This window comes from Lactuca saligna, chromosome 4 (assembly GCF_052625555.1).
Source record: "Lactuca saligna cultivar CGN05327 chromosome 4, ASM5262555v1, whole genome shotgun sequence".
Lineage (NCBI taxonomy): Eukaryota > Viridiplantae > Streptophyta > Magnoliopsida > Asterales > Asteraceae > Lactuca > Lactuca saligna.
In genome coordinates this window covers 278,637,301-278,709,389 of record NC_136420.1, presented here as the reverse complement: position 1 = coordinate 278,709,389, position 72,089 = coordinate 278,637,301, and the positions used below count along the sequence as shown (strand labels likewise).

The following is a 72,089-nucleotide window of genomic DNA, read 5'->3' as shown; positions in this document are numbered from 1 at the left end:
ATTAAAACATTGTTTTCATTAAACCATTTCACATCGAAAACCCAAATTTGAAATCCACAACATCTAAACAACCAAAATATCAGAGTATCAATCCCAGAATAAACTCATAACTGCATAAACGAGAGTGTGTGTGATATACTGCTACCGCACCGGCTCCTTTCCCTTAGCTGAAGAGGTACCTGAAACCAAAACTGAAAACTGTAAGCACGAAGCTTAGTGAGTTCCCCCACAGTACCACATACCATATAATCACATAACATACATAAATTGTCAGGCATATCTGGTGGCCCGACCTACCCCTTCGGTCCTCTCGACCGGATATTGTCTAGCATATCTGGGTGTTGGCCTCCCCTTCGGTCCTCTCGACCGGATACTGCCTAGCATATCTGGGTGCTGGCCTCCCCTTCGGTCCTCTCGACCGGATATTGCCTAGCATATCTAGGTGTTGGCCTCCCCTTCGGTCCTCTAGACCGAATACTGGGGAAACTATTTCTCCCCTCTACTACTACCACATAACATGTATCACAATATCATAATCTATCTAACATGGCTGGGTATGACTACCCTTTCGGCCCTACCGATCAAATATTTTGGGGACTATCTCCCCTACTGTCACTAGCACATAAATATAACACACGTAGTAGTAATCCCTTAGATGAATATCACAGAGACAATCATCTACAAACACTCCTACTGGTGGGCCGACATTGTGGCCATAGACCCACCCCTACTGGAAGGTAACTCACCTCAAAGTAGCTGCTGATCTGATCGGAAACTGACTGTTTACTGCTGCTGCAGACGCCCTCCGGCTATAATTCCCACAAAACGATCAGTGAAACACTGCTAGAAGTACTTAGGGTAAAATGACCCTTTTACCCTTGACCAAGTCGAAATCCAAGTCAAAATTAACTTCCAGTTGACTGGACTCGCCGAGTCCGCGAGCAACTCGCCGAGTCCTTCCTTTACTAATTCGGTCCTACACGCCAAGTCCTTCTCCCCACTCACTGAGTCACCCTTGACTCACCTCTCGGGACTATGGGTCCGACTCGAGTACCGACTCGCCGAGTCTGCGAGCAACTCACCGAGTTCCTCGAGCGGATCCCCTACTCGCTTCCAATCCACACCAGAACACCCCATATGAGGGTTTGGGATTTTGGGGACTTCTCTACACGGCTAATTTCGCGTGCGGTTACGAAGGGTTGACCCTTCAACGCTTAAACCCCTCTTGCTCTGCGAAAGTTCATAGGACTCGCAGAGTTTGAAGAACAACTCCGCGAGCTCCAGGAATTCTTCATAGGACTCGCCGAGTTGTTCATCTAACTCGCCGAGTCTATGACCATCTTCGTAGAACTCGCCGAGTTCCGCTTTGGGACTCGTCGAGTTCCTCGACCCATTTCCCAAGTAGTCCAGATCTGAGACATGCAATGCTTCAATACCACATATCTAAGGTCCTAGGGCATTTTTACCACGTAAATTTGCAAACTTTACGTGCATGCACGGCCCTATGAGCTCAAACATGCAATTCCAAGTTCTTTAAGAGGTCCTACACTCAATAGGGACCTCAATCACCTCAACCATAGAGACTTTATGCTACTAGGATGTCCAAAAGTTCCAAATCCGAAGTCCTTGCAGAACATTAACCATAAACACATAGAAATTTAGGTTCTTAGGGCTTAAAACCTCTTTTTAGAGACAAGAAGGGGGTTCAATGAACTAAAGATCAAGGTAGGAACTTTTCTACCTGAATAGAAGCCCTTCACAGAGTAGATTCCGGATCTTCTTCCCTTCTTGCACTCTTCAACCTTCACCTTCTTCTCCCAAGCTCCAAACCACCTTCACAATGCTAAAAATCACCCACAAGGACACAAAGGGGCTAGGGTTTCGTTCTACAGATCTCTGGGAGTGCTAGGGGAAATGGAGGCTGGGTTAGATCGTTTAAATAGGGTGCAAACACCCGGGTTAGGGTTTTAGTCCAGACAGGGTCTACTTGCCGAGTCCCACGAGCCTACTCGTCGAGTAGACAGAGTTGATCCCAAGTCTAGTCCTGCTCCTACTCGGCGAGTTAGCCCTTCAACTACTTGTTCTACAAATCTCCCCTACTTGTTCTACAAATCTCCCCTACTTGTTTAAAATGCAATACATAAGGAGAGTTAATAATCAAGAATACATACCAGGAACCAGGTTCTACAAATCTCCCCTACTTGTTTTAGACTTCGTCCTCGAAGTCTACTGCTCGATCCTGAAACAGCTCGGGGTAATGCTCCATCATTTCTTCCACAGGCTCCCAAGTCCACTCGGACCCCTTTCGGTGCTGCCACTGCACCTTCACTAACTCCACCCTCTTGCTCCTCAGATCCTTCGACTTCCGGTCGAGGATTGCGACTGGGCACTCAATGTAATTCAGGCTGTCATCAACCTGTATATCCTGTAATGGTACCACCGTTGAATCATCCACGAGACACTTCCGCAACTGGGAGACATGGAAGGTGCTGTGGATCTGGCTGAGCTCGGCTGGCAAATCCAGCCTATATGCCACCTTGCCCACCCGGGCTACAACCCTGAATGGACCAATGAATCTCGGGCCCAACTTGCCCCGCTTCCTGAATCGAATGATGCCTTTCCAAGGCGACACCTTCAGGAGAACCATATCCCCGACCTGGAACTCCAGGTCTGATCGACGCTTGTCGGCGTAACTTTTCTACCGACTCTACGCAGTCTGCAGCCTGCTTCGAACCTGCTGAATCCTCTCGGTAGTCTTGAGCACCACTTCGGTGCTCCCCAAAACTCTCTGGCGAACCTCTCCCCAGCATATCGGTGTCCTGCACCTCCATCCGTACAACATCTCGAATGGAGGGCGGTCTATACTCGCGTGGTAGCTGTTGTTGTACGAGAACTCAGCCAAGGGAAGATAAATATCCCAGCTACCACCGAAGTCTAGCACGCACGTCCGCAACATATCCACCAGAGTCTGGATGGTCTGCTCGCTCTGACCATCTGTCTGCGGGTGAAAGGCGGTGCTAAAATGCAAACGAGTACCCAACTCGTCATGAAACCTCTTCCAAAACCTGGAAGTAAAATGCACATCCCTGTCCGAGATAACAGGTACTGGCACCCCGTGCCGCGCCATAATCTCCCTAATATAGATGTCGGCCAATTTCAAGGCCGAAATGCTCTCCTGAATCGGAAGAAAATGAGCACTCTTGGTCAATCGATCCACGATGACCCAAATCGAATCTACTCCATGCGCGGTCCTGGGGAAGCTTCGTGATAAAATCCATCGTGATATCTTCCCATTTCCACAACGGGATGTCCAACGGCTGCATCTTTCGATGTGGTCTCTGATGTTCGGCCTTGATCTTCCTGCAGGTCAAGCACTGCTCGACGTACCAAGCCACATCCCGCTTCATGCAGGGCTACCAATAATCTAGACGAAGATCCCTATACATCTTTGTCGCCCCTGGATGAATAGAGAATCAGGATTTATGCGCCTCCTCTATCAAGATCTGGCGCACGCCTCCGTGATACGGCACCCACACCCTTCGGTGTAGTGTCAATAGCCCTCGACTATCATAATCGAAGGAGGAAACCTGACCCACCACACGCTCGCTCTTCCGATGCTCCTCCTTGATAGCCTCCTGTTGAGCCTCCTGAATCTGCTCCAACAAAGGAGTCACCGCGGTCATCCTCATGCAAACATCCCTGATCGGCGCCGCCTTGCGGCTAAGCGCATCGGACACCACATTGGCCTTCCCCGGGTGGTAAAGGATCTCACAATCATAATCCTTCACCACGTCCAACCACCGACACTGCCTCATGTTCATATTCGGCTGATCCATAAGGTACCTCAAAATCTTGTGGTCCGTGTAGATGGTACACTGGACTCCATATAGGTAATGTCGCCAAATCTTGAGGGTGAAAACAACTGCCCCCAACTCCAAATCATGCGTCGGGTAGTTCACCTTATGTGGCTTCAGCTGCCTCAAGGCATAAGCAATGACATGCCCCCTCTACATCAATACTACACCCAGGCCTGAGATCGACGCATCACAATAAACCACAAAATCCTCTATGCCCTCTGGCAGGGCTAAGATTGGCGCCTCGCACAATCTCTGTCTCAGCGTCTCAAACGCAGCCTACTGCTCGGATCCCCACTGAAAGACCACGGCTTTCTTTGTCAACCGTGTCAGGGGTACGACTATCTTGGAGAAATCCTGAATGAATCTACGATAGTAGCCTGGTAATCCTAGGAAACTCCGAATCTCGGATGGAGACTTAGGAACCTCCAATCTCATCACGGCCTCGACCTTGGCTGGGTTGACTAGAATCCCGTTCTGGTTGACAAGGTGTCTGAGAAATTGCACCTCGCGCAACCAAAACTCTCACTTGGAGAACTTGGCATACAAGCTCTCCCTCCTTAGGGTCTCCAAAACCTCTCTCAGATGCTCCTCATGCTCCTCCTGGGTCTTGGAATAAACCAAGATGTCGTCAATGAAAACTATCATAGACCGATCCAACATCGGTCTGCATACGCGGTTCATGAGTTCCATGAACGCGGCAGGAGCATTGGTGAGCCCAAACGGCATCACCACGAACTCATAATTGCCATAGCGCGTCCGAAACGTGGTCTTTTGTGCATCGTCCTCTCTGACCCTCATCTGATGATAACCCGAACGCAAATCGATCTTGGAAAACCAAGATGCTCCCTGAAGCTGGTCAAAGAGATCATCAATCCTCGGGAGTGGGTATCGGTTCTTCACCGTTACCTTGCCCTCCTCCCGAGTATCCATCACATACGCGACATAACCTGCGCATCCGTGCTGAAGGTATCGTCTAGCCCTCGCTGCTGAACAAACTGAGTGTCCACACTGTGGCCTCTCGCCATGAATCACTAACTCTCCCCCACTTGGGGTCCTGACCCGTACTAGCTGTTGTGTGCAATCTATCACCACCCCATTGGGGCTCAACCAATCCATGTCTATAATCACCTTGTTCCTACGCAACGGAATGGGAACCAGGTCCACCAGATAACGCTCCTCAAATAACCTCAAAACACAATCCCTGAACACTGCTGATGCTTGCATCGATCGATCATCGGCAATCTCTACCTCTAAAGGGCAATCAAACATGCCTGAAGACTCAGCGGACTTCTTGCTAAGCGCAAGGGAAACAAACGATCGGGTAGCACCCGAGTCGAACAACACCTGGACTGGGATACCGTTAAAATGGAACGATCCTAACACATATAGATACATAAACCGAGCACATATCAATATCATAATATCATATAAATAATGAGAAGGAAAGAATCATACCCGTCACCACATCGGGTGCAGCGCGTGCCTCCTCGGCGGTCAGTTGAAATGCCCGGCTCCTCACCACTGGAGCCTCTGCTTTGCCCTGCCGGCCATCCGTGATCCACAGGGTCGCTGGAGCTGGTGCCTTTACCGGCGCTAGAACTGTCAACTGAGGGCAATTGGGCTTCTTGTGGCCCCTCTGGTTGCAGTGGAAGCACAGCAACTCAGACGTCAGAATAACTGATGCCGGAGCAGTGCAATCTCTGCTAAAGTGCCCAAGCTTGCCGCACTTATAGTAGCCTGATGATCCCGACCTGCATGCCCCCTCGTGCGTCTTGCCGCATTTCCTGCATCGGCCCCGTCCCGGTTGACCTTTCGGCCCCACATCTGATCCCTTGGGCTTCTTCCCCGAAGCCCCTCCTGACTGTCCCTCTTCCGCCTTCCGTTTCCAGATGTGCTCCAAATCTATCTCCCTCTCCCTCGCCCTGGAAATCATGGAGTCCAAGGTAGGGCAAGCTGAAAAACTAACGTGCTCCCGGATATCAGCCCGGAGCATATCATGATAGCGAGTCCTCCTCATGTCCTCGTCGCCCGCGTACTGGGGCACCAGCAGTTCCCTCTCCCGAAACTTGGCGGTGATCTCCACCACAGTCTCCGTCGTCTATCTCATGTCCAAAAACTCCCTGGCCAGCTGCTGAAGCTCGACAGCCGGCGCAAACTCTGCCCTGAATCTGGTCACAAAATCTGACCAGGTCATAGCCTCGATCGCTGAGGCTCCCAACGAGTCACCCACTAACTCCCACCAGTCTCGAGCTCGGTCTTGTAAGCACCCTGCCGCATACCTCACCTTCGACCCCTCGGGGTAGAAGCTAGTCAACTGTGCAGACTCGATGTCTGCAATCCATCGTCTGGCAGCTTTGGGGTCCTTCACCCCATGAAAGTCCGGTGCACCACTGCCCCAAAGTCCTTGAAGGACAGTGTGCGAGATCCTGACTGGCCAGATGCCATGTCACTCCTGAATGCCCGGAGGCGATCCTCCATCATCTCCAATATCCCCTCCTTGAAAGACCCGAAGATAATAGGGGTCGACTCAAGGATACCTCTGGTGATCTCAGACACAATGAAATCGCGCAGCCTCTCATCTCCTGGCTTGGAACCTGATCCCAAACCCGATCCCTCTCCTGAACTGCCAACTGCTAGCCTCGGGCGTAATACCACCATTCTGAAATACAAAGAAATAACAACTGTTAGCGATATTGATACCCTTAGAGGGATCCCACCCACTAAAAGTTCCTTGGTCTTATCTTAGCCTTCCTCGGTTCGGGTATGGATCCTCTGCTTTCAGTAGTATGGGCCCATACTACCTTCCACATCTATCCGTACCATCCCCAAAGACCGCCTCGACTCAACCAGGTCCCTTCCATTATCGCTGATCATTGCTACTCTTTATCCTAGGCTTACCCTAGGAAACCTCTGACTCCACCCAACCCAGTCCTCAGCTGCTGAAGGCCTCTTGGTGATGCCAATTAACTATTACCTGAATACAATCACATGTGATGAGGCTTGGATAATCCTTCGAGTAAGGGACTCATCTCTACAACGGTTAGGACTCAAACAAGAGCTACGCAATAGTGTCAAATCCAACACTTTGAGATTATTCAACCCTGATCACATGTGACTTTAACGTATTCACCTAACAATTAACTCCCATCACTTCAAAACCCACATAGCATAAAGCAAACAACATTTGGACATAAGGAAAACAATCTCAAGCAACTCTATCCTCATAGAGAAAACTGAACTAGCATACAATGCTAAACTCGTACTATTAGGAATAACCTAAACAGGCTACCCTACTGCTATCTACTCAACTCTGGCATGTAACTCTTTCATTTACTGAAGCACATAAATCAGGCACACAAGGCATCACTCCTAGATCCTTAGTCCTATTCTAGCATGTTGTTCTACAAAAATTGATAAACATAAATAAACTTGTATGGGTACATTGGGGAATACTTACTTGAGCTCGGCCGGTCGCGCACATCACACACTTTGTTCTTTCTTAAAACCCTTTACTTAGCCTTTTAGAAAACATTTTCTCCTTCCAAAATCTTTTAATCCCTCGATTTGAGTTCAAACACCCCCGAAGGTGTGTTCAAATCCCTCAAACCAGGGATCTGATACCAACTTGTAACGACCCAATTTTCACATCCAGAAATTTCGTTTCTAAAACTTTACTTAGAAAACACTAATAATTAAAACATTGTTTTAATTAAACCATTTCACATCGAAAACCCAAATTTGAAATCCATAACATGTAAACAACCAAAATATCATAGTATCAATCCCAGAATAGACTCATAACTGCGGAAACAAGAGTGTGTGTGATATACTGCTACCACGCCGGCTCCTTTCCCTTAGCTGAAGAGGTACCTGAAACCAAAACTGAAAACTGTAAGCATGAAGCTTAGTGACTTTCCCCCACTGTACCACATACCATATAATCACATAACATACATAAATTGTCAGGCATATCTGGGTGCCCGACCTACCCCTTCGGTCCTCTCGACCGGATACTGCCTAGCATATATGGGTGTTGGCCTCCCCTTCGGTCCTCTCGACCGGATACTACCTAGCATATCTGGGTGCTGGCCTCCCCTTCGGTTCTCTCGACCGGATACTGCCTAGCATATCTGGGTGCTGGCCTCCCCTTCGGTCCTCTCGACCGGATACTGGGGAAACTATTTCTCCCCTCTACTACTACCACATAGCATGTATCACAATATCAGAATCTATCTAACATGGCTGGGTATGACTACCCCTTCGGCCCTACCAACCGGATATGTTGGGGACTATCTCCCATACTGTCACTAGCACATAAATACAACACCAGTAGAAGTAATACCTTAGATGAATATCACAGAGAGAATCATCTACATACACTCCTACTGGTGGGCCGGCATTGTGGTCGTAGACCCACCGCTACTGGAAGGTAACTCACCTCAAAGTAGTTGCTGATCTGATCGGAAACTGACTGTCTACTGCTGCTGCGAACGCCCTCCGGCTATAATTCCCACAAAACGATCAGTCAAACACTGCTAGATATACTTAGGGTAAAATCACCCTTTTACCCTTAACCAAGTCGAAATCCAAGTCAAAGTTAACTCCCAGTTGACTAGACTCGCCAAGTCCGCGAGCAACTCGCCGAGTCTTTCCCTTACTAATCTGGTCCTACTTGCCAAGTCCCTCTCCCCACTCACCGAGTCACCCTTGACTCACCACTCGGGACTATGGGGCCCACTCGAGTACCGACTCGCCGAGTCCGCGAGCAACTCGCTGAGTTCCTCGAGCGGATCCCCTACTCGCTTCCAATCCACACCAGAACACCCCATACGAGGGTTTGGGGTTTTTGGGACTTCTCTACATGGCTAATTCCGCGTGCGGTTACGAAGGGTTGACCCTTCAACGCTTAAACCCCTCTTGCTCTGCGAAAGTTCATATGACTCGCCGAGCTCCAGGCAATCTTCATAGGACTCGTCGAGTTATTCATCCAACTCGTTGAGTCTAAGACCATCTTCATAGAACTCGCCGAGTTCCGCTTTGGGACTCGCCGAGTTCCTCAACCCATTTCCCAAGTAGGCCAGATCTGAGACATGAAATGCTTCAAAACCACAGATCTAAGGTCCTAGGGCATGTTTACCACGTAAATTTGCAAACTTTACGTGCATGCACGGCCCTATGAGCTCAAACATTCAATTCCAAGCTCTTTAAGAGGTCCTACACTCAATAGGGACCTCAATCACCTCAACCACAAAGACTTTATGCTACTAGGATGTCCTAAAGGTCCAAATCCGAAGTCCTTGCAGAACATTAACCATAAACACATGACAAGAAGGGGGTTCAATGAACTAAAGATCAAGGTCGGAACTTTTCTACCTGAATAGAAGCCCTTCACATAGTAGATTCCGGATCTTCTTCCCTTCTTGCACTCTTCAACCTTCACCTTCTTCTCCCAAGCTCCAAACCACCTTCACAATGCTAAAAATCACCCACAAGGACACAAAGGGGCTAGGGTTTCGTTCTACAGATATCTGGGAGTGCTAGGGGAAATGGAGGTTGGGTTAGATCGTTTAAATAGGGTGCAAACACCCGAGTTAGGGTTTCAGTCCAGACAGGGTCTACTCGCCGAGTCCCACGAGCCTACTCGCCGAGTAGACAGAGTTGATCCCGAGTCTACTCCTACTCCTACTCGGCGAGTTAGCCCTTCAACTCGCCGAGTCCAAGATTTAAATGCAATACATAAGGAGAGTTAGTAATCAAGAATACGTACCAGGAACCAGGTGCTACACTAAACATGTTAGATTCATTTGAAAACCCGCTTGAGGAAGTTATATCAAAATCACCAACTGGAATACATTACTCGTTTCTTACGGTTGTGGGAATAAAATAGAGTCATGAACCACATAAAGAAAAGGCAAAAACTCAAGAAACACTTAGTGTGCAAAAAATCAAAATACATATGCATTGGATTGATGCATATGTTTATTCAAATGGTTTCTTAATGATTACCTATAGTCACAAATTGAATGAGAAAACCAACCTATTAAAGCTATAAAATACCAACACAATTTTACAGTTATCTTCATGATATCTCAAATCATATCACTTTATACGCACATCGAATCAGTCAAATTGAAAATGGAGAAATTCACATGTAAGGAGAAAAGGCACATGTAGATTCAATTGTAGTGGCCTTGATTGAGAAATAGGAACGATGATTTTGTGTTGCTGCTTTGGAGTTATATGCTTCTATTGTTGATCGATTGGGGCTAAGTGCACGAAAATGTGTTGGTGGTGGGTTTGTTGGTTTGCTCTCATTATTTGAATTTGTTGTTGATCTTCTCTCTCTCTCTCTCTCTCTCTCTCTATATATATATATATATATATATATATATACATAGAAAAAATTAGTCGTTTACCCGCGCTAAGCGACGAGTGTGAATAATTTCTTTCAAAAATTAGTTTTAGAGTTTATTTTTTTACGCAAATAGTTTACTAAATTTAAACAATTATCAATAAGAGTAACGTTAGCATAAATGAAATCAATAAGAATTAAAAATGAAAGGTTTGGATTGTTTACAAATGTATATGAACACATGATTATTATGCATTATTAATCATGCAACACCTCGTTATACACCACATTTGATGTACAGATTTCACCGTCGTTGAGATGTTCGTCAAGCTTCACTAATATTTTTGTATTGCCATATGATAGCTCTCTAGATAATGACACACGAAGTTGGTCATGCGAGAATCGATTTTGTAAGATAAATATCAGCATTTGAAATTGTTTGTCCCAGAGCTTTATTGACTGTCATCGCCAAAAATAACCAAATTTGAAATTGTTTTCATTTAAACATCAATTAGAACATTTCATCTCCATTGTGTTGAAAAATAGATAATTGCTAATTCATGATAACATATTTGAAAACAATAATAATTTCTTCATTGATGTAAATTTAGAAAAAGAAAAAATTCATTTGGCAAATAGTTCCCTTGAAGATATGTATATTTATGAGGTATGTACCCACTTACATCTACTTTACTTTTGACAAATAGGTTCACTTAATGGGTTTACGCTCATGGTTTATGGTATAGTTTAACGTTTAGTTTTTATGGTTGCTCATTGAGGGTATAAGGGTGTTGCAATAAATGCATGTTTGTTTCTATTTGAGGTTTAAATATTATCTAAAATTGGTTTAGATCAACCACCTTTTTAAATAAGAACATTGTTCGTCTGAGAATTTGTAATTAAAACATAAAATTGAAAACAGTGTGTGTTTGGGAAACATATCATCATCATCACAACTAAACCAATACATTTTTTTAAACAAAATGCAAACTAAAAAAAAAAAAAAAAAAAAAAAAAAAAAAAAGAACTTTTAACATTCAGAGTACCTTGTTTTAACATGACGTTTGATTTTATTGGCCGATCATAATACATAAAACTCGTTTTATAATGTTAAATGTATATAACAAAATAACCTTTAAGATAGCATTATCAATTTGTTTGAAAATGTTTTATGTCCCGTCTGTGACAAAAAGAGTAATTTAGGAGTAAAAAGCATGCGCTAGTCGTTAAAAAAGATGATAGATTCACTAAAATTGCAAATTTATTAAAAATCAATAAAATAAAATTATTAAAACATTTGAAAATAAGGATCAACCAAGATGTTTGAAAATATTTTTGGACAAAATGAATAATTTATGAGTAACATTTGAAGGGTATATGTGTTAGCTGTTAAAAAAATGATACATCCAGTAAAATCCTAAATTTATACAAATAAATATAATAAACTTATTGAGGTTTAAAATTTAATAAAAAAATTATTGTATGATTCGAAAGTTACATATGAATAAGGGAATATTCAATAATGTTAATTTTGTAGTAAAAAAAGGTTAAAACAACGTTCGTCTAAATTATTATAAACATAAAAGTATTTACAATAACTAATTTTTAAATAGACTTCAATATGGGAAACTTGATTATTTAATAATACACAACATTTGAAAACACACAATATATGGAAACGTGGTTTTGACATTGGTCTTCAATTGGTTCAAGTAGAATATAAAATACTGAAAAACTATTTTCACGGTTCTATATTAATTTCAAAGAGGATGGACAAACATAAAAATTAACGAAAGAAGAAGAATGTCGCAATGAAAGAAAATTATAAATCAAAGGAAAAGTTGTATGTGATCAAATGAGGTTTCTTGAATAAAAAATATTAATATGAGGTAGGGGATCATTATCTATGTATGAAATATTTAGTACACTTCAACATGTTTTAGAACTCATTACTCGGTACGTGTTTGACCGACTACCGACTACTCGGGTTTGGTAATTTATGTAAACATATTTTTTGGGAAATTATATATGTAAAAATCATAAGTTGATTGAAATATATATCAAGATTAGAGACACGGGAATACACAAAAACTGAAAAATACATAATGGTCTCACTTCGTGAATAATTAATGAAAATTTAAAATATATATACATGTAGTAATAAACACATGTGTGTATATTAAATAATAAATCATTAAGTATATTATACATATTAATCACCGAGTTGACCGGGTTTACAACACTGCTCAGTTCAGTAAGGGTCCATAGGGGAGTACTCAAGATTTTGTAACTCGACTCGGTAAGGGACCGAGTAGCGAGTACTAGGAGGAGTAATTAGCCAACTTGACGAGTTTTACAACACTGCACATAATAGTTCAGTCCTTAATAAAATGGTCCAACTTAGTAATAGTCTCCTCACAAAATTAGTTAGCCAAATGAAAGCAATAGCAGCAGACAACCTAGTAATCAAATTAAAGTTTATAAATTGACAATATATAATAGTTCTAACATAATGTACAAGTCCTTTATACATTGAATAAACTTTCTTTCTATATGAAGTTATGAACATTAATGAGATGGAACTTTAACTAAAAAGTCGTAACTTGCCCTTGTAGTAGCACATCCTAATTCCCTATTGAATCAACCATGGTTGTTCTTATCCTAATTCCCAATAACTTAAGCTCTTCATCTCCATTGCCAAACACCTTTGACAGCATCATCAGCACACACAGCACATACACGTAAGAAATGAAAAGTCAACATCTTTCATTTATTCTCTTTGATATCAAAATAGAGAAAAAAGGAAAATTACAAAAAACCACAACTATACTAAAAGCACCATACCTTTAAAAAGGAAAATCCTCCTCTTATCTATATACACAACAACTACATTATTGTCACACCCCAAAACCGGAACGGCGGAAATGTTTAGGGGTGGAGGACGTCATGTTTAGTATCATAAGACATGCATCATAGTAAGCAAAGTAATGAACAACCATTTCAATAAAAAGAAACTGTTTACAATGTGTGTGTTCACAAAACACAAAATACATAAGCAAATAACAAAACAAGACTTGGAGCTATACTGCTCCATCTTCTGAATTCCCAGCGCGAGTACATATCTACTAGTTCCCTGAGAATACAAGTTATTTGAAAGAGTTTATCAGCAATTAAGCTGGTGAGTTCATAAGATTTTAGTGATGCAAGTAAGTTGTAGAAAGTTGTTGTAAAATGTAGTTGAAAAATGTAGTATGTTTTAAGGTAAGTTATGTTTAGAAAAGTTCGTCTGTTCCTCCAGAAAATCCTATATTTCCTGCTTTGATGAAAGATAAGTAAAAATAACTCTACAATCGTTTCTATATGTACTAAATGGATACAAGTTATATAAAACTCAGAGTAAACAAGCAATCAATTATGTGTATCTACCCAAATCCCACAACCAAACAAGGAACAGGGAATGATGCGGATGACACACATCCCATTGGTTGTTAGATCCTTATTGTATATAACCCTGGTGTATTCCCTTGGTATTCACGGAGTTAACTGTAATAGTTCCTTTATAATTTATGAAAAGATTCATTTAATTGTGTGAATCTGCCCTAAGCCCACAACCAAACAAGGAACAGAGAATGAGGCGGAAGGCACACATCCAACTACCTATTCGATATTAGTTATATATAATCTTCGATGTATAAACTAAGGTATTGTAGAGTTAACTACCTAAGGTCCTTTAAAAATTATGGTTTAATAAAAAGGATTAAACACTTTACTTGTAAGTTTCTAGTTTTGTATATCCAAAGTTTTGATTTGAAAAGTATGTTTTGTACTAGAAAACTATGCATTAAATTAGTGTCCTATGACCTGACCCATACCTGGTACCCCTTATGATGACTTAATGTATACGGAACATATATATATATATATATATATATATATATATATATATATATATATATATATATATATATATATATATATATAACAAATATCGAATGGATAATAGGCTGGGTGAATCCGCTCTAAGCCCACAACTGAACAAGGAACAGGAAATGAAGAAGAAAGCACACATCCTATTAACTATCAGATATTATTAATATATATCTCTTGATGTATACATTAAGGAATCATAAGGTTAGCATTATGATCCCTTTCTACTAAATGTACTAGACCTGACTGTTACGTTTGTCATTTAGAAAAGATGTAAGTTTTTCCCTAGTTTATAACTATCTTGACTCGAAAATAGTTTGCATTAACTTTCAAGTGGAACTGTCACTTTATGAAAATAATGGGAAAATATAAGTACTCAGTTGTCTTATAAATTGACATACTGAATGTACTAATTACCTTAAAACATAATTTTTTTATTATGGTCATAATGTGAAGGCTAGATCCCATACTATACGCTCTCCCTGTCAAAAGATTCTGGGAACCAAACGCGACTTCAGCAAACGAGTTGCTAGGTTGTGTAAATTCATATTAAGGTTATGTGATCATGTGTACCCAATATAACTATCACCTTTTGTGTAGAACAATGCATTAGTGATTCATTGGTATAATTAGATCCTGTAGTTATCCCATGCTATAGCACCTTATTATGTTTGCTATGTTATAGTATCCTAGTATGTTCTTTCTGTTATCGTGTATTGTATCTCCCTCCATGTTTCTCTTTATTGTGTGTACTCTTATGTTATCGTGTATTGTATCTAGTGTGAACTGAACCTCTAAACTATGCCCCTTATAGTTTACTAATGTTTTACTTGAACTATTATTGAAAAGACTCATTTTACTACTAAGTTAGGCTTGTACTTTAAAAATGGAGTTTTGTGAAACTAAAAAGTAATAACTTTAAAAGAGTTTTTGAAATGTTTTGATTACTTATTAAAGACATAAGCAACCTTTGAAAGATATTTTAACAAACAATTACACAATTATCAATTGTGTTCAACTTGTATTCCCCCCTTAAAATCATTTAAGACAGTTAAAAGATTCATTACGGGGTATGAACTCACCTGATGTGGGTGAATCAAACGAATAATCGTGTAAGGATGAGAAGCTCCATGAATGAAGTCCTAAGACTTAACAAGTCCTAAATGACATATATTGACATTATATAGGGATTAGAGGTAGCCAAAGGCAAGGAAACACCTCACGGGACTAGGAAATACTTGGAATGAAGTGTTGAATCACATGCGATTGGACTGAGGAGTGTGGAATGGCACTATCATGAGTTTACTGCCATGGGTTTACAGCCAAGGGAGTTTATAGCCATAAAATCATGGTCAAACATTCATAAGAGGGTGCTTGAAGGTTAGGGAAAGCTTGAGGGACCATTGTTCTACACTAGGATGAGAAAGACCAACATATTGGAGGGCTTTTTAGGAGTTTATGGCCAAGGAAGGAGCTTACGGCCGTAAACTCATGGACATTATGCAATGAGTGTGGTTTAAGGTCCTATACTCATCAATGAATGGTTCTTGGTCACCAACTTTGCATCTAGGATGGTTTAAGGTCCATATAATCTATAACATTGAGTTTACATCCAAGGGAGATCTTGGGCCATAAACTCAAGATGTTCTTAGGAAAATGTATGTTTCAAGGGTGTGATTCAAGGCTTCCTAGTTGATATGAAGTATAATGAAGGAATACTTACGATATGGAGGCTTGAAATGGTTGATTTTGGCTATGAACACTGGTGTGTGTTCTTGGTGTTCTTGGTGAAACTTGAAGATCTATCAAATGGAATGATTTCATGGATGGAATCATGGATTGATACTAGATAATGAGATGTAGCAACAAATCAAGGAAGTATACTTACAACTTTTGAAGATCTAAGATGAAATGTTGGATGATACTTGAGAGAGAATGGAGGAAAATCGGCCAAGGAAGGAAGGAATGGAAGAAAAGGCCAAGACTTATATATAAGGGTGAGTTTTCGGCCCAGGTTGAGTTTACGGCCGTAAACTCCCTGTTTGCGGCCGTAAACTCCACATGATGGAGTTTAGAGCTTGAATCTTTCACTGTGGCTTTAACAGATAAATCCTAACACTTATTCCTTAAGTGTACTAGGCTAATAACACTCAAACATGCTCTAAATTGTGCTAAATGATAGCAGGAGTGAGTCTGTCACTAGGCTGAGTTAACTGACTGAGCTTTCAAAGCAAAAAAAACATCAGGTTGTCACATCATCCCCCCGTTAGATGGAATTTCGTCTCGATATTAGCTTTCTTACAGTACTACTAGGTTGCGCTACTCTGATTTGCGGAAGACCCACTCGTAGACTTGGCAATTTTGCCCAAGTGTTCATGATAGGATTCGTACTTGGTCCATCTATCATCACTTCATGTATATAAGTCGTATATAATTAGGATTAGTATGACGGTTGGATGTGTGACTCTGCCCCAGGTCCACAACCAAATAAGGAACATGAGATAGGGTAGAAACACACATACTAGATCTGTATAATGATAATCATATACCACCCCTACGTATACATTGAATAGTGATAGGTGGGTTGTATTTGTCCATAGCCTATGTGCTCGAACTTGGTATTTTAGACGAGTGGTATTTCGTGACGGTCTGCGGACATCTGACGATAAGGCTTCGGAGGACAAAGTACTCTTTGCACGAGTACTTTGGGGGTTAGAATACAAAAGATAAAACTGAGGTTCAGATCGGACTGTCGATGCGAATGAAGAAGGTTTCGAGAAATTGACGGTCAAGGCGATAGAAACATATTAACTTAGTATGGTGGGACCACGCCAACTCATGATGAATGATAGTAACAGACACTTTTTTCTGAACAAAGTTTTGGCTGATTTGAAGGAAACGCTTGTTATACTATGATGTACCCCTAGTATGTTCGACAATGTACTCTTAATGTGTTCGAAAATGTACTCTTTGTGAATGTTCCAGTGCTTTTTGTTTTCCCTTTGAGGTTAACACTCCTACATTTCATACCGCTATGTTCGAGTACATGCAATGAAAGTGCTTTGATAATTAGTGTCGATACTTTATACTACGATCCTACTTGGTACCACTACGATCGCTTGCTATATACAAGTTATGAATAATTAAGATGAATAAGATAGTCGACTGAGTAACTCTGCCTCAAATCTACAACCAAACAAGGAACAGGAATTAAGGTGGAATCACTCACTCTAAGTCTGCAACATCTTAGCTATTCACAACCCTAACGTATATGTTAAGCCATCATAGCTTCTTTGAACAGACCTTTTAGTTCTCTTGAATACTTTGACTTGCTTTTATAAGTAATTACTTTTAAGTCTTTTCCCCAAGATTTAATCTTATATATAAATATAAATAAATTTTATTTTAAAGTAATTACTAAGTCGAAAACATACCGCTGCACGAAGGCGACTCGGGGGTTGATTCTCCTGCGATGATCATCAAAATGTGTCCATCCGTGCCTGAGTTCTTCACTATCAGGCAATCCCTCTGGTAGTGTCCAGTCTTGCCACAGCCATAGCAGGCTGGGTTTTCTTCAACTCCGGGGATTTGTGAGATCGGTTGAGTCGGTGCCCTGCAGAAACGGACTGTGTGTCCCTTTCTGCGGCAGTTTTGACACTACATTTCCCAGCATACTCCGGTGTAGTGATAGTTTCACTTTGCACACTTCAGAAGAGTTCCAGAATATCGACTGGCAGGTACTGGAGTAGTAGGTGTTGTAGAGGCATACATAGTACTCGTTCGTTGCTCTTGCGAGGGCTCATGTGTCATTCGCTTCTTCTTCCTCGGTTTTCCTAACTTTTGATTATAGTCCTTTCCCTTTGATGGCTTAGGAATGAGGACTTCTACGCCATGGCGAACTCCATGGTCAATGAGTCGTTGTGTCAGGCGTTTGATGCTATCAAATGTGACTGGGTAAGAAGATAGCACATCTCCTTGGGTAGGGGCAGTTAGACCCCAGATGTACCTTTCTATCTTCTTACTCTCTGGAGTAACCATCTCAGGGCATAGTGCTACCAGGTCGCAAAACCTATCAGTGTAGGCCACTATGTCTGAGCCAATCATGGTATGCTCCCACAGCTCTTGTTCCAATTTCTGAACTTCGCCCTGCGGGTAGTATTCTTCCAGCATCAACTCTTTTAGGTTTTCCCAACCCATTGAGTTAGCCACTGATAGGTTCAGTCACTTAGCATGCCTATTCCACCATGTTAGAGCTCTGTTGGAGAAGGTACAGGCAGCAAACATTACTTTTCTCCCTTCTGGACACCAACAGATGGTGAAGACCGAATCTATTTTCTTGAACCCTCGCATCAGAGCGATGACTCCACCATTTCCATTAAAGGATTTGGGTTTGCAGTTCATGAAGTCTTTATACAAACATTCCATTGGGTGTTCGTGGGTATCTTTATGGTCAGTTAGGTAAGCACGGCTACCAGATCCACTGACACTACTTGCGCGAATTTGGGTGAGGGAGGCTATCATTGCTGCTCTTACCGCTGCTTGGAAAGCAGCTAGGTCGAACTGTGGTGGTGGATTTTTTTTTCGTGTTGTTGACTACACGTTTTACCGATCTACCGCGAGGCATCTTTTTCTAAGAATACAAAGATGAGATGAGATAAGTCTATAGAAGTGGAGATTAGCCGAAAGACAAGGTTATCCTAGTTCTGATTATATCGGGTCCTGACTTCCACAGGGTTCTGGAAACGATTCATAAAATAGTTTATACCAAATAAACTTTATGAGTGAGAAAGGCTATCCTCGAATGAATATATGTTACCTGAATAACTACTACCAGTTGCATGTAACGCAAATAATCCTAACACATAGGGTGAGTAGTGTTTCCACTAACTCATTATGTTAACCAAGATTATTATTTATTAGTGTGATGCATAAGACGTTCTGGTTACTTTGTTTGATCCTTCTCCGAAAACTTCTCATGAACCTACTCTTCTTCCTCCTTGACTCTCGGGTTGACCGCTATAAGGAAGTGATTACATCTCTCTGGGTTTGTCGTGCGAGAGTGGAAGTGTCTAAAGAATCTATGAGAGTAACGGTAACTTTATGGGGTGATCCTTAGAGAGTCCTTCTATAATCGTACAATGCATACAAGTTGTATATAATTTAAGATTTAATAGACCTTCGAGTAAGTGATCCTACTTCAAAACCACAACCAAACAAGGAACAGGTAGTGAAGTGTAGATTACAAATTCTAAGTCTATAAAATCTTAATTTTATAAATACTTGGAAGTATATATTGCAAGATTATAGACCTATCCATAAGGGTCTTTTAAGTTATCACATAAGTTATTTATATACTGCCTAAAATACTCCTATAGTACCTTAACTCTTTGTACTTGATCTAGAATTCTCTTGACTGGTGTTTAGGTAAGTTTTAAGACTGTTGCAACACCACATCGCTCCCAAACACATGTCGGTCACATCTTGAATGAATATAGTTGATCAGACTATATTGATCCTAGCTATGATTACATAACTTTTGAGGTTTGATGACGGTGTTCAACCTATAAATACTTTTGTTCTGTTCTTCTTGTGATACTTGGTCTACATGTATAAGCAAGTAGGTATATTTTTATAACTTATTGTTATATTCTTAAAATATATTATTTTCCAGAGCACTTAAGCCCCATTTTATTTATAGTTTTATATATTTTATTGGTTGATATACTTAGTTCACTATAAACAATGCTATGATACCAATCTGTTACACCCGAAAACCGGAATAGCGGAAACGTTCGGGGGTGGAGGACGTCATGTGTAGTATCACAAGACATGCATCATAGTAAGCAAAGTAATGAACAACCATTTCTTTATAATGAAAGTGTTTACAATGTCTGTGTTCACAAAACATAGAATACATAAGCAAATAACAAAACAATACTTGGAGCTATACTGCTCCATCTTCTGAATTCCTAGCGCAAGTACCTGTCTACTAGTTCCCTGAGAATACAAGTTATTTGAAAGAATTTATCAGTAATTAAGTAGGTGAGTTCATAAGATTTTAGTGATGTAAGTAAGTTTTAGAAAGTTGTTGTAAAATGTAGTTGAAAATGTTGTAAGTTGTAAGTTATGCAAGTTGTAAGTTATGTTTAGAAAAGTTCGCTTGTTCCTCAAGAAAATCCTATATTTCCTGGTTTGATGAAAGATAACTAAAAATGACTCTACAATCGTTTCGATGGGTACTAAATGGATACAAGTTATATAAAACTCAGAGTAAACAAGCAATAAATTGTGTGTATCTGCCCTAAGCCCACAACCAAACAAGGAACAGGGAATGAGGCGGATGACACACATCCCATTGGTTGTTAGATCCTTATTGTATATAACCCTGGTGTATTCCCTTGGTACAAACGGAGTTAACTGTAATAGTTCCTTTATAATTTAGGAAAATATTCATTTAGGAAAACCCTTATTTCTTATAATAAAATAGTAACCACAGTGGTTCCTTTTATAATCACTTAGTTTATACTAGCTATATAATCTAATATCGAACAGACAGTTTATTGTGTGAATCTGCCCTAAGCCCACAACCAAACAAGGAACAGAAAATGAGGTGGAAGGCACACATCCAACTATCTATTCGATATTAATTATATATAACCTTCGATGTATAAACTAAGGTATTGTAGAGTTACTACCTAAGGTCCTTTAAAAATGATGGTTTAATAAAATGGATTAAACCCTTTACTAGTAAGTTTCTAGTTTTGTATATCCAAAGTTCTGTTTTGAAAAGTATCTTTTGTACTAGAAAACTGTGCATTGAATTAGTGTCTTATGACTTGACCCATACTTGGTACCCCTTATGATGACTTAATGTATAGGGAACATATATATAACTAATATCGAATGGATAATAGGGTGGGTGAATCCGCTCCAAGTCCACAACCAAACAAGGAACAAGAAATGAAGCAGAAAGCACACATCATATTACCTATCAGATATTATTAATATATATCTCTTGATGTATACATTAAGGAATTATAAGGTTAGCATTATCGTCCCTTTCTACTAAATGTACTAGACCTGACTGTTATGTTTGTCGTTTTGAAAATATGTAAGTTTTTCCCTAGTTTATAACTATCTTGACTCGAAAATAGTTTGCATTAACTTTCAAGTGGAACTGTCACTTTTTGAAAGTAATGGGAAAATATAAGTACTCAGTTGTCTTATAAATTGACATACTGAACGTACTAATTACCTTAAAACATATTTGTTTTATTAAGATCATAATGTGAAGGCTAGATCCCATACTATACGCTCTCCCTGTCAAAAGATTCTGGGAACCAAACGCGACTTCAGCAAACGAGTAGCTGGGTTGTTTAACTTCATACTAAGGTTATGTAATCATGTATACCCAATATAACTATCACCTTTTGTTTAGAACAATTTGTTGGTGATTCATTGGTATAATTAGATCCTGTAGTTGTCCCATGCTATAACACCTTATTATGTTTTCTCTGTAATAGTATCTTAGTATGTTCTTTATGTTATCATGTATTGTATCTCCCTCACTGTTTCTCTTCATTGTGTGTTCTCTTATGTTATTTTGTATTGTATCTAGTATGAATTGAACCTCTAAACTATGTCCCTTATAGTTTAATAATATTTTAATTGAACTATTATTGAAAAGATTCATTTTACTACTAAGTTATGCTTGTATTTTAAAAATGGAGTTTTTTTAAACTGAAAAGTAACATAACTTTAAAAGAGTTTTTGAAATGTTTTGATTACTTATTACAAACAAAAGAAACCTTTGAAAGATGTTTTAACAAACAATTACACAATGATCAATTGTGTTCAACTTGTATTCCCCCCCCCCCTTAAAAGCATTTAAGACAGTTAAAAGATTCATTATGGGGTATGAACTCACCTGATGTGGGTGAATCAAACGAATATGCGTGTAAGGATGAGAAGCTCCACGAATGAAGTACTGAGACTTAAACAAGTCCTAAATGGCATATATTGTGACAACCCGATATTTCAACTACATGTAAACGACCTAAAAAGTCAAGTATTATAACCACGTTCGTTATAATAAAATTAACTTCGAAAATAAAATATCAAAAAATCACTAATTAAATTATCTATTATGTTAGATGGCATTAAACCGTGATCATACGTAAAAAGAACACCCAAATTCGACTTTGTATAAGAAAGTTAGGAATTTTCCAAGTTCAGCTTAACGACAGACGGCTAAAAACTCGAATCGGAGATCGAGCGACTTTTGGCCGGAATGACCTAAACGAGAATCGAAGGTCTCGACAATGGTATTTCAGCGGTAAAAAGTCTGGCAAAAACTGACATCAGATAAAGAAGTTATGAATTTCTAAAGAAATTTTCTTACCGCGACATTTTTAAAAATAAATAATAAAAGTAATTTCAAAATTTGCCAATGGGATCTAAACGAAAGTTGTAGAGTATGGTCTCACCTTCGCGTGGATATAAAGAACGTCGAAAACGGAGTTCGTATAAAGAAGATATGAATTTTTGAAGTTTATTATATAATTAAAATATAATTTTTAATAAAAACCCTTGGTATTATCCGAAGGGGAGTCATCAGATAGGGCCGAGTTACGCCCAGCGTAAGCCCGTACGCCTAGCGTACGCGAGGCCTTGGCCTCGGTTCGTCCATGTCACGCCTATGCGAGGCTATGCCATGTCCCATCTGAGTTTCGAGGCAGTCGAGGACTCGGTCATGCATGACGCACGCGTACGCCTAGCGTACGAGGTCGGTTCCCAGCCCCTATAAAAGGGATGCGAGGGTTCCGATGAAAATGCACCATTTCTCTCATTTCTCTTGCGTTCTTGCCTCGTTTTCCGTGTCCGTGCTACCCCGAAGCCCCGATCACTTTGCTCAAGTCCCGAAGGTCATTTGTGCTCCCGAGATTCCCGAGAATCCCGAGGAAATCCACTTTCTCGAGTCGAAATTATGTCCGGTTTTCATCCCGCAACCTCCGATCTTTCAAGTGAGTTCATACCCCTATAATTCACACTTTTAAATGTTTTATGAGTACATTTATATGCTTTTAAGGGGGGGAATACAAGTAAAACACTCGATTATTATTGTGTGTTATATAAACTTTCACTATACGCGTTTTATCAAAGGAATCATACGTGATTTATAACTATTATAGGGAAACTTTCATATGCAAATTATATCACGAAAACACTTTATCTTTTGAAATGAGAAATGATTTATGTATTTATATAAGTCAGACACTTTGCTTATACTATGTTTATGTGTGTCGGTTTTGGCACTACAAAAACTACACTTTTCATAGCAAGTGAACATTTTCACTAAGGGTTTATTATACAAATGAAACACACTTTTAGGAAACTATAATAGGTATAGTTTTACGAGAATACTACGAACTTTTACATACATGGAAATACTATTTCAAGAAGCTACTTTCATATACAATAACAAACGAACATTTTCACACGTAAATCTGTTTTAAACTAAGTTTTGTGAGACATTAACTTCACGTACGTTCGAGTACACATTTCAAGTCTTGTATTATATACTGGAATCCCTTGGAGGGGGAGCATGGTGTTTGTGTATAGATCTATACGGGCTTGACAACCCGTGCCCTGACTATTAGCTACAATCCACCATTTGGGGTGACAGACGTCAGAACATTCCAACGCCTGAAGAACGTTGTGTAATGGCATTCCTTGTCAATAGCATGGTTATAAAACTCACATAGAGTATTAAAAACACAATGATTTACGGGGTTTTTCAGACGTATTGGAAATTTTATACGTACATACATTTTCTGGAAACAAACATTGGTCTTGTAAGAAGGCTACATTTATACTAGTAGAAAATATTGGATTTTCTAGGAACAAACAAACAAGAACAAAAACCTTTCATTTCATACAAACATTGTCATTTAATACTTATCAAACTCACCAGCTTAAATGCTGATCTCCTCTTTCAAAACTACTTGTATGTCCCAGGGATTCAGTAATTACAGGTACTAAACCGCTTTTGAAGAAGGAACGCTGCGAAACTAGTTTAAATTCATGTTTTGACATCATATTGTAATTGGTTTTGAACATGTACACTTTTAAACAATGTAAACTTTCAATTATATATATGATGGTTGTATTGCTTTCTTTACTATTTATTCATTTGTTACGTTACCACATGAAGTCATCCGCCCCCGAACATTTCCGCCGTTCCGGTTTGGGGTGTGACAGATTGGTATCAGAGCAATGTTTATAGTGAACTAAGTATATCGAACCTCATAAGATATACAAACTATAAATGCTTAGGGACTCAAAGTCTCTGACAAAACTTTTCATACCTAAAATCCTTATTTCATTTAACTAGATTATTTTAGGTCATGAAAAGTCCAAAATACATTCATACAACGACATATTTTCAGGATGAGAACTATACAAAAGTATTAAGACAAGTTGGACACTACGATTAGTTCTCGAGATACGTAATCAAATTTGGGACGAATATAGCCTGATCAACTATATTTATCCGAAATTAGACTAACATATATCAAGGAATGATCGTAGTGAGCAACGAGTCAAAACTTACCAAAAATAGACACTAGTATCAAACGTACAATTTAAATACTATAGGAGTATTTGGTGCATACAATAGATTAATTAGTATTACATGTCTCAAGTTTTGTTCAAATCTTATAACCCTATTCTCATATAGTCAAATGGTTGGATTTCAACCGCATGGGGACCCTACTACCTAAACCAAGGCAACGGAGGATGGGTAGAGGAGGATCCGGAAGAGGATGAAGAGCCTATCGAGTTGGATGGAGGGGAAGACTCTGGTACAGACTCGGAACCAGAAGTAGTCAACCCTCCAGCCATTAGGAAGAACTTCCAAGGACCGACTCCCGTTTGGGGAAGTCACCTCGTCCACTGGAGCCAACAACAAGGGATACGCTCTCCCTACGGTATGTGTCGAGACTTCTACGACATCAGGGATGGAGGCTTAGCCGACCGAGCACTTCCGGTGATGGTAGGTAAACTGGCCAACCAGTCCTACCAATCGGGGGTCCAAGCAAACCGAATCCGCAAAGTCAACGTGGAAATACAAGTCCACGCGGCCGATATCCGTTGTCTGGAATGTTGCAGAATGACACCCACCTCTGTGCCGATGTATTCCAAACACAAATGAATGCAGCCATCGTAGAGTTGAGGTAACAACAAGCCGCCTTCGATAGGCGTCTTATGGAGTCAAAACAATCAGATGCGGAGTCAAGCTCCAAGCGCAACCCACGTCGCAAGTAGTATTTGCAAAAACCTCCAATTTTGTTATAAGATAGGACTTCGGCTAAAAGTTTTTACTTCCTTTAAATTCTTGTAATCGGAGACCCTTTTAGGGGTCAAATTTTCGTGATCATTGTATCATCTATTATATTAATATAATTCGCACGCTATTTCTACTACGTTGAGTATCTCGTTCAATCTTTAAAATAATATGGAAAAACCATACGCTTGTTCATACATTCGGATTTATGAATAACCTTCACTCTTCTATCTTTGAGACACATATTATCATCTGTTGTTGAACTATAGCAATTTAGTTCATGAGACACATACATTTTCTATACTATGGATTTCTTACCCTTGTCTCTTCAATCTTTAGTTGAAGGATGCCTCTGCGTAGAAATCCGAGACGAAACAACGGTGGGGAAACACCGATACCACCACCACCCCCACCTCCTCAATTTGATGTTGTCATGTTGCAGGCAACAGTCACCGCAGCTGTAGCAGCTGCCATGTCACAGATCAACACGCCTGTTACTACTGGTTCAGGAATTAGCATACATCCTTCCAACCATGGCGATAGTCATGGGCAACCCCGGGAGTGCACCTATAAAGACTTTACGAATGCTAAGCCCCGGATGTTTAATGGAACGGGTGGTGTGATGATTTTAAGGCAGTGGATTGAAAGAACGGAATCAGTATTTGAAATCTGCTCCTGCCCACAACACAACAAAGTCAAGTTTGCAACTTACACACTTACTGATAGGGCTTTAACTTGGTGGAATGGTCACGTTAAGGTACTTACCCTGATAGTGGCAAACTCAATAAGCTGGGAGAGGTTGAAAATCATGCTGATGAGGGAGTACTATCCACGAGGAGAGATTCAAAAACTCGAGCATGAAATCTGGACTATGGGAATGATTGGTACCGACATAGCAACTTATACCAACAGATTCTGTGAGCTGGCAATCCTTTGCCCATATATGATTGCTCCCGAGAGCAACAAAATAGAGCGATACATTTGGGGAATGTCGCCCCAAATTCAGTCAAGTGTGTTAGCTTCAAAACCTGACACTTTTGAAAGTGCCAAGGAGCTGGCACAATCGCTTATTGATCACGGAAATCATCAAAACTCAACAACTTCTGCACCAAAACCACTCAAGGGAAACAACAATAACAACAACAAGAAGAAGAGAGGGTGGAATAAGGGGAAGGGTGGGTCTTCCCAAGAATCCTCGAAGAAACAACAACTGTTTTCCATAAACGCTGCGACGGTACCTACCACCGTTCCTACAAATCACTACCCAACAAAGCCTTACGTGGGCAACCTCCCAAAGTGCACCAAGTGCAATTACCACCACCACGGACCTTGTCGGGAAATGCAGTGCTCCAACTGCAACAGAAAGGGACACACAATCTGTTTCTGCAAGGCCCCCGTAAAGCCGATCACTCAAGTTCCCGGTGTTGGTGTAGGCCAAGTATGCTACAGTTGTGGCGAGGTGGGCCACTACAAAAGAAACTGCCCAAAGGCAGCAAATACCGGCAGAGTGGGACGAGTATTAGCTATTGGTCACGAGGAAGTCGTAGCTGATCCTACAGTAGTTGCTGGTACGTTTTTTCTCTATAGTTCATATGCATGCATCCTATTCGATAGCGGAGTAGAGAGAAGCTTTGTGAGCCAAAACTTTATTCACTTACTTAAACGTAAACCTAGCATGTTAGAAGAATCATTCACTGTAGAAATGGCAAATGGAAAAACGGAAAACACTAATTGCATATACATGGGTTGTACATTAACTTTAGACGGTCACTCTTAACCAATCAACCTTATGCCAGTCCAAATAAAAAGTTTCGACGTTATAGTTGGCATAGATTGGTTAAGTCCTCTTCGCGCCGACATCACGTGCTTTGAAAAAGCCGTTCGTATGAATCTCCCTAACCATGAAACATTAGTGATTTACAGCGAAAAATCAAGTAAAAACCTTCGCATCATTTCGTGCATCCAAGCTCGAAAGTGTTTCCGGAAGGATTATCAGGCATTTCTTGCACATATCGTCGATACGAGTCGGGAAGTAAAGGAATTAAACAGCATCCCTGTAACGCCTGTGTTTCTGGGCCTGTCATTAATGATGATATAATAGTCTAGGTTAACCTTTGTAACCCGTTTTGAAATAATAGAAGTGTATTATTTGAGTAATATGTGTTTTGTGCTTAATTACTTAATTATGTGGTTTGATTAATTAAGAATAAAAAATAAGCGTCAAAATTTAAGTATAAAATAAACTTGATATCTTTAAATAATGTTGTAGTAGTTGAAACAAGGTTTCCGAAGATATAAAGAACACCGAAATCCGAGTTATAACGAAGAAGTTATGACCTGTCGAAGTTTCGCGACAAAACCGACACCGTTGAATGACGTAAAAAGTGAAAATTATGTTAGAGCGATATTTAGCCTTAGTGATCTAAACGAGAATCGAAGATCTCGTTGTTAGTATCAAAGCGATAAAAAGTTAGGCGAGAACGGACGTTAAACGAAGAAGTTATGAATTTATAACGAAATTTTCTGTCCCGGCCTATAAAAAATAAATAATAATAATAAATTATAAATTAGCCGACGGAGTCTAAACGGAAGTTGTAGAGCGTAGTCTCACCTTCGCGTGAATATAAAGAACTTCGAAAACAGAGCTCCTATGAGGAAGATATGAATTTTCGAAGTTTCTTAAATAATTAATAATTAAATTTAATTATTAAACCTCGGTATTATCCGGAGGCGAGTCACCGGACTCATCCGGAGTACACCCCGCGTACTTGTGTACGCCCCACGTACGGCGAAGGATGTCGACACTCGCACTTGAGGACTTCGTATGATGCATGCGCTTACGAACTCGGAGCAATACGCCCCGTGTACTGTTGTACGCCCCGCGTACTGCGAGGCCTCAGCCTCCTATAAATAGGATGCGAGGGCAGCCGGCTAAATTGCTATTTTTCTCTCTTCTCTCTTCCGTTTTCCATCGATTTGCGTGCCAGAAATACCCCGACGCCCCGGTAATATTCTTGAGTCCCGAAGCAAGTCCCGAGATCCCGAAGATCCCGAGAAGTGTGATTTTCAAGCCGAAGCTCTGTCCGCGAGAAGCTCGATTTTTGTAGAGATCTTCCAGATCTGCTGAAGATTACTACTTCTACAAGCCGTAGTGTTGTCCGATCATCTTCTGATCAAGTGAGTGTGTAGTTAATTTCTTCTAATGCATAATTATGAAGTATTTTATACGAAATACGTGTTATGTGTATAATTTTGTTGTTATGTGCGTGAATGTATATTCACTCTCTTCAATCTCATAGATCTGATTTGTTTTCTATGAAATACGTGTTATGTGGGTATGCCTCGTCTGTTATGTGAAATATGTATTGGATGAAAATGCTACGCAGGTTTTAAACTATGTATATAAATATATATTTTTATCTACTAATATTTTGGGTAGAACATGGGTAGATAGTTGGTGTGTAATAAACAGATGAGAGGCCTCGACGTTGTTGTTGTTGACCTAGTTATTCAGCGGAGTATGTATAACGACCACAGACTCCTTCTAGACAGTCTTGTGGAACGCTAGGAGGTTCATAACCTGTAGGTATTGTGAACGATGTGTTCACCGGTGTACTCTATCCCCCTCATGGTTGCCTTTAGGATATCTATTGTTGAGGAAACCCCTTAGCAGTAATGTTCGTCCCGATGAAAATCCTAGATTAGGTCCCTTGAGATAGATGTTGTTTTAGGGACGTAAAGTGAGGATAACGGGAATGGGTAATCGGGATAGTGATTGGTTGGTGAAATTAAATATAATTTATATATTGTGGGTTGAAAACCCTATATGCTTACCAGGCTCTCAAGCCTGACCCACTCAGTTTTATTTGTATTACACGAAGTGGCGCAAGGGCGTAAGATGGATGAATCATCAAGTTGTTTTGTTTACAAGTTTGTATATGTATGTATTTGTTGAATGACTTGTAATGTTATCGTTTATGCTTATTGGTCTGTATCGGAACATGACACCCCGAGTTTTGATTATATAATGAAAAATACATTTCTTTTATGAAATGCTTTGGTAAACATTGTTTTATCATGTTTTGTTTTTGGGAACAAATTCCGCAACTCTTTCAAATCAAAAGGATTTACTCTGAAATTATTTTAAAAGCATAAATGAAAATCGGTCTTTTCTGGCCGAGATTTTGGGGATGTCACAGTTGGTATCAGAGCATTAGTTTAAGAGAACTACGAATTTGTAGGATTTCTAGACTTAAACTTAGAATGCTAAGTGAAATTTTGAGATGTGTGTCTGTTATATTTTAGACACGAGCACTAGTTTATTTTAGGAAAGTTGCCTAAAATGCTTTATGTGCTAAATGTTATATGTTGCCATATATGATATTATTTGTTCAGATCTACGGTTTGTTGCCAACCGGATCTGAAGGTTTATGTGTTTAGGATTCTAAGCGTATGTATACGGTATTAGAACTAGCATGTAATCGTTTCGGAGTGATAAGGATGATTTGAAATCTATCATGAATGAAGATCTAAATTTCACTTTATTCGGTGTATAGATCAAAAATGGTGAGAACAAGAAGCGGTGTTGGAAACGCGGATGAAAACAGGAATCAACCGCCAGTGCTTGAGCAAGCACCTGTTGTAGCAGCAGCACCAGAATATATCACCATGGCTGGAGTGCAAGCCATGATTTGGGCTATGTTAGCCGAACAAAGGGAGGAGATGCGACAAATGTTGAATAATAATAGGGACGAACCAATCATACCTATTGAGGAACCTGAATTGATTCCCGAGCAATCGGAGGAAGGGAACAATAGTCGCATTATGAGTCAAGTTGGGACTCAAGAAGAACGAAGGAACAATCCGGAAATGAGAAACAACAATGATGGGCGAATGTACAAGAATTTCTTGGGCGCCAAACCGCCAAGTCTTTCTGGGAGCCCAAAGCTTGTTGAAATAATGGATTGGATCTCCGAAATGGAGATGGTATTTGAAAGTTGCGACTGTAGCAACAAACAGAAGACTGTCTTTGCATTCAGACAACTGAAGACTGGAGTATTAAGTTGGTGGAAGTTGTTGGCAGATACTATGCCATGAGGAGAAGCTTTGAAAATGTCATGGGAGGAGTTCTTGGAACAGTTAACGGTGCAATATTGTTCAGAGATAGATCTGATTGATCTGAATAATGAGTTCCAAAACTTGAAGAAGGGGAGGATGAGCGTAGACGATTATGCTACGGCATTCACTGAGAAAATGAAATTATTTCCGTACCTAGTTCCAACGGAACTCTCCAAGATTGAGAGGTTTGCTAATGGACTGCCTGCCGACTTTGGTCCGACAGTCAAGATGGCAACTACTCTGAAAACGGTTGTTCGAGCAACTTAGAATGTGGAGGCCCAACAGAAGGAAAAGGGTCTGGAAAGGATAGAAGTTGGTGAAAAGAGGAAGTTCAATGGAACTTCAGGGTCTAATAAGAAAAACACGTTCTCGAAGTCTGGTTCGAGGGGAAGTGGAGGCGAAGCGAAATGGTGCGACAAATGTAAGAAGAAGCATCATGGAAAATGTGAGGTAGTGGCCACATGCTACAAGTGTGGAAATCCAGGTCACTATGCCAATGAATGTACCCTCACTAAGAAAGTTTGGTATGGTTGTGGTGAGGAGGGACACATGTCGAGGGACTGCCCGAAGAAGAAGGAGGCAGCTAGACCCAACATTCCACCAAAGCCAAAGGTGAGAGCATTCCAGATGACACTGGAAGCTGCTAAAGATGAAGCTGATGTCGCTTCAGGTACCTTTCTCGTTAACAATTTGCCTGCCTAAATTTTATTTGATTCTAGAGCCAACTACTCCTTTATATCGCATGAATTTGGTAGAAAACTAGCCTTGCCTGTTTATAGACTAGATAATGCTTTCTTAGTCGAAGTTGCTAGTGGAAATATTGTACCTGTTAGCCATCGTATGAAAAACATCTTAATCGACCTTAATGGGAATAAGTTTCACGAAGAATTATTACATATCGAACTTAATGGTTTCGACATCGTGTTAGGAATGGATTGGCTTAGTGCCAATGATGCCGAGATATTGTGCAAGAAGAAGATAGTTAAAGTGAACCCGCCTGGGAAGGAATCGTTTATGGTGTATGGGGACAAACACCGAGTGAATTCTGGAATCATTTCCCTAATGAAAGCCAGAAAGTGTTTGACCAAGGGATGTACATCATATTTAACATTCATGATTGATGCTAAGAAGGAAAAGAAGGTGATGTAGAGTATTCCTGTGGTGTGTGATTATCCGGAAGTATTTCCCAATGATCTTCTTGGATTACCACATGATAGACAAGTGGAGTTCAGAATTGACTTGTTACCAAGAACAATGTCAATTGCAAAAGCACCTTATCGATTAGCACCGACGGAGATGAAGGAGTTAATGATGCAACTTCAGGAGTTATTGGACAAAGGTTTCATTAGACCTAGTTCATCACCCTGGGGAGCTCCGGTGTTATTCGTGAAGAAGAAATATGGAAGCATGAGGATGTGTATTGATTACAGAGAGCTGAACAAGGCAACAATAAAGAATAGATATCTGTTGCCAAGGATTGATGACCTGTTTGATCAATTGCAAGGTTCGAGCTATTTCTCGAAGATCGATCTTAGGTCAGGATATCATCAGCTAAAAGTAAGAGAGCAAGATATCGAGAAGACTGCATTCAGAACTAGATATGGACACTACGAGTTCTTGGTTATGTCGTTTGGACTAACCAATGCTCTGGCAGCATTCATGGATTTAATAAATAGGGTTTGTAATCCGTTCCTTAATAAATCTGTGATAGTGTTCATAGATGACATTCTGATTTACTCGAAAAACCAGGAGGAGCATGGTAGACACTTGCAAGAAGTGTTAGAAGTCTTGAAGAAGGAGAAGCTGTATGCTAAGTTCTCCAAATGTGATTTTTGGATTCGTGAAGTCCAATTCTTGGGTCACGTGGTCAACCAAGAAGGGATAATGGTTGATCCAGCAAAGATTGAAGCTGTAATAAAGTGGGAACAACCGAAAAGTCCCACAGAGATCCAAAGCTTTTTAGGATTAGTCGGATATTACCGAAGGTTTATCCAAGGCTTTTCTTCAATTGCTACTCCATTGACAGCTTTGACCCACAAAGGAACTACTTATGCTTGGAGTGAGAAGCATAAAGAAGCATTCGAGAAGCTGAAGAAGAAACTATGCGAGGCACCGATACTTTCTCTACCCGATGGAGTTGAAGACTTCGCTGTTTATAGCGATGCGTCTGGGGTTGGATTGGGTTGTGTTTTGACCCAAAGAGAAAATGTGATAGCATATGCGTCTCGACAACTGAGAGAGCATGAAAAGAACTACCCGACTCATGATTTGGAGTTGGCAGCGATAGTTTTCGCTCTGAAGATATGGAGGCATTACCTCTATGGCACGAAGTGTAAACTTTTTACTGATCATAAGAGTCTCCAATATCTCTTTAATCAGAAGGAATTGAATATGAGGCAACGACGCTGGCTGGAATTACTCAAGGACTACGACTGTGAGATACTTTACCATCCCGGTAAAGCTAATATTGTTGCTGATGCTCTCAGTCGGAAAGTCAATCTTGAAAGGAAAAGGCCAAGAGCGTTGAGAATTGAAGTTGTCTCGACCACTTTCTATTGTAGAAAGTATAAAGAAAGCTCAAGAGGAAGCTTTTAAAAAGAATGACCGAAAGGAGGAACGTTTCAGCAAAACGTTGGTGTTCGGTGTAAACAGTCATGGACTGAAGGTGTTCCAGGATCGGATTTGGATATCTAAGATAGGAGGAATCAGAGATCTTCTTATGGAAGAAGCTCACAAAACCATGTACTCGATTCATCCTGGTAGCATTAAAATGTATAGGGACCTAAAACCCTACTACTGGTGGCTGACGATGAAGCTTGATGTTGCAAAGTATGTGGCGGAGTGTGTGACTTGTGCAAGAGTCAAGACACAACATCAGAAACCGTACGGGAGTTTAGAACCATTGCCTATGCCTATGGGTAAGTGGGAAGACATTGCCATGGATTTTGTCACTAAACTGCCCAGAACAAAGAATGGTCACAACATGATTTGGATGGTCGTCGATCGATTCACTAAGAGTGCGCATTTCATAGCAGCCAAGGAGAAATGGTCTATGGAAAAGCTTGCGAACTCTTATGTGAAGGAAATTGTGAGACTTCACGGTGTTCCGCTAACAATTGTGTCGGATCATGATAGTCATTTCACCTCAAGGTTTTGGAAAAGTCTACAAGAGGAAATGGGTACCAAGTTGTGTTTAAGTACAACTTACCATTCGCAGACTGATGGTCAGAGTGAAAGAATGATACAAACACTTGAATATATGCTGAGAGCATGTACCTTGGAATTCCTAGGTAATTGGGATGAACATTTACCATTGGTAGAATTTTCTTATAATAATAGTTTTCACTTAAGCATTAAGATGGTACCTTACCAATCTTTGTATGGACAAAAGTTTCGTACGCCGTCTTGTTGGCTTGAGGCTAGGGAAAAGCAGTTTATGGGACCGGAGATGGTTCATCAAACTGCTGAAAAGTTGAAAATAATTAGGGAAAGAATGTTAGCGGCTCAGGATCGTCAAAAGAGCTATGCTGACAAAAAGCGAAGACCGATGATTTTTGAAGTTGGGGATTCGGTTTTGCTTAAAGTCTCGCCGTGGAAGGGACTTATAAGATTTGGAAAAAGATGAAAATTAAGTCCAAGGTTTATTGGACCGTTTAAAGTTCTTTAGAGGATTGGGAACCAAGCTTACGAGCTCGAACTACCAGAAGAACTGAATGGAATTCATAACACTTTTCATGTGTGTTATTTACGGAAGTTCACGGGGGAAGTTCCCGACATGATTCCACTTTCAGAGTTGAGAATCGATGAGAACGAAAGGTTGATTGAAGAACCCGAGTCAATTGTTGACCGAAAGACTAAGAAGTTGCGACGCAAGATGGTCGAGTTAGTGCTTGTCCGATGGAAACACACGAATGGGCCGAATTTCACCTGGGAGACGGAGAGTGACATGATGGGTCGCTATCCGCATTTGTTTGTTGATGTGTGATTCCGGGGACAGAATCATTCTAAGGTGGAGAGAATTGTAACGCCTGTGTTTCTGGGCCTGTCATTAATGATGATATAATAGTCTAGGTTAACCTTTGTAACCCGTTTTGAAATAATAGAAGTGTATTATTTGAGTAATATCTGTTTTGTGCTTAATTGCTTAATTATGTGGTTTGATTAATTAAGAATAAAAAATAAGTGTCAAAATTTAAGTATAAAATAAACTTGATATCTTTAAATAATGTTGTAGTAGTTGAAACAAGGTTTCCGAAGATATAAAGAATGCCGAAATCCGAGTTATAACGAAGAAGTTATGACCTGTCGAAGTTTCGCGACAAAACTGGCACCGTTTAATGACGTAAAAATTGAAAATTACGTTAGAGCGATATTTAGCCTTAGTGATCTAAACGAGAATTGAATATCTCGCTATTAGTATCAAAGCGATAAAAAGTTAGGCGAGAACGGACGTCAAACAAAGAAGTTATGAATTTATAACGAAATTTTCTGTACCGGCCTATTAAAAATAAATAATAAAAATAAAGTCAAAATTAGCCGACGGAGTCTAAACGGAAGTTGTAGAGCGTAGTCTCACTTTCGCGTGGATATAAAGAACGTCGAAAACGGAGTTCGTATGAGGAATATATGAATTTTCGAAGTTTCTAAAATAATTAATAATTAAATTTAATTATTAAACCTCGGTATTATCCGGAGGCGAGTCACCGGACTCATCCGGAGTATGCCCCGCGTACGGCGAAGGATGTCGACACTCGCACTCGAGGACTTCGGATGACGCATGCGCTTACGAACTCGGAGCAGTACGCCCTGTGTACTGCGAGGCCTCAGCCTCCTATAAATAGGATGCGAGGGGAGCCGCCCAAATTGCTATTTTTTCTCTCTTCTCTCTCCCGTTTTGCATCGATTTGCGTGCTAGAAATACCCCGAAGCCCAGTTAATATTCCCGAATCCCGAAGCAAGTCCCGAGATCCGAAGATCCCGAGAAGTGCGATTTCCGAGCCGAAGCTCTATCCGGGAGAAGTTCGATTTTTGTAGAGATCTTCCAGATCTGCTGAAGATTACTACTTCTACAAGCCGTAGTGTTGTCCGATCATCTTCTTATCAAGTGAGTGTGTAGTTAATTTCTTCTAACGCATACTTATGAAGTATTTTATACAAAATACGTGTTATGTGTATAGTTTTGTTGTTATGTGCGTGAATGTATATTCACTCTCTTCAATCTCATAGATCTGATTTGTTTTCTATGAAATACGTGTTATGTGGGTATGCCTCATCTTTTATGTGAAATATGTATTGGATGAAAATGCTATACAGGTTTTAAACTATGTATCTAGATATATATTTTATCTACTAATATGTTGGGTAGAACATGGGTAGATAGTTGGTGTGTAATAAACAGATGAGAGGCCTCGACGTTGTTATTGTTGACCTAGTTATTCAGCGGAGTATGTATAACGACCACAGACTCCTTCTAGACAGTCTCGTGGAACGCTAGGAGGTTCATAACCTGTAGGTATTGTGAACGATGTGTTCACCGGTGTACTCTATCCCCCTCATGGTTGCCTTTAGGATATCTATTGTTGAGGAAACCCCTTAGCAGTAATGTTCGTCCCGATGAAAATCCTAGATTAGGTCCCTTGAGATAGATGTTGTTTTAGGGACGTAAAGTGAGGATAACGGGAATGGGTAATCGGGATAGTGATTGGTTGGTGAAATTAAATATAATTTATATATTGTGGGTTGAAAACCCTATATGCTCACCAGGCTCCCAAGCCTGACCCACTCAGTTTTATTTGTATTACACGAAGTGGCGCAAGGGCGTAAGATGGATGAATCATCAAGTTGTTTTGTTTACAAGTTTGTATATGTATGTATTTGTTGAATGACTTGTAATGTTATCGTTTATGCTTATTGGTCTGTATCGGAACATGACACCCCGAGTTTTGATTATATAATGAAAAATACATTTCTTTTATGAAATGCTTTGGTAAACATTGTTTTATCATGTTTTGTTTTTGGGAACAAATTCCGCAACTCTTTCAAATCAAAAGGATTTACTTTGAAATTATTTTAAAAGCATAAATGAAAATCGGTCTTTTCTGGCCAAGATTTTGGAGATGTCACAATCCCAGAGGTACGGGACTTCCCCGATATCTTCCCAGAAGAACTACCGGGATTACCACCACAACGCCAAGTCGAGTTCAGAATCGACTTAATTCCAGGGGCTACCCCTGTAGCAAAATCGCCTTATCGTCTGGCACCAGCAGAGATGCAAGAAATTTCCAGTCAGCTTAACGAACTTCACCAAAAAGGATTCATTAGACTAAGTTTCTCACCATGGGGAGCACCGGTCTTGTTTCTCAAGAAGAAAGACGGATCGTTCCGGATGTGCATCGACTACCGAGAGCTGAACAAACTCACTGTCAAAAATCGTTACAAACACTGAAACAAGCCTTATGCACCGCACCAATACTATCCCTCCCCGAAGGGATAGAAGATTTTGTAGTATATTGTGATGCATCGAATCAAGGAGTTGGTTGTGTTCTTATGAAACGAGCGAAGGTTATTGCTTATGCCTCCCGCCAGCTTAAGACACACGAAGTAAACTATACAACACACGATCTCGAGTTAGGAGCAGTGGTATTTGCTTTAAAGATCTGGAGACACTACCTGTACGGAACGAAGAGTTCTATTTACACCGACCACAAGAGTCTTCAACACATTTTCGATCAGAAGGAGCTCAACATGCGAGAACGACGATGGGTCGAGTTACTCAATGATTACGAATGCGAGATTCATTATCATCATGGCAAGGAAAATGTAGTAGCTGACACCCTCAGTCGAAAAGAATACATTGGTCGGAGAGTGAAATCTCTGAATATGACCATCCATTCCCACTTATTCACACAAATTAAGGAGGCTCAACTGGAAGCTTTACAACCCGAGCATATGACGGGTGAATCCCTGAGAGGAATGGAAAAGAATCTGGAAATCAAGGGTGGCGGAGCCTATTATCTCATGGACCGTATCTGGACACCAAGACATGGTGGTTTCAGGGATGTGGTCATGACTGAAGCGCACAACACGAGGTATTCCGTTCACCCAGGTTCAGATAAAATGTATTTGGATCTTAAGAAACTGTACTGGTGGCCTAACATGAAAGCAAAGATTGCTACCTTTGTAAGTAAATGTCTTACTTGCGCTAAGGTTAAGGTCGAGTACCAGAAATCTTCAGGATTACTACAACAACCAGAGATCCCGGAATGGAAATGGGAGCGGATTACTATGGATTTCATAACCAAGTTGCCTGAGACAATGGGTGGACTTGATACCATATGGGTCATCGTCGACAGATTGACCAAATCCGGGCATTTTCTACCAATCAAGGAGACTGACAAGATGGAAAGGCTTACAAGAACTTACATAAGGGAAATAGTACGATTGCATGGGGTTCCGATGTCCATTATCTCCGATAGAGATAGTAGATTTACATCAAGGTTCTGGCAGTCACTACAAAGTTCCCTAGGGACTAGATTAGACATGAGTACAGCCTACCATCCACAAATGGACGGGCAAAGTGAGAGAACGATACAAACTTTGGAAGATATGCTGAGAGCCTGTGTGATTGACTTTGGAAAGGCATGGGATATCCATTTACCTCTTGTCGAATTTTCATACAACAATAGTTATCATACTAGCATAAAGGCTGCTCCATTTGAAGCCCTCTATGGCCGTAAGTGCAGATCCCCTCTGTGTTGGACCGAAGTGGGCGACACACAACTATCTAAAGGAAGAGATACTGAAAACACTCTCACCGGTCTGGAAATCATACGAGAAACAACAGAGAAGATCGTTCAAATTCGTGAACGGTTGAAAGCATCTAGAGACCGACAGAAAAGCTACGCTGACCAACGGAGAAAACCTTTGGAATTCCAAGTAGAAGACCGTGTGTTATTGAAAGTCTCGCCATGGAAAGGCTTATTACGCTTTGGAAAGCGTTGAAAGCTAAATCCAAGGTACATAGGGCCTTTCGAGATTCTCGCCAGAATCGGCCCTATACCTTACAAACTTAATCTACCACGGGAAGTTAGTGACATACACCCAACCTTCGACGTATCGAATTTGAAAAAGTGTCTGTCCGATGAGACTCTTGTTATCCCACTCGACGAGATCGAGATCAACGAGAGCCTCAACTTCGTGGAAGAACCGGTAGAAATCACGGACCGAGAGGTCAAACAAATGAAACAAAGTCGCATACCCATCGTGAAAGTCCGTTGGAACGCCAAGCGATGACCTGAATTCACATGGGAACGCGAAGATCAGATGAAACAAAAGTACCCGCACCTTTTTCTCTGATTCACTTGTATCTTTCTTACTTTAAATTTCGGGACGAAATTCCCTCTAACAGGGGGATGATGTGACAACCCGATATTTCAACTACATGTAAACGACCTAAAAAGTCAAGTATTGTAACCACGTTCGTTATAATAAAATTAACTTCGAAAATAAAACATCCAAAAATCACTAATTAAATTACCCATTATGTTAGATGTCATTAATCCGTGATCGTACGTAAAAAGAACACCCAAATTCGACTTCGTATAAGAAAGTTAGGAATTTTCCAAGTTCGGCTTAACGACAGACGGCTAAAAACTCGAATCGGAGATCGAGCGAATTTTGGCCGGAATGACCTAAACGAGAATCGAAGATCTCGACAATGGTATTTCATCGGTAAAAAGTCTGGCAAAAACTGACGTCAGATAAAGAAGTTATGATTTCTAAAGAAATTTTCTTACCGCGACCTTTTAAAAATAAATAATAAAAATAATTTCAAATTTTGCCGACGGGATCTAAACGAAAGTTGTAGAGTATGGTCTCACCTTCGCATGGATATAAAGAACGTTGAAAACGGAGTTCGTATGAAGAAGATATGAATTTTTGAAGTTTATTAAATAATTAAAATATAAATTTTAATAAAAACCCTTGGTATTATCCGAAGGGGAGTCATCAGATAGAGCTGAGTTACTCCCAGCGTAAGCCCGTACGCCCAGCGTACGCGAGGCCTTGGCCTCGGTTCGTCCACGTCGCGCCTATGCGAGGCTATGCCCCATCCCATTCGAGCTCCGAGGCAGTCGAGAACTCGAGCATGCATGACGCACGCGTACGCCTAGCGTACACGCGTACGCCCAGCGTACGAGGTTGGTTCCGAGCCCCTATAAAAGGGATGCGAGGGTTCCAAAGAAAATGCACCATTTCTCTCATTTCTCTTGCATTCTTGCCTCGTTTTCGGTGCCCGTGCTACCCCGAAGCCCCGATCACTTTGCTCAACTCCCGTAGGTCGTTTGTGCTCCGAGATTCTCGAGAATCCCGAGGAAATCCACTTTCTCGAGTCGAAATTCTGTCCGGTTTTCATCCCGCAACCTCCGATCTTTCAAGTGAGTTCATACCCCTATAATTCACACTTTTAAATGTTTTATGAGTACTTTTATATGCTTTTAAGGGGGGGGATACAAGTAAAACACTCGATTATTATTGTGTGTTGTATAAACTTTCACTACACGCGTTTTATCAAAGGAATCATACGTGATTTATAACTATTATAGGGAAACTTTCATATGCAAATAATATCACGACAACACTTTATCTTTTGAAATGAGAAATGATTTATGTATTTATATAAGTCAGACACTTTGCTTATACAATGTTTATGTGTGTTGGTTTTGGCACTACAAAAACTACACTTTTCACAACATGTGAACATTTTCACTAAGGGTTTATTATACAAACGAAACACACTTTTAGGAAATTATAATATGTATAGTTTTACGAGAATACTATGAACTTTTACATACATGGGAATACTATTTCAAGATGCTACTTTCATATACAATAACAAACAAACATTTTCACACGTAAATCTCTTTTATACTAAGTTTTGTGAGACATTAACTTCACGTACGTTCGAGTACACATTTCAAGTCCTGTATTATATACCAGAATCCATTGGAGGGGGAGCATGGTGTTTGTGTATAGATCTATACGGGCTTGACAACCCGCGCCCTGACTGTTAGCTACAGTCCACCATTTGGGGTGACAAACGTCAGAGCATTCCAATGCCTGAAGAACGTTGTGTATAGGCATTCCTTGTCAATAGCATGGTTATAAAACTCACATAGATTATTAAAAACACAATGATTTACGGGGTTTTTCAAACGTATTGGAAATTGTTTACGTACATACATTTTCTAAAAACAAACACTGGTCTTGAAAGAAGGCTACATTTATACTAGTAGAAAATATAGGATTTTTTAAGAATAAACAAACAAGAACAAAAACATTTCGTTTCATACAAACATTGTCATTTAATAATTATGAAACTCACCAGCTTAAATGTTGATCTACTCTTTCAAAACTACTTGTATGTCCCAGTGATTCAGTAATTACAACTTAAATGTTGATCTACTCTTTCAAAACTACTTAAATGTTGATCTACTCCATACAAGCTATAACATTGAGTTTACAGCCAAAGGAGATCTTGGGCCGTAAACTCAAGATGTTCTTGGGAAAATGTACGTTTCAAGGGTGTGATTCAAGGCTTCCTAATAGATATGAAGTATAATGAATTAATACTTACGATATGGAGGCTTGAAATGGTTGATTTTGGCCAAGAACACTAGTACGTGTTCTTGGTGTTCTTGGTGAAACTTGAAGATCTAGCAAATGGAATGATTTCATGGATGGAATCATGGATTGATACTAGATAATGAGATGTATCAGCATATCAAGTAAGACTACTTACAACTTTTGAAGATCTAAGATGAAATGTTGGATTATACTTGAGAGAGAATGGAGAAAAATCGTCCAAGGAAGGAAGGAATGGAAGAAATGGCCAAGACTTATATATAAGGGTGAGTTTTCGGCCCAGGTTGAGTTTACGGCTGTAAACTCCCTGTTTACAGCCGTAAACTCCACATGATGGAGTTTAGAGCTTGAATCTTGTACTGTGGCTTTAGCAGATAAATCCGAACACTTATTCCTTAAGTGTACTAGGCTCAGACCACTCAAACAGGCTCTAAATTGTTCTAAATGATAGTACGAGTGAGTATGTAACTGGGTTGAGTTAACTGACCGAGCTTTCAAAGCAAAAAAATTTCAAGTTGTCACATCATCCCCCCGTTAGATGCAATTTCGTCTCGAAATTAGCTTTCTTACAGTACTATTGGGTTGCGCTAATCTGATTTGCAGAATACCCACTCGTAGACCTGGCAATTTTGCCCAAGTGTTCATGATAGGATTTGTACTTGGTCCGTCTATCATCACCTCGTGTATATAAGTCGTATATAATTAGGATTAGTAAGACGGTTGGATGTGCGACTTTACCCCAGGTCCACAACCAAAAAAGGAACAGGAGATAGGGCGGAAACACACATACTAGATCTGAGTAATCATAATCATATACCACCCTTACGTATACACTGAATAGTGATAGGTGGGTTGTATTCGTCCATAGCCTCTGTGCTCGAACTTTGTCTTCTGGACGAGTAGTATTTTGTGACAGTCTGCGGACATCTGACGATAAGGCTTCGGAGGACAAAGTACTCTTCGCACGAGTACTTCGGGGTTTAGAATACGAAAGATAAAACTGAGGTTTAGATCGGACTGTCGATACGAATGATAGTAACGGACTCTTTTCTGAACAAAGCTTTGGCCAATTTGAAGGAAACTCTTGTTATACTATGATGTATCCCTAGTGTGATCGACAATGTACTCCTAGTGTGTTCGACAATGTACTATTTGTGAATGTTCCAATGCTTTCTGTTTTCCCTTGAATGAGTCATGGTGAAACATATGGAGATCGAGAAAGAGGAGGCATCAAGAGTGAGAAGATAGATGGTGGCTGAATGTTGAAAAGAAGCTTTCAATGGTGATGGATGTGAAGTAGAGAAACTGGGAAAATAAAAAACTAAAAAGAAACTTGAAATCGAAAACAACACAGTTAGAGAAAGAGAGAACCTAGGTGATGACGACGGCGAATTTGTGGAGGTACTCTGGTTATGCGCTTGTGAGTGAATATTGAGATACGAGATGTTATATAAAGTTTACTTGGTGTTGATTGATTCAATTGATTTTACCAATTCAAATGGCTAAAATCGAGGGAATGTTGTTTAAACGTTGTTGACTGATTCAACATGTTGACCAAATTAGATTTCACAACATAAATTCATTATACATAACATAGTAATGGTTTGTACCTCTTAAAATTCAGCATTTAAGGCTAAATGCTTTTTAAGGTATAAAGATATACATACATATATACATATATATATATATATATATATATATATATATATATATATATATATATAGAGAGAGAGAGAGAGGACGGTTCACTTGAGATTAAAACAAAGTAGAGATCTTTAGATTCAACCTCAGCCACATATCTCTCATTGCTGCTCTAATGCTCCAGCGTACTGGCAACAACAAAGTATTCCTAATCATAAATCATTATATGGCAAAGATGTACAATTATATAAGATTATACATGTTTATACGTATATGGTTAATCAAAAATGATTATATAGTTGGTGGCAGAAGAGGTGGTAGTGACAGAAGTGATGGTCTATAAGTAACGGAGGTGACAGTGGTGGGGTCGGCTGGTGTCAGAGGTGGTGGTGGTGGTGGCGGTTATGGTGGTGTGGATGGTGGCGGAGTAGAAAGGAATGAGTGTCACTATATAACCATTTATAATTATACTAGGTCTGTTGCGCTGGTGCATCGGAGGATTAGGGTGGCAGATGTGAAATACATATCTGAAGTTGAATCTCAAGATCTTTATTTTATTTTTAATAGGGGGTTACCGGATATATATATATATATATATATATATATATATATATATATATATATATATATATATATATATATATATATATATATATATATATATATATATATATATATATATAAAAAGAGTATTGTTTTGTGACAACTCTAACTATATAACATGCTAATTAGGAAGTTCATCTAAATTGTTAGGTTCTGAAAAAGTTCATTCAATAGATTTGTTAAATCGTATGACTTTTTTATTAGAATTCTTATTGATGTATGAGTAACTATTAGGAATAAGCACTTTGTACGTCATAAACATCGAATACGGATAGAAAAAAAATGGTCGTCAGCATTCTAGTCAAGAAGTGAAAAGTTAAACTTTTAGAGTCCTGTGAGTTTCACTATTTGGTAAAGAGAAATTAAAATATATACTAAATACGCAAAACTATTAAGCTAGCATGCAAATTATGAGATGTAATTTTTAAAACCAAATAAGCTCAGAAAATTTAAGGGTTACTTGCTAATATCCCTAAAATAAAATTAACTCAACTGTTTATGTCTATTAAAAATTCTGAAGGAATAATTATGAAACTCGATTACTATCTATTTGTATTTTCAAATGGTTTTACCAGCATAATTGTTAGAGCATTCCTTAAATTTTGGTGATTAGAATAAAGAACTTGATATAGAAATATAGAATGAAGTGTATATATATATATATATATATATATATATATATTATATAAAAACATATTGTTTATCTCCTTCCCTCAAAGTCAAATCTATAGAGTTCATTTGATGCCACGTATCTGACCTTCGTAACGATGTAACGCACCACAATAGGTGTTTTTAACTCCGCCTATAAATTCTTGCATTCTCCACATAAGTTGCCCACCGTCTCAACGACTCCCCTTCCCCTCTAAGCACAACTCCATATTCGGTTCCTCCCGTAACAATCGACAACTGAGATAGATGTGTTTGTTACCGCCTCCGCCATCTTCCACCAAACACATTCCTTGGGGACACTTGGTTTTCACTAATCGCCTTTCGTAATACACTGCCATAGATGACCCTTCACTGTGATGCACTATGTAGTTTTGTGACTGCACTTTCCTCTTTCTTTTTCATGATCGAGTTTTTTTTTTTTTGGTGCACCAAAAATTGAATCGAACACTTTTCTTGATTCTCAGGTATTTATCATCCCTTTGAAAGGTAATTCATATATATGCTTACTTTTTTATTCCTAAAAGAGAAATTTCAAAACATCCTTACTTCTTTCATTCTTTTTTGATGAATTGGATTATCGATGTTCCTAGACACCAAAACAGAAAGGTAGATTATCTAACTGATTCATGGATTAAGTATTTATTTCCAATTTTGGATTGATTATTTTTAGTGTGTAATCTTTTATGGGATTGTGTCTTATAGATGTGAGTAATAAGAATTTGGACCACAGGTTAGTTTCAAGATGATTAGTTCTTTATAGGGGGTATACATATGCATTAGTAAGATGCTGATTATGTCTTATCAAATAGGTAATTTGATTATGTACACAGTGTGTTTGATGAAATACCTAGGATAAGTTTCATCTTTTGAACTTCAATGATTAAATGACAAGAAGAAAATAATCATTGGTTTCTATTATTAATGGCACAAATTCATGTTTGATGTAGTCACGACTCCAAAAGGCAAGTTTTTCACTTGATGGTGTAAGTAATGATAATAATAAAAAGTTGCAAGTTACCTGTGTAACATTTCCATGGTATTTTTGGCTTTTTGTAGGGGAGTAAACAAAATTTTTAAAGATCTTGATGTCTTGGTTCATGAACAAGGAGGTATGAATGGTAAGTAAACTTAACTGAAGCATTCCTTTTGATTTAGCCGATCTTTGCAAGTTTCACCATTATTTCAACTCTTTCCATGTCTAAAGACTTATGCGTATTTGTTATTTTTGATAAAACTATGTGTAATTGTTATTTTTGATAAAACTATGTGTATTTGTAAAAACGGTAAATGTGGAAAATAGCATAAGTTCATTTATTTTTCTTTCATGGCATACTACTTTCAATTCTTTGTATTGCGACATTTATAACATTGCATGTTCAATGTTGAATTACAATTTTAATGTACTTTAGATTTTACCCATTATAGCAATACACTTTCACTTTCACGAACCAAGACAACAAGATCCACTATACCTTTGCTTTCAATCTTTGCTTATTGTCATGTTAATCTCTATTAAATTCTTAATAAGAAATTCTTCATAATGTAAATATGTCAATCATTGATCCCTATGTTGAATACAAAACAATACCTGTAAATGTTAGATTATTTACATACTTCCTTTGAAGATTTGGGATATGTTACCCTTCGATCAAATTTCATAGTTCATATTGTCAACTACATCAGGGCCTATTAAAAAGTTGGACAAATATCCATCAATCCCCGAGAATTAACTAAAAGCCAGATCACATGGAAATTAGGTTTCATAATGACATCCTCAACATATAAAACTGAACATATTTACTTCCCTAATACTTCAATTCAACAATATCATATACTTACACATCAGCTTCCTGACCATCAAATGAAACCTAAAGACATTTTCTCCCCATAAGAAAAAACAACCAAATGAACACACTTCTAAAACTGAATTAAATTTGAATAAAAGATGTAATTAAAATCCTCACATAAGTAAATGTATTGGTACCATTATCTAATAAAAGAATAACTACTTAATTACAAGCATGTGAAAACAATTTTACATTTTCTACATTTGTAATGAATAATTTAAGTTTATAATTGTTTGATTTTAAATTTTTCATATTTCGAATTTTTTTTCCGGATACTTCAAATTGTATTTTTGAACATGAAGGAGGCCCAATAATCCCATCATGTAAAAACTTGATCAATGGAGTGCATTTCAAAAGCGAATGCACTTGGAAGTGTTGGACATAATTATACGGACTTAATATATGGCTACTGGATTAGGGACAAGGTAGATACTGAGAGACTTATGACACAATTCAATATCTGTTAGAACTTTTTTGTAATTTAAAGAATTTACTTTTGTCAAAAGCAAATGCAATCTTGATTCCTCGCCTGTGTTGGATGCTCTTACTATTCTTGCAACCAAAATCACTACCTTGGCACATGATTACCGATGCTTAAATATCATTCTCTTATAAATTTGTTATTTTTATCACAAATTTTCTTGATTTCGGTTTATGAGCACACATTAGTGAAAGCTAATTGTATATTGATCGGAGAGTTGCCAATAGTTGTGACCTTTGTGGAACATTTTGTGTAAAACCTCTTTTACACTTGAGATATTGATTTATAATTTTCAATTTTAGCAAGTTTAAATGAAAAAATAGTGATAAAGGTTGACATTTTGTTAGATATCTTTACAAATCTAACATTATATCATGATTTACTTTGTGAAGGTTCTAGAGAGTGACCAACTGTATATAGCTTCAAATGAAGAATATGAAGTGAACTTATAGAAAACAACCAGGTGTGGCAAAGTTTTTCCATCTTGTCCCACAAGGGAAATGTCCATCTTTTGTTACCGGTAAAGAAGGAAGATGGGAAAGTAAGTTTTTTTAAGAACTGGCGATTAATTTCAACTTAAGTGGTATTAAAGAAAGGAGAAGGATTTAAAATATGGATTGGTGCTCGTCAATCGTCAATAAGGAAGATCACCAAGTGTTTGATGAAATTCTAACTCAAAATAATTGTTTCTTTTCGTTTTATTGAAGAAAAAAAAACCAACATCAGTGTTTATTCATCCCTACTCTACGTAAAATTGATTAATAGAAGGGAAAACTTTAGTGTCAAAATGATTACTGTGAGCTCATTGTAGTCGACTAAGATATAGTTTGGTCCATATATTTTATGCAAAATGATCATTCGCCGCTTTAGATTATAATTTATGTTGCCTTGAATATTTATATATCATGGTGATTCTCCTAAGCTACACCGACATAAAAGGGGCTTTCCCTAATTTTATCTTGATTTATTGTGAGTGTCTTAGTTGTGGCACTATTTACTATTAAAGTTATAGACAACCACAATATTAGTAGGTTAGTTAATCAACATTCTCTTATAAAACATGTCTATATTGAATTAACGTCCAACTCTTGACAGTTCACCCATTTAAAGAATTCTACTTTCCTTTTTTTGGTTTTGATCATAATATACTTTAGATCATGGTAAAAAATATATACCTAGATTACCCTCTGTGGGTCGTGCTAAGCATGAGCCTTTATATATATATATATATATATATATATATATATATATATATATATTATAGTTCAAAATGAAATTATGTAATAGAAAGATAAATGTGAAATTTATAAAAATATTGGAAGTAAATCAAGTTAGAAGTTGAATTATAAAAATATTGGACAATTACAGTTTATATATATGATACAAAACGATGTAGTATGATGAGTTTGGGTACCTAAGCTAACCCATGAAATTACACTTTGCACTTTGCTTAAGTCAATTAGTGGAGTGTGTGTGGTTAACCGGCACGCTAGCTTGATTTAACAATGTAGGCGAAGGGTAACTTAATGTTTATCATTGTATCAATGCAGCACGTGTGGTTAATCGGCACATCGATTAAGGGGTAAATATTAAGGGTACCAAGTATATTTTCATGGTTATCCACACCTTGTTTTGTGATCATCGACATCCCAGTCACAAAACTTGAGAGGGCACAATCGAGATTGAAACAAGACATTGAAAAAGCTCAACGAATCTCAAAAGATCTTGGAGTTTCAAATCAAATTAAAACCTAATAAATTATTTCGTTTTTCATGGTGGAAATTGGTGAATCGTCATTCACCTACCTTCAAATATTTTATAGCTTGGATTATGGCATCTCTCTTCCAAGTTATAAAATATTGTGTTGGATCCTAGCCTTAATATTTCATATTGGGTGTTATGTTAAGGACTTAAATCAATAAACTTGAATTTCTCCCATTAGATGTCTTGTTTAGACATCTATGATCATTTCCAAATCCCTTGGAACAACCTTTCCTAATGAAGACGACTTCCTGAGTTTGGCTCATGGAAATCATTCTTTACTTCCTCCACCTTCTGCAATTGATTCTTCCTAGCCCACAAGCTCAAGGTCACTTAAGCCTTATTGGCAAGAAAGGTCTATGTGTGCTCACATCTTGGATATGAAATCACATATAGACAAGTTAGGAGAGTTAGGTGTCAAAGTCTTGAGAAAGTTGGATGTTCAATCACTTTCTAAAGTCACATAGTGAGTTCCTTTGGAACTACTATGAAAAAGACTATGACATGACCCTTAATGATCTTATCTGTTTGCTTAGTGCTGCTGAATCAACAATGATTCGGTGGACTATTAAAGAAAATTTTATTAGAAGGTCAACTTCCCAAACTTCCATAGACATTGACAATGGTGCATGGTAAGGGGAATTGGTTACGAAGCTGCCACATCTTCCTAAAAGATCATAAGGATGGTAAAGTCAGTAAGTTTGACTCTACTTCAGGTAAAGTCCACTATCTAATTCTGTTAAGTTTCCATTCTAAGATTCTTATTACATGAAGTGACTGGGTCACATGTTGATGTTTAAGAATCAAAGAAAAAGTGAAGAAACTTAAATGAAGTATAAGTTGATACTGATCGCGAAAATGGATTTCGATCGCATTGTTAAGTGATCAGAATTTGAAGCTGTTACTTAGGAATTATGATACATTGCTTAGGAATATATTACATAAGTTTTTCATATTCTTTTGCACTGTAAGGATAAGTTTTTCGCAAAGTTTTAAAATAAAATTTTTGATTTTTATTTATTCTAAAGTATCATTACAATGGCATTTGTGAAAAATTGTTGCTTCTATGATTCTATTGATGGCAATATAGATTTGTCTTTTTCATTTGAGGTAATGTCTAATTTACCAAATAAATAAAGATTCTCATCACCCAAGTTTCTGTTGGACCGAAACTTGGAATCATGCAAGTTGTATAGTATGATGAATAAGAATATTCTTCTTTGGAAAATTAAGACTTATTACTTATTCACATGTATATGTGAGTCAAGTGAAGGACTAAGGGATTAAGTACACATACTTGTGCACTGATCAAGTCCACCGCAAAAGATCGTTAAGACCATTCGTCATGATTTACTAAAGTTAGTAAATATGATTATACTTACAAGTTTAAGTATAATACTGAAACATTTGAATAGTTTCGATGTATTCCAGAACGAATGAGAAGAATCAAATGGCAGAAAGATAAAAGTTTCTCAAATCTAAAAATATGGGAGAGAGTACTTCGGTATCATGTTTTGTGATCATCTTAATGATTAAAGAACCATATCACAATTAGTCTTTTAAGGACATCTTAGTGCATTCTTATGGCTAAGAAGAGGAGTCATGAATTGTTGAAATGGTTAAATCAAGAAGATGAGTCATACTTCGTTCCAAAACAATTCTTAGAGTCATACTCCAAGATTGTAGTTTGAGTGATATATTTTAAAGAAATGCTTATAACACTTGTCAAATGTAAGAGTAAAAGTGTCCTACTCTTGTACATTTGAAATTGGTAAGTTGTGATGTTTTGGATAAAGCAAAGACCAACTAAGGCCAATTGAGTGAAGTATTTGTCTTGATAAAGAATCCGCACTATCTCTTGAATATTTGACAATATAGTCTTATATGTCAAGAGGTCATTGGGAGTCTTAAAGATCCTGAAATAGTTTCAAGACCTAATCAAGAATACAAACCTGTATTTCGTCACTAGCACACGACGTGAGGTTTATAACCTATCGTGTTGACATATTCCTTTTTTTTGTGCCCATTCTAGTTAAATTTGGCTTTGCATATGAGTTCTGAGAGTTCTCAATTAGTTGCATAACAACTTGGAAGCAATGCATGCCCTTGTGTTGCCAGGTGGCAATAATTTAAGATTGCACAAGTTCAGTTCCTTTGAGTTTGGATTTGTCACTAACCTTGTCTTGTGATTATGGTTTGACAAATTCACATGGATAGGAACTCATACACCATAAAATATAAGTGTCATAAGGTTTCTCTTCGATTCATGAAAATGATGGTGAGGAAACACTTTCACTAAGTAGATTTTAAGTAGATAGAAATTGTGATATTTGCATTCTCAAAGTCGTTAGTGGAGTGTGTGCGGTTAACCGACACACTAACATGGACTTGTGAGGAATGACAAAAATCTAAACAATTGAGACTATGATTATGGCATCCCTTTTCATTGTTCTAAAATTGTTTACACACACCTGTGAGCTATCTAAGATAAGGTGTAGGATTTTGATAAAGTCTTATCAAAGCAATCTCGTATCAGAAATCTGAACTTTGGTAAGAAAGTCACCAAAGTATTGACTTCAAGAAGTCCAGCTGTTTTCTGGATACATGTCAAAGATAGTGGGAGCATAAGTGTTATGCTAATAATCATAATGTTAGTAGGATCATGATAATTATGATAAGTATTGGAAGTTAGCAATGTTAATTATAGAAAACAAAAGTTTCAATGCGTGAAGTTGCAGGGGATGAAAAGTTGTTTTGCTATAATGAAGGAAGAGTAAATTATGCTTCATTTCAATTCTAAAATCTTAGATTGAGGTTTTAATCGTCTTTAGTCAAGGATATATATATGAATTTTATGTTGGAATGGATCAACATAAGGAAATTCTATATATGAGTCCATTATTTGCATTCTAAAATTTGATTATGATTACGACATCCCTTTTCATAATCTGAATTATGAGAACTTGGCAAATAGAAATATTATAGAAAAAGACCGGTCTAGTATCATGTCTTTATGTGAGACATCATGAATTGTGTCTGATATGCTTCGGATATAGGATCGATTGCATGTGCTATAATATTCATCCTTTCTAAAATTTTCCAAATGCCTGGGGCATTAAGAAGGGAAAAGGTCTAGAATTGGATATGACTAAAATGATTAAGCAATTGTCAAGGACAATCTAAGGTATACCAAAGATTGGTTGCTTAGGGACAACTGGAAGTGTAGTGTTAACTTTGGAAGGACCATATTGACATATTCTGAAAAGAGGCAACTCTTGTTTGGAAGTGATAGTCAAAATGGGAATATGGAACTGTCTCCATAAATGGAAGAAATATGTGTAAGATTAGAGAAAACATAATGCAAGGAAGATATTCAAAGCAATGTACTTTGAATATGAGACTTTATTTCCATGGAACTAATCTGCATTGGAATACTCTGTAATGTCTATTGACAAGTCTTTGTGACTTTGTAAATAGTCATTACAAGTCGGTCTGTGCATATAAGTTTAAAATCTAAAAAAATTCGATACATGATAGGAATTTGGAATTCTTACATTTTCATTAAGGATTTGGGAGTGTGAAATTAGAATCATTGAAATTGTGTTCAATTGGTTTATTACACAAAGTAAGGATCATAGGAAAACATAGTGTGCATACTTAGTGTATGGCATGACAAGTGTTTAGAAAACATAGTGTACATGCTTGGAGCATGGGACAACTTGTGTTTTAATTCAAGTATTAAGTTGATAGTTTGAAATAGTATACAATGAATAATGTGTAATCAATATGGTGATAAATAAAAGGTGTTTTATTTATATTCATAAGTTCTGATACCATATAGGATTCGGTTATTCTTGTGTTTGATTTTGCATGTTTTGACTTCCATAATAAACTACATCATTCTTCCCGAATGACTAACTTATTCAAACCATCCACAGTCGGTCATATGTTCGAAGTAGATATGAATCAAGATTGTCATGGGTTGGCTTGTAGAGGTCTAATATGTTGGACAAAGTGGTGCTACAACACTCATGAGTGCTCATAAGTTTTGAGTATTGGATTCAACCCACACTAATTTGAATCACTTCATGGATTTTATCACGAGTGATCATGAGACGATAATATCTTATATTCTTCAAACCTAGAGATATGAGTTGTTACTATGAGTTGGTTATACATTGATTTCACGAAAACACATTGGTATCTAGATGTGTTAAAACATGCTTTTGTATATGATTCAACAAGTAGTAGAACAAGCCATATGAGTCGAAGTTTATCCATTCCTTTTACTTTCGGGATAAAAGCGATATCTGTGGGCCCCTTGATGATTTAATGATGACACATGTGTGTGCTTGGCTAAGCCAAGACTGATTTGATATGTTTAATTAGTTATTCATCATGAATCGGAAATCAGTAAACAACGAATGGACAGAGAGAATGATTTACAATCCATGTCTCAGTCCATATGACATCTAGAATGGAGGAATATATAATCCCTTATCTAATGGACAAGTCAATGACGAGATCAGAGTTCAGTTATAACGTTAGAGTTCGACAGAAGCTTTTGAGAGCTACGATTGCTAGTTAGGTTATGAAGTCATACTCAATAATAGTTTTAGACTTATCCAAGTGGGAGACTATTGGATTAATGTCTAAGTCCATAACTATAATTGGTAAGACTTGACCCGAACCGGCATGGTCCATTTGGGTTGCATGGCATTGGAACACTTGGATAGACCTTTTATAACAATAAGATATTTGTGACATATTAATATATTATAAGTTCTAATATATTAATATGATATCACGTTATTTAATTAGTACTAATCAATAATTAATTTGGACTTAATTTAGTGATCAAAAGAGACTAATTAAATATATGGGGATTGATTGTGTAAATCATTCATTCTTATATAAGTGGGCTTATGATCCATGATTCCTTATGTTAGGTTTAACCCATGTGGTGACCCATGGACAATCCATGCAGGTTAAAACCCATGGAGCATAAGGAATGGGTAAAGTCATGGGTTACATGGTGTAACCCTAATGTGCACACTATATAAAGACCCCATTGGTTGGAGAATTTGGACTAGTACATAATATGGAGGGAAAGCCAATTTCCAAGTCTAATATCCTCTACTCATAGTTATTCCAAGTGTTGATGATGTTGTGTGAACCATTTGACGTGTCATACTTGGGGCACTAGGCTCTCGAGCTTCATGGAGTCAAGCTACATCAACAAGGTATGAATTCTATCTATTTTATTACCCAAGTATCAAAGATTGTATGCTAGTTAGGGTAATACCTTGTAATATTCATATTTTCATGTATAATAGAGAAAACATAGATCCAAGGTATATATGGTTGCATGTATACTTAGGAGTGTTAGAATGCCCATAACCCAAAAGACCTCGGAACCTCCCACCTCATCACGACCTCTACCTTGTCCGGGTCAACCAAAATCTCATTCTGGTTGACAAGGTGCCCAAGAAACTGCACCTCGTGCAACTAGAACTCGTACTTGGAGAACTTAACATACAAGCTCTCCCTCCTCAAAGTATCCAAAACCTCTCGCAAGTGCTCCTCATGCTGCTCCTATGTCTTGGAATAAACCAAGATATCGTCAATGAAAACAATCACAAACCTATCTAGCATCGGTCTACACACGCGGTTCATGATATCCATGAACGTGACAGGAGCATTGGTGATCCCAAAAGGCATCACCACGAACTCATAGTGACTATATCACATCTCAAAAGCACTCTTCTGCACATCCTCCTCTCTGACCCTCGTCTGATGATAACCCGAATGTAAATCAATCTTGGAGAACCAAGATGCCCCCTGAAGTTGGTCAAAGAGATCATCAATCCTCGGGAGTGGGTAACGGTTCTTTACTGTAACCTTATTCAGCTCCCGGTAATCTATACACATCTGATGTGACCCATCCTTCTTTTTCACGAATAAAATCGGGGCTCCCTAGGACGAACTGCTCGGCCTAATGAATCCCTTGTCTAATAGCTCATGTAGCTGTATAGACAACCCCTGCATCTCAGGAGGATCCAACCGATACGGTGCCTTGGCTATCAGAGCTACACCAAGGACAAGGTCGATCCTGAACTCCACCTACCTCTTCGGAGGTATCCCAGGCAGCTCCTCAGGGAATACATCTGCGAACTCTCGTACCACCGACATGTCGCCCACTGTCGCCTTACCCGGCTCCTGGATATCCATAAAGTAGGCAACATATCCAACACAACCCTACTGGAGGTAGCGCCTAGCCCTCACTGTTGAACATAAGGTTGGTCCTCACTGTGGCCTCTCGCCCTGAATCACCAACTGTTGCACACAGTCGATCTGTGACAACCCGAAATTTATTTCTAGTACAAGAGACCAATTGAATCCAAGTTAAACTCATGTTGTTAGCTTTCAACACCTTTTGGGGTCTATTGGAGCGTTCTAAACGTAATGCAAACGAGGTAGAAACTGAGAATCGGGATAACACAAAGCGTATCAAACAAAATCGGGCCAAACATTCCAAAACATGGAGTGTGCGGCCACACACTTGAGTGTATGGCCACACATAGGTGTGTGCGGCCGCACACCCGTTTCCAGCCACACACTTACCTCTATATATAAGGGAGGACCCCCTTCTTTCATTCTTTCCTCCTTTGGCTGCAATCTACATCTCTCTCTACTTTCTCTCTCTAAAAATCTCATCCAAAGAACACTCTAAGGGACTCAAGAACGTGAATCACCCCATCAATCAACTTGTTACTAGTAAAACATCTGAATCTAAGCTTAAAACTCATAGTGTTCATAGTGTTCTTCATGTGTTCTTCATCCTTTGAAGGAGTGCGGCCGCACACCTTCATATGGTGGTCGCACACCTTCATATGGTGGCCACACACCTTCATATGACCTAAGAACACCTCAAAAATCAACATTTTGGACACAAATTAGGAGTGTACGGCTGCACACTCCTGTGTACAGCCACACACCCCTACTGTACGGTCGCACACTCATGTGTGAAACCGCACACACACATTTGTTGTACATTTTGACCATACACTCCCTTGTGTAGTCATATACTACTCATATACAACCTTATATGGTTGTAACACTTCATAATAAGTGTTTACTAGTCCCTAAAGAGGTCCCACTACAATAAATAGTTATTCCAAACACTAATTACACCTATATATATATATATATATATATATATGTCATTATATGGTTAATAGGATCCCTTGGTGCTCAAGTCCGCAATTAACACTCAACCTCCTAAACTGATCCTACCATCGCATCATTCACTACAAGTGAGTTCATACCCCTTAATCAACCTTTTAAATATTTTTATACGCTTTATTGGGGGGGGGGGGGGGGGAATACAAGTTGAACCAAACAAGTTATAGTACTAATCATATGTGATTTACAACTTGTTATCAAAAGGATTTTCTATATTACCATGCCAGTAAAGTTGTTTTTAAACGTTTATCAAACTTATTTTCATGTTTAATTGTTTCAAAAACTATTTTTCAATACTTTCAAAACTGTTTTTTGTTTTCAAATCATATCTACACCAATATATTTATATAAGAAAGGATTAAAAGACTTAGAACTGATAGCTCACCTTATTTCCTGTTCTTGTTTGATTGTGGACTTACGGTATTATGTTATATGTCCGACTGTCTTTGAATTCTTAGTTACATATCATGTATATTTGTGTTAGATATTAGTCTTTGTTTCATTTCAATACCTTTGTGTATCAAAGGCATTCAACTAACATCTCTATTTAACTATAATAGGTATAGTTAAAGGTTTCCACTCATTACTATTGCTACTACGATACTCACTATGGGCATTACAGTTACGAGTCTATACGTACGATACACTATAAGAAGAGAACACTATACACTATACGAAAAGAATGCTATACCCTATAAGAAGAGAACACTATACACTATACAAAAAGAATGCTATACACTATAAGAAGAGAACACTATACACTATATGAAGAGAATACTATACATTATACAAAGAGAACATTATATACTACAAGAAGAGAATACTATATAATATACAAGAGTATATACTAAAATAGAATGTGAAGCACTACTCCTGGATATGACATTTCGCTATGCGATCGTCATGTAATCAAGGCCTCCTAGAGGGAGAGCGAACACTATGTGTATAGATCTATATGTAACGGACACTCCCACATCCCGACTGCTAGCTATAGTCCGAACTGACTAGGTCCAGGGATGACAAAACATCACTACGCTACATGTGACCTGGAGGGTCAACTGTTATACTACTGTCACTCAGCATGGTTACATACGAAATCACATTCAAACCTTAATTAACATATGAAGAATTAAAGGAAAAACAGACTTCCCGGGGTGTGTACACATTTAATACTATCTGGAGTTTACATTTCTATTACATCTAGCCAGTAGTGATACTGTTGGGGTAAAACTTTATTCTGCCAATTTCTTTATATAAACGAAATTTAAAACTATATTTTCACACTGACATTTTCACTGGGAAAACTCTTACATTTTTAAAGAATCAAACTTACAAATACCTGGGTCTTGGTAAAGGACTACTATTGCTGGAAAATATAGGATTTTCTAGGGTTCACACTATTTTCAAAAACTTGATAACAATTGTCGTGTTACTTGGTTTTAAACACATTTTATAGAAGAAATGACACTAAATACTTATGAACTCACCAGCTTTATGTTGATACTCGTTTTCAAAATAACTTGTATTCTCAGGTCATCAGTAGGCAGGTACACATGCAACTTTTGAGAAGATGGAGTATATATATACAAGACTCATCTTTTATTTTGATTATACTTTTGGTGTCTATTGTATGGAACACACATGTATTACAACTACTATACTAATGAAATGGATGTTGTTGCTTGTCTTTACAATTATGCATTGGTAAGATACTGTACATGACGTCCTCCACCCCAGAACGTATTCCGTTGTTTTCGGTTTTGGGGTGTGACACGATCACCGCCCCGTTGGGGCTAAGCCAATCCATGCCTATAATAACCTTGTTCCCCCTCAATGGTATGTGAAACAAGTCTACCTAGTAGCACTCCTTAAACAATCTCTAGAAAACTCTGATGCTCGAATTGACCGATCGTCCACAATCTCAACCTCTAGAGGGAAATCCAACGTGCCCGAGGACTCATGAAACCTCCTGCTAAGCGCAAGAGAGACAAACGATCGGGTAGCACCCAAATCAAACAACACCTAAACTAGAATACCATTCGCATGGAACGATCCTAAACAGAGCACATATACATAACATATCAAAATCATAGTGACAAATCATAAAAGATTAGAGAGAAGAAATCATACCCGTTACCACATCGAGTGCAGCGCGAGCCTCCTTAGATGTCAGCTAAAATACTCGACTCCGCACCAGTGGAGCCTCTACCTTGACTTTCTGGCCACCTGTAACTCGTGCGGTCGCTAGATTCGGCGCCGCCACTGGCGCTGCTGTTGCTGCTGCCAATCTAGGGCAGTTGGTCTTTTTATGGCCCCTCTGATTGCAATGGAAGAAAATCAGGTCTAATGTCTGAACTGTGTGGGTGGGGGCAGTACAATCCCTACCAAAGTTCCCTGTCTTGCTGCACTTGTAGCAGGCTGACGATCCTGGTCTGCAAGTTCCCTCGTGCGGCCTATCGCATTTCCTGAAGGGGCTCTGACCCGGCTAGCCCTTCGACCTAATTTCGGATCCCTTGGGTTTATTCCCTGAAGTCACTGTAACCTACTCAGTCTATGCCTTCCTCTTCTTGAGGTGCTCTAAATCAATCTCCCTCTCCCGTGCCCTGACAATCATGGACTCCAGGGTCGGGCAATTTGAATAGTTGACATGCTCCCGAATATCAGCCCTCAAAATATCATGGTAGCGGGTCTTCCACATATCCTCATCCCCCGCATACTGACGTACCAACAAGGCCCTGTCCCTAAACATGGCAGTGATCTCTGCCACAGTCTCGGCCGTCTGTCTCATGTCAAGAAACTTCCTGGCCAGCTGCTGAAGCTCCACAGCTGGTGCAAACTCAGCCCTGAACCTGGTCATAAAGTTTTAACCAAGTCATAGCCTGAATGGCTGGGGCTCCCATCGAGTCACCAACTGACTCTCACCAATCCTTAGCTCTGTCACTCAAACAACCCGCAGCAAAGCGGACCTTCGACCCCTTTGGGCAGAAGCTTTTCAACTGTGTAAACTCAATGTTTGCGATCCATCTCCTGGTAGCAATTGGTTCCTTCACCCCGTGAATGTCTGGCGCACCGCTCCCTCGGAAGTCCTTGAAGGACAGTGTATGTGTACTCGGCTGGCTAGACGCCAAATCACTCCTGAATATCTGGAGGCGATCCTCCGTCAGCTTAATAATCCACTCCTTGATCGACCTGACAATTACCGGGGTCGCCTCAAGGATACCTATCGTGATCTCTGACGTGATAATCCTGACCCAAATCCTGCTCCTTGTCGCATAATCGCCATACTGAAAACAAACACAATGATGTCAGGGTGATACATACTCTCGAGAGATCTCACACACTCTCCAAGTTTCCTGGTTCTATCTCATTCTTCCTTGATTCGAGTACGAATCCTCTGCTTCCAGTAGTAGAGGCCCATATTACTTTCCACATCTATTCATACTTTCCTCAAGAGCTTCCTTGACTTCACCAAGTCCCTTTCTACTAATACAAATTCCCAACTAATCTCATCCTAGGCTTTCCTAGGACACTTCCGACCAAGTCTCTGCCATCAACTGCACTAGGAGTCCCTACCACCTTTCCCTAACTAGTTTGCGGATACTATTACATATTCGCTTTCTAGTTAGTTAAAGCTAGCCAAGACCCTTACAACACAAAGCAAGCAACATGCGGACATCGAGTGATCATATTAAGCATAGCCTAATTAGGCTTTCATATAGTTGACTAACAACCCTAGCATACAACTCAATAAGCTCACACGACAGGCATATAAGGCATCCTTCCTAGATCCTTAGTCCTATTCTAGCATGCAACTATCATAATCATATAACAGGCATACAAGGCATCTTCCTAAATCCTTATCCCTAATCTAGCATGTAGTTCTCATAATCATATCATATAAGATAACATAACAAGTATGGGTATCTTGGGGAAAACTTACTTGAGCTCGATCGGTCGCACGCATCGCACACCTCATTCTTTCTCAAAATTCTTTAACTTAGATTTTAAAAAATTATATTCTTGGAAAAATCCTTCAAACCCTCGATTTGAGTCCAGACACCCCCCAAGGTGTGTCAAACCCGTCAAACCAAGGCTCTGATACCAACTTGTAACATCCTAAATTTCGATTCTAATAGTTTCGTTTGCAATTAAGTAATTTATAAAATCGTTAACTAAAAACATTGTTAATATCATATCAATCCATAAACTATCATGAACATGTCTCAAAATCAAAACATCAAACAGTAGTATAAATCAGAGTGCAATTCCAGAATACTCATTGTGGATGTGTGATGCGCCGCCGGCTCTTTCCCCTTGGATGAAGAGGTACCTGAAGCCAAAACTAAAACCATAAGCACAAAGGTTAGTGAGTTCCCCCATCATACCTTATACCATACAATCATACATGATGCCAGATAATTCTGGGGTGCCCGACTTACCCATGTCAAGCCATTCTAGGGTGCTGACTACCCGTGTCAAGCCATTATGGGGTGCTGACTACCCATGTCAGGCCATTCTAGGGTGCCTGCTACCCTCCGGTCTATCTCACTCGGTCACGGGGACTATCTCACCCCTACTACTATCACATAATAACATATCATAAACATGCTGTCAGACATATCTGGGGTGTCCGACCTACCCTTTGGTCCTAACAACCGATTGGGGAACTATTCCCATCCTACTACCACTATCACATAGAACATAGCATACTGGCACATAGAACATATCAAGTAATAACAAACTAGAAAATTATCACAAAGACAATCATCTCAACTGTAATCACCTACTAGTGGGTCGGCCTTGGTGCCTTAGACCCATTTTTACTGGAAGATAACTCACCTCAAGGTCGCGTAGTGTCTGAACTGCCTCCGGTGTGGAAATCGTCTTTCCTCGGCTCGTCAATCCCTACATGATAACTCTATTAAGTCATTAATTCATACTCACAACCCCCATAAGGGTCAACCCAAACCCTGGTTAAACTCAACTTTGGTCAAAGTCAACCTCCAGTTGACTTGGCTCACCGAGTTGGTCTACCAACTCATCGAGTCCCTATTCCTCCAAAATAATCCAACTCCCGACTCCACTCGTCGATTCTAGCAACAACTCGAAGGGACCTCCTTCAACCATAATATCAGGACTATCTTCAACCGAATCGCCGAGTTCCCCTTGAACTCGTCGAGTTCATCTCACTCGTAAGGATGTGTTCAATCTATGACTTACCGAGTTGTATGAACAACTCGTCGAGTCCGTCTTCATGGTTTGGGAGATTTCCTTAGACTCGTCGACTTTGTCCATACACTTTTCAAGTCCCATGATTTCCAGGTCTATAATCTCGTCCAACTTTATTGAGTCCTTCTCTAGAGTCAACCAGACCCCCAAAACAACAAAGGTTGGGGAACCACTACCTGACTCGCTGAGTCCTAAGAACAACTCACCGGGCCACTAAGGTTCATGTCCATAAACTCGATTTCTGTTAAGCTCATCTCATCCAAACGGTACATCTGATATCCTAGGGTCGATATAACACGTAAACTCATGAACGTTACGTCCATGCATGGGTCTTTAAGCTCAAAAGGACCAAAAATGAGACCTACAATATGCATGGGGCTCTCATGGCCATAGATTTGGCACCTTTATGCCATGAGACCCCTCCGAAGACCAAGATTCGAAGCCATAACTCATGGCCATAGATTTGGCACCTTTATGCCATGAGACCCCTCCGAAGACCAAGATTCGAAGCCATAACTCCATATTACACTCCACAACCCGAAAGTGGCTTAGAATACCCTAAATATACCAAAATCCAAGACCTAAAGATGATTAAGCACATGGAAGATCAAGATAGAAGCTTTTTACCTTAAATGAGCTAGAAATGGAACACAATCTCTGGATCTTCTAGCTTCAACTTGAACTCCCAAGCTCCTTTCCTATTTTCAAGCTTCGCAATCCACCAAAATGCACAAAAATGCCCTTAGAAAACTCAAAAAAGTTAGGGTTTCAGGCTAATGTCTTCTGGAAGTATAAGGGACGATGGAGGTTGAGATGGGGAGAGATAAGTTGTTTAAATAGGGTGCAAACCCTCAAATTTAGGATTTCACTCAAACAACATCTACTTGCCTAGTCGGTATCCCGACTCGTCGAGTAGATCTCTTAAACTTCCCGCGGATCGTGAGTCTACTCGACGAGTTGGGCCCCCAACTCGTCGAGTCCTAAGGAAAAATATAAGAATTACTTGAATTAAATGCATACCTGGAATCAGGTGTGTGTGTATATATATATATATATATATATATATATATATATATATATATATATATATATATATATATATATATATATATATATAGTCCTGAATATATTTTTTTGTTGCAAAATAAGTCTTTATTGTGTTTGTATACATTCAATACTTATGAGAAGTTTTTTTGAAGTTTTCTCATGACATCCGATGTGAGACAATAATTAATAAGATTTTCGAGGTTGTTAATGCTTATAGCCACTGCATCTTCGGCTGCTTGGTTATCTTATGGTTTAACTTAGTTTTGTGTTCTTAACGTCGTAACTTTTCATATGATCTTGGATTTTAACGATCTTTATATTAGTGTGTTTGTATTTGAGTCTACAACTTTCATTTAGATTACTCACATTAAAAAATAATATAATTTTACTTACGATTATTATATCCATTCGTTCTTTATGAATGTATGTATAAACATTTTTTTTTCTATAAAATTATAAGTAAAATATATTACTTTTTAACAACATTAATCTAAACAAAAATTATAATAGACTTAAATACAAGCGCATGGATATAAACATTGCTAAAATCTTAGATCATATGAAGAAGTTATGATGTTCAGAACATAAGACCTACATCAAACCACAAGACTTAAGCAACCAACTGCGTTGGTCATAAGGATTAGTAGCACCGAACACCTTATTAGTGATTGTCCCATGTATGATAACGTTAGAAAATTCTAAAGAAACCGCTCATAAGTATTGAATGTGTACAAAAACAACGGTCTATTTTGCAACAAAAAAATTATTAATGACTAAATATGCTAAAAAATATTAACGATTAAATGTGTATAAAGTGAGAAATATATTACCATATTATGACATTTTTTTTTGGTTTACTTGAACTAACCGGTCTTTAGGACTATATCTGTACAGTTTAACGAGTTAGAAGAGTATATATGAAAAAAAAAAAAAAAAAAAAAAAAAAACCCTCAAAGACAAATATTTAGAAACCCAAAAGCATAGAAAATATTTTTGGTTTTTATGCACAGTTATTTTTTTTATATTTTATTTATTTATTTATTTTGTTTTTTTTGGAAACAACGAAGTTTCAAAATCGTGTTTGTAAAACAGTATACTTGTCTTTGTTGGTTTATTATATTACAAACACGATTTACGATTTATATTAAAAAAAAAAAAAAAAAAAAAAAAAAGAATACTATATACTTGATGCAATTAGTGTAATAACTTTAGGGAAAATGACTTACAATTTGAAGGGTTCATTTGTTTATGCTTCTAATTGGATCCAAGAGAGGACCCAGTCCAAAAAAAAAATAGATTAGGATGTTTGATTTCATTGGTTGTGAAACAGTTGTGGTTGGCTTGAAATATTTGGTATTGGTGTATATTGCTTCAAATTATTGTCTTCTTTATTGCTTCAAATGGTTATCTCTTTGTTGCTTCAAATCGTGTAGCCCTGGGAGAAAAACAAATACAAGATAGCAACATCTTGGTGTATATGTGTATATGTGTACGTTTTTGTGTATATATTAATGTAACATGTTTAACATTTATTTATTCTTTAGACATGGCAGAAAAGAAAAATAGAACTAGTTGGTCATCGAATTTTGTGAACAAAACTTTTTTTGATGCATGTATACATGAACATTAATTTGTTTTATCTAGCACAACATAAGGGTAATACGATCATTTTTCATCATTCACCACAATCAGTCAGATAAATAATCAAACAACATAAACTCTGTCAGATGTGAACATAGTCAGAATTTCTAACTCAATCAGCTACTAATCCAGTTAGCTCTAACTCAATTAGCAAGTATCAAACGACCCCTAAGTTGTTTTCTTAATTTTTTCTATTGTAGAAATTATATGGGTTGTGCCTAATAATTACTTTGATTTTTAATTATATGTATTTAATGTATTAACTCGAAGTCAGTTGAATAAATATTTTTGTTAATTATATGAATTTAATGTATTAACTTGAAGGATTTGAATAATAGAAAATATGTTTGGTATCTATCTACATTAATGTAAGTCATATCGATGAACCATATAAAGTTTTTTAATTTTTAATTTTTTTTATCAATAATAATAGACATAAGGTAAAAAAAAGATCGAAATTTGCATAAGGAGAACAAAACTAAAACAGAAATAATTAAATATTATTAAAAAAACATGTGAGTGGTTGGTAAAGTAACCGATTGTTAAACGCTAATACTCTCTATTCTAAACTTAAATACATCTTAACAAGTGGTACATTAAAAAGAGTTATTTCTGACATGTCATATTAATTTTCAAAATTACTAGTCTTTGTTGGTATATTATATTACAAACACGATTTATGATTTATATTTAAAAAAGAATATTATATACTTGATGCAATTAGTGTAACAACTTAGGGAAAATGACTTACCTGTCTAATAAAGTTTTCAAACCGTTTAAAAAATCTTAATTATTTTTTGTTTTTTCAAGAAATCTCAAAGAACTTATTATTTTATCTAAAAAAACCCAACTTAGTTACACTTTTGTTCAACTCTATGAAATTCAAAGAAGAAAAACAGATGACGCGACTTATTACCATATTGAAAAAATGACTTCTCAAACCAACTATTCAACTAAGTTTCCAAGCCGTTCAAAAAACCGCAATCATGTTTTGTCTGTTAAAAAAACACAACGAACTTAATCATTTGAATAAACAAAACATAATTGTAGTTTTTTGAACGGTTTGTAAATTTCGTTAAACTTTTTTAAACAGAATGTTAAATTCGTTGGGTTTTCTTGAACAGAAAAAACATGATTAAATTTTTTTTTTTAACGGTTGAAAACTTTATTGAACTTACAAATCATTTTCCTTAACAACTTATCCAAAAATCCATTACCACAAAACTCTTGTAATCTAAACATAATCATTAAAAAAAAAAAAAAAAAAAAAAAAGTAAATAAACAATAACCTAAACAAATAATTTATCTCATATGATTACAAGAATGTAAAATTAATTGGTCGACCAAGTCACTTGTGTAGTAGCCAGCAACTAGCAACGTTATGCTGACATAATTCTATCAGATCTAAGCCGAATAAAATATCAAATTATATTTATGTGTAAATAATTGACCGGCACTCTACGTCTTTGTCTCAAGACAAAAGAATTAGTCAAACATTTCCTGTAATTCTCATTTTAAATAAATAAATAAAAAAAAGAAAAAAAAAAAACTAATATCCATACGACTTCCCACCTTTCAAACAGGGTGTGCCCTCTCAACTTGTATATAAACACCCCTTTATCTCACTCTTTAGGTAGCAACATTCATCCAGTTGCCACTTAAAACCTCCATTTGAATCAAAAATGGAATCACTTCAAATCCCCATAGCATTCTACGCTATAATAGCTATCTTAACTTTCTTCTTTCTTTCATGGATCCGCCGGAAACCACTCCCGCCGGGGCCAATGGGGTGGCCAATCATCGGCAACATGTTGATGATGGACCAACTTACCCACCGTGGCTTAGCCCGTTTGGCGGAAAAATACGGTGGTATCCTTCATCTAAAGATGGGTTTCAGCCACACCATTGCAGTGTCCTCGCCGGAGATGGCGAGGATAATCCTTCAAGAAAAAGATAACATCTTTGCCAACCGTCCGGCAACCATCGCCATCACTTACCTGACTTACAACGGCGTAGATTTGGCGTTTGCTAATTATGGACCTTTCTGGCGACAAATGCGAAAGCTTTGTGTCATGAAGCTGTTCAGCCGGAAACGAGCGGAGTCATGGGACTCCGTCAGGGATGAGGTCGATACCATGGTGAAAGCCACCGCCATTAACTCTGGTACGCCGGTGAACTTGGGTGAGCTTGTATTCGGGTTGACCCATGATATTATCTACCGAGCTGCTTTCGGGTCGAGTTCACATGAAGGGAAAGAAGAGTTTATCAGAATCCTACAAGAATACACCAAACTTTTTGGCGCATTCAATTTGGCTGACTTTATCCCGTTCCTAGGGTTTATTGACCCGGCGGGGTTGAACACACGTTTACCGGCGGCCAGGGCGGCGTTGGACGGATTCATTGACAAAATCATCGACGAGCATTTGAGTAAAGGAAAGAAAACCGGCGATGAAGGTTTGGATAACGATATGGTTGATGAGATGTTGGCGTTTTACAGTGAGGAAGGAAAAGTCAACGAAGGTGGTGATTTGCAAAACGCCATTAACCTTACCCGAGATAACATCAAAGCCATAATCATGGTAAGTAATGAAATCATGAATACATTCTTTTTATAAATCATTATAACATTCAAAATTCTAAAAGTTAATCCAAAACTTTTTGTAGGATGTAATGTTCGGTGGAACTGAGACAGTGGCGTCCGCCATAGAATGGGCCATGACGGAGCTAATGCATACACCGGAAGCACTAAAGCGCGTGCAACAGGAGATGGCAAATGTCGTCGGACTTGACCGGCGCGTGGAGGAGTCTGACTTGGAGAAGCTTACGTACTTCAAATGCGTCATCAAGGAAACCCTCCGACTACACCCTCCGATCCCAGTTCTCCTCCACCAGTCTTCGGAGGCGACAGAAGTTTCCGGCTACCATATTCCTAAAGGAACACGTGTCATGGTGAACGCGTATGCTATTAATCGTGATAAGAACTCTTGGGAAGATCCGGATACGTTTAACCCGTCACGTTTTTTACAAAACGGAGCTCCGGATTTTAGAGGAAGCAACTATGAGTTTCTTCCATTTGGTTCTGGTCGGAGGTCGTGTCCGGGGATGCAACTAGGGTTGTATGCGATGGAGATGGCGGTGGCCCACCTTTTGCATTGCTTCACGTGGGAATTGCCGGATGGGATGAAGCCGAGTGAAATCGACATGGGTGATGTGTTTGGACTCACTGCACCAAAAGCAATTCGATTGGTCGCAGTGCCAACTCCTCGTTTATTATGTCCATTGTATTGAAATGGTTTTATAATTTATATGTATTTACATGTAGGTTGCATACGGTTTCAATTTGTATAAGATTAAGATATATAATAACATGGAAATATTTTTCATATCATATATATATGGTATCACAATAAGCCTTGTTTGAACTCAATGGGCTTGTAGGGATCTTTATTTTTAAAATTCTTAGGCTTAAGCTAATATTTTAATAAGTTTTTTTACTTATTTTTTCATAAAAATTGCAACTAACTTGTAGTTATTAAACAATTATTGTTATCAACTCTTTATAATAATTTATATCTTAAAAACAATTTCTTCTAAAAAGAAATTAAATAGTTTATATTTATATTTCATATATGTTATATATGAAGAACAAAGGATTCAATATGAAGAGGTTTTTCATTGATATATAAAAATTTGGAAAATGATATAATATATACACAAATACATCATACATACATCTAATAACATCTATAAACAAGGAAATGGGATAAATACATAAGTAGTCAAATCATTGCCTAAAATAAGTTCTCACGAACACTCTCCCTAAAGTTGGAGAATAGATGTCTATCATTCACAGCTTGTCCAGAGAGCTTTGAAAGACTCTTCCACAAACAATATTTGTTAACATATTCTAAGGCAACCAAATAAAGGCTAATTGTACCCTTTTTTTTCAGATGCCCTTTAATAAAGTGACAATTAACTCTACATGTTTAGTTCTATTGTGTTACACGGGATTGTTTACCATTTTCTTAGTTGTTTGGTTGTCATAGTATAACATAATAGTGTAGAGTTGCTTAATTCCAAGATCTATCAAGATTAGTTGTATCCAGAGTAATTAACACAATCCATGTACCATTCATCGAAATTCAGACTCTGCAATTGATTTGGCAACAAACTTTTGTTTCTTACTTCTCCATGTAACTAGGTTACCTCCTACGAAAGTGAAGTATCCCGTTGTGGACTTACCATCAGTTTTGAATCCAGCCCAATCTGCGTCTGTATACCCTTTTATCTTTTCACTTCTGTTCTTAGCAAAAAACAACCTTTTTCCTGGTGATGACTTAAGATATTGTAGTATGGAGTAGACTGCCTTCATGCTTTCTTCACTTGGTGAGTGCATGAATGTACTCATGATGATTACGCATATGCAATATGTAGTCTCGTGTGAGATAAGTATATGGCCTTTCCAACCAGTCTGTAATACCCCTTTTTTATTGCTTGGAACTTAATCTGAATGGATAGGGAAACCATGATTCATTTCAATGGGAGTCTCTACAGGTTTACAATTTAACATGCCCGTTTCAATGAGTAAGTCTAGTACATACTTTTATTGACACACAGTGATACCCCGAATTGATCTAGCCACTTCGATACCTAAGAAATACTTAAGATTTCCCTGGTCCTTCAATTCGAATTCTTTTATGAGGACTGATTGGAGATTGGTCCTTTCTTCTGTGTCATCTCCAGTGACCACCATGTCATCTATATACACAATAATGACAGACATCATAATTCCTTTTTTCTTGACAAAGAGTGTTTGATCTGCATCACTTTATTTATAAACAATCTTTCTCATGAAGTTCAAAAATCTACCAAAACAGGATCGGGGAGATTGTTTTAGTTCGTACAATGTCTTCTCTAATTTAAAGACTTTTCCTTTAAAATTTATGGCTGGAGGAGGTTCCATATAGACCTCTTCTTCTAGGACCCCATAAAGGAATGCTTTCTTTACGTCAAATTGTCTCAAGGTTCAGTCTTCATTTTCTGCTATGGAGAGTAGAATAAAGATGTTATTTATTTTTGCAACAGGGGAAAACGTGTCTCCATAGTCAATCCCATACTTTTAAGTGTATCCTTTGGCAGCGAGCCTTGCTTTATATATATATATATATATATATATATATATATATATATATATATATATATATATATATATATATCAATGTTTCCATTTGAATCAATCTTGATAGAATATATCTACCTACATCTAACAGTCTTTTTTCCTGGTAAAGAGACATTAATTTCCATGTATGGCTCTTCTACATTGCTTTCATTTCTTTGTTCATGGCTTATTTCCACTTTTGGTCCTTTAATGCCTTCTGTACATCGCTAGGAATAGATATCGATGATATTTGATTCACAACAAATGCATGATACTTTGAAAGGAAATGAGATGAAATATAATTGCTTATAGGGTATTTTACCTTAGCTCTAAGATCTGGTTGGTATTGTCCCTTTGTAACGCCCTTGTTTTTGTCTCATGGGGTACCTTGGTTCACTAATCTGTTCATGTTAATTAGGGGAATTAGACTAAGTATTTAAACCTGTGATGAAGCCTGAGGATTCTAGGTGGTAATAAAAGTAGTTTGGGAAGTTGTATACTCGTGTTGCTCATAGTGATCATTTTGACCCGCATCTTCGTATAAGCTGCAATGTATGTATCTTGCATAGTAAGATATTAAAGCTATATCCATATTTCATAAGGTTGTACTAGTTCGCTATAGCCAAAGCTTTTATACCGATCTGTCACACCCTGCCCAGCTATCCACGGAAACGCCTGACGGTGCGACGTAGGGATGTTAGTTCTTAATCCTTGAACATATAGTAGTATTAAACCACATTTGTAACATAAACTTCTATTTTATTTATAAATAAAATGTTACATTAGATTTGTAGGGTTCCTATTACAGAAGCTTGTCTTAACAGCTAAACATGGACAATAAACTATAGGGGTTTCCTAGTTGCTTCCTCCATCACCTGCAACTTCCAACAGTGTAGGCTTCCATCTCACGATTTCCAAGGAATACATGCAGTTTTGAAAATGGCAGTGTTGTTGGGTCATGTATACTACAACATCCTATGGTTCACATACAACCCTAAAAGCTTTGGATCTATGTTTTCTCTAATTATACATACAATATTGTTTCCAAATCTTGAAGCCTACAACTAACATTCAATTCATATAAACCATATAGAATTGAGTTAAAGAGTTACCTCTTTGTTGTAGCTTGTAGTTTTGGCCTTTAAGCACTTAGTGCCCTAACTGCTGCACCTCAAATGGTTCACAACACACCTTGGACAAAGGAGACTTTTGAGAGAGTATTTCTTGCACCAAAACCGACTTAATGAACTCCAAGAACATGTACATCAATTTTGGATATGGTGCAACATATTTATATGTAGGATTCCAAGGGTCATGGTGTGACAACCCGGAACTTTTATCCTATGCAACTGATCAGTACATCATTATTAAACTCGAATTTATCATCTTTTAGCGAAATTGTGGGTGCATACGAGTGCTTTCGGCTTAGTATAACCTAGATATAAGTCTTAGGAAGGGTTAGAAAGTGTGTAGCATCACAAAATCAAGCCAATCACATCAAAGAAGGTGTGTGTGTCCGCACACTATGCACACCCAACCGCACATACACCCCCAACTAGACACCCGACCCTATATATAGGAGAGGACCCCCTTTCATTCACTTTTTCTTCTTTGGTTGCACACTACTTTCTCTCTCTAAAAATCTCATCCAAGAACACTCTAAGGGCCTCAAAAACATGATTAACACTATCATCTAGCTTGTTATACAGGTAAAACACCTAAATGTAGGCCTAAAACTCTGCATGTTCTTCGTGTTCTTCATCCTTTAAAGGAGTGCGGCTGCACAGCTTCATAAGGTGGCCGCACACACACTAAAATTCTCCAAAGTGAAGAGTTTGGCCTCCATTAACTAGTTAGACTCGGTTTTAGCATCTGAACACCTCAAAAATCGACATTTCGGGCACAAATGAGGAGTGTACGGCCGCACACCCTTGTGTGCAGCTGCATACACAGTCTGGCCACACACCCTGGCCGCACACTCATCTTTATGGCCATACACCCACTCTAATGCTCATATTTGGCCTTAAACTTGCAAAGATCGCTAAGTATGGGACATAGAACACTTAGTTCTTGTGATTCCAAGTCTTTAGGGTGGTTTTCCATCATTGTTTGTCATGGGAATACTCAATCTAATACATATATGTGCAATATATGATAATAGGGTCCACTCGCATACAAAACATCAGTTGACACTCGACACTCAAAACCAAACAGACAATTTGTGAGTTCATACCCCTACACTTTTCTGATTTTTTCATGTTTTCAGGGGGGAATACAAGCTAAACATAAAGGTTTTCATAACTTAAAAACTGATGCAATTACAACGATTTTCTATTAAACGTTTAGATACAATTATCCCTTTTGTATTATGCGGAGCATAAGGGATGCTTTCAATTTATAATTGCATATTTTCAAAACCTTATGCGAATGTAAAGAACCATTCAAACTATAATATGTATAGTTTGGGATTTCATTACCAGTCTTATAGATTCAAACTTCATGCAAAGTCAAACATATAAACTATGACAAATTTAGTTTTCCATTACTACGCATACCAAAACTAGAGTATCATGCTAAATTATTATTTTATGTATAATTATTTATACTCTACACCATTACAAACGATTTCGAACTCGAGAACAACCGAATAACATGTAAACTAGTTAATACAGGATTGTGAGGCTATCTTCATTTTTGCCCCTTGGGGTACCAATAAATCCTCACCGGTAGTATAACCAAAGTCTCCTGGAGGGAGAGCATGAAATTTGTGGATAGATCTATTTGGGACCGACAATCCCACACCTGAACTGTTAGCTACAGTTAGGCGGGCATGCCTGGGGTGACAAATTTTGTAATCGTACGATTACAAATTTTGTAATCGTACGACGCCTGAAGTTAGGCGGGCACGCCTGGGGTGACAAATTTCTCCCTTCCATAGTTTTATTTTAAGTAATAAAACTACCTATCTACTTACTGGATGGTATTCCAAGGTTTTCGAACCGAACTTATATTACATAATGTAATGGTTGTGTTTACTTTGATTGTAATGTAATGGTTGTGTTTACTTTGATTGCTATGATACGATTGTTGTGATACTACGTATGATGTTGCCGCCCCCGAATGTTTCCGCCGCAATTTTCCTGACGGTTCGGGGGTGTGTCAGATTGGTATCAGAGCTATTGTTTATAGTGAACTAAGTATACAGAACCTTACATGGTATAAAACTATAAAAGCTAAGGGGCCGAAGTGAGCTAAACTAAAAGTATACTTTAAAAATGTTGGGTCAAAATATGGTTTATACTTTGCTTTTCTGGGCAATTATATTTTTATGTAATATTTTATATTTACGGCCGTAAACTCATTTACGACCCATGTCCACCAAGCCCATGTTCCCCTTGTATAAATATAGGTGTTAGGGTGTGAGGAACGGACTGATGAACGAGAAAAGAGAGAAACTAGAGAACATTTTGTGTGTGTGAATCTTTTGTATCTAGAACTTTAATTCTAATCAATTCATACAGAGATTCA

The 72,089-nt window shown here is 38.4% G+C and overlaps 1 protein-coding gene across 1 annotated transcript; it reads left to right on the top strand.

Annotated features, from left to right (window-relative positions):
• The first annotated feature begins 65,025 nt into the window (after nt 1-65,025).
• Nucleotides 65,026-66,791, top strand: LOC145043657 (cytochrome P450 84A1-like). The gene is made up of 2 exons (XM_078992372.1): nt 65,026-65,982; nt 66,068-66,791. The coding sequence occupies exons 1-2, from the start codon at nt 65,086-65,088 to the stop codon at nt 66,689-66,691; spliced, it is 1,521 nt and encodes a 506-aa protein (XP_078848498.1). The 5' UTR covers nt 65,026-65,085; the 3' UTR covers nt 66,692-66,791.
• Nucleotides 66,792-72,089: the final 5,298 nt, after the last annotated feature.

Bases quoted from the DNA above. Each gene is read 5' to 3' on its own strand.
- LOC145043657 (XM_078992372.1), top strand. From the start codon at position 65,086: ATGGAATCACTTCAAATCCCCATAGCATTCTACGCTATAATAGCTATC. The intron at 65,983-66,067 runs GTAAGTAATGAA...AACTTTTTGTAG, and splicing joins ACATCAAAGCCATAATCATG to GATGTAATGTTCGGTGGAAC.